The sequence below is a fragment of the Hevea brasiliensis genome, chromosome 13 (genome assembly GCF_030052815.1).
Source record: "Hevea brasiliensis isolate MT/VB/25A 57/8 chromosome 13, ASM3005281v1, whole genome shotgun sequence".
Taxonomy (NCBI): domain Eukaryota; kingdom Viridiplantae; phylum Streptophyta; class Magnoliopsida; order Malpighiales; family Euphorbiaceae; genus Hevea; species Hevea brasiliensis.
In genome coordinates, this window is record NC_079505.1 from 11374415 (window position 1) to 11427467 (window position 53053).

Here is a 53053-nt window from a genome sequence, read left to right on the forward strand (position 1 = left end):
ATAAACAAAAAAGAATAATTGCCTTTCATTAATGAATAATTATTTACAATGCTCTAGAGCATACTACTAGCACTTCAGGGTTTGTGGTGGCTAGAACGTATGAGTTTCTTTGATACTTCCATTTGGTCCCCGTAAGTTATTTCTTTGAAGATGTAGCTTAGATCCAAGTGTGAAGATGATTTGAGGGTGTTATAGTATCACGAAACACTAGTGCTGATAGAGTTTCTGCCTCTTCCCTCTCTGTTTGGTTGGTGCATTAACTGTATTAGTTCATCATCTTCTTGTGGGAATATTATAGAGGGAGTATTATAGAATACTTTTGGTACATACAAAAACAGTACTCCTTCCACAAAAAAGTATACCTTTCTTGTAATAAGGATAGTAGATATCACATGTTTGTGGGAGTTAATATTTATACACCATATGCATTTAATAATCCATCATTCTCTTGTTCACCTAGGCAAGTTTTATTTATTCTCCTTTTCTTATTTTTTTAGAAAAAAAAACTATTTGAATTAGTAAAATTGATTTTTTCAATTAGAATTTCTAATCAGAATAATAAATCAATAAAATATCAAGGTGTGACTGAGGTAGAGGAAAAAAAAAATTCAATCCTTGGAAAAACTACTCTCACTAATAATATATTTTTTTCTAGGTTTTTTTTTCATATGTATTGATGTTGTAGTGATTTGCTATTTTAATTAGAAATGCTAATTAGAATAACCATACAACAAAAAATTCAAATTCAAATTCAAACATCTCCCTCTTAAATTTGTGCCCGTTAGAATGGAAACCCAAAAGTAACAGCACTGTTATTTCCTCTGCCATTACAAGCTAGTAAAAAATAACTTCAACCAGTCATCTTCGCTTATATGGGATGAGGAGTTTTGGTAAAATTATTATGGTTTTATTAATATGCCAAGTCCTATCTCTGAGTGTTGTGTATATACATTTTATCTTTCGACAGAAAAAAGAAGACTTTAAGGGGTGAGCCGTGTGTACAAAGAAGATTTGAGAAATCCCATATGTTGCAGCTACTTGTGTGAAAATAAAGAAGTAACGAACTTGGACTTGTACATAGGTTGTGCAGGTTTCTCTCTGTATTGCCTTATTACTTAATTGTCATGAGTTGATCTTTATTTTATGATGTTAAACTCAACTCAACTCAACTCAATTAAGCCTTTATCACAAAAATTTGAGGTCGGCTAAATGGATTTACTTTCTCCACTTTAAACGATTTTGGGTTAAATCCTAAAAAATGTGTAATGCTTCTAGGTCATGTTGTACTACTCTCCTCCAAGTCAATTTAGGTCTACCCCTTTTTTTCTTTCTATCCTCCGTATGTCTACGCTTCACATGATCAAACCACCTCAATCTCCCTTCTCTCAACTTATCCTAAATTGGCACCACTCCTACCTTTTCTCTAATACTCTCATTACAGACTTTATCTAGTCTAGTATGACCACTCATCCACCTTAACATTCTCATCTCTGCAACTCTTATCTTAGACGCATACGACTCCTTCAGTGCCCAACACTCACTACCATATAACATAGCCGGTCGTATGGCTATACGGTAAAATTTTTCTTTCAACTTATTGGGATCTTGCGATCACATAAAAATCTCATGACACGTCTTCACTTCAACCATCCGGCTTTAATCCTATGACTAACATCCTCCTCACATCCCCCATCTACTTGAAGGACTGAGCCGAGATATTTAAAGTGATTACTTTGGGATAGCATAATTTATTAATTTTACTCTCATCACATTTAGTGTTTTTAGTGTGTTTTTATGTTTAATTCAGTTGGTTAAAATATATTTATCATTTAGGCATATTTTTATATAGTTGTGGAATAATTGTGTTAAATAGAGAAATTTTCAGAATTTGACCTTTGCTGTATTTTTAGGTGTTTCTAAAGTTGTGGGTCTCCAAATTAAGTGCTGTTTAATCCATTAAAAAGCTAAGATAGAGCACTTCAAATGATAAAGAGGGACCAAAGCCCAAATCAGTCTCCAAGGTTGACAAAATAAGCTATGGATCTATTGTAAAAGCCCATACTTGATATGTCACGACCAGTTTCAGTATTTATTTTGTATCTGGAGTTTCAAAAGTCCAAATGAAGTAAGCCCAAGCCCAATTGAACCTTAAGAGCCACCTCTATAACTTCTATGAAGGGCTGGATGCGAGATAAAGCCATTTTAATTGTCAAAAATGGCAATGAAGTCGTCACTATAGGCTGGACTATCTGTCTGAACTAGTCCCGATTTTTGAGCCATAACTTAGGCTGAAGACCTCAGATTTAGGCGAATGAGTACCCGTTGGAAAGCTAAGAAATAGGGCTACAACTTTCCTGAAGAGGGCAGAGGAAGATTCGGAAAGGAAGTCACTGAAAATCGGCATTGATTTCAAAGACGTGAATACAGGCTAAAAATCTGTCTTTTGAATTTCAAAACTTTTCCTAATTTAGTTTCTATCTTTGGGATTAGGTTTTTGATTATAAATACGTCTTTGAGCAACAACTAAGAGCATCCCAATTCAGGCCTTCGTTCTCCATTCACCATTCTCTTTTTAGATTTCTTCTTTATTTTTCTGTAAGCCATGAACATGAGTGGCTAAGTTTTTAATTCAATTCAAGGGATTCAAGTTCTTATGTATGATTTGTGAGACTAAGTTCTTAATTTAATTTATGTCTTTTTGAATATCTATTGTTTTCTGATTTAATTATTTTTGATCTGTTGAATGATTTGCTAAAAAGGCCTATTAGTTAATTATTTGATTTGATCAATTGCTAGTTCATCTTTATAATTCGTAATTATTGTGTAAGATTGAATATGAGTAGCAATTAGGTTTTATTGATTATGATCCAAGTTTTCGATAATAACCTAAGGAAACAATAGGGTGGATTAAATGATTTATGCTTCATAGATTATTGTTCAGCTTAACTACTTCCTTTTCTTAAAGCAGTTAATAATTTGATGAGGATTGCTTTAAACTAACTCAGTTAATAATTAGAGTCAATAAGAGTGCCGGGCTCGAATTGATGAGTATAAGTCAGGGGTTTACCTTGCTGTTTGGTAAATCTACGTTAAGTATTCAATAAGATATAATTGTATTTCTTTTGTCTATGATCGAATCAATGCATTGGAATGAGAATTACCTTGGACTGAAATTTATTTAATTTGAGAGTTTCTTATTTAATTTTAGATCTTAATTTTTTTATTTTTGATTTCTTCTTTGGATTGCGAATTACCCCCCCCCTCCCCCAACCATTGTTCTTTTTCCATTACACAAGTACATGAAATTTAATAATTCAGTCTCTAGGGTTCGACCTGGACTTATCACTTATTACAGAAAATATTTCACAATTGGTAATTTCAATTAATTAAATTTCTGGTAGATTCGACAACCATCAAGAATTTTGGCGCCGTTGCCGGGGACTGAAATTCATTGGATTTCATGTTTTTAGTGTTAGGGTATTTTGTTATTAATTTTGTTTGTGAAGTGTTGTTATTTTCAGGTTTTTGAAAAAAAAAAATTACGGTGTTACTATTCATCAACAGATTTTTGGTTGAATTTGGAGGGCGGCCTATACCTATTTTGAAGGAAACGAAGCTTTGATCAAGACCAATGAATCTATAAGATTCTTTGGCCTCAAGGCCCCACCCTCTTGAGGCCAAATTCCATTGTTTTCTAGGGTTTTGAAGCATTTTTCTATTTTTACTTTAATTTTTTTTGTTTATGACAAGAACTTCTCAATCTGGTGAGTTGATCTTTGATCCAGAAGTAGAAAAAATAGCTAAACGGTTGAGAAAATTGGCTAAGCAAGCTAGGTAGATTTCGAGTACATCTGAAGGAGTCCAATCTCTAAGTGAGTTAAGTTCAGATTTGGATTTGGATTCAAATCCCGAAAACGAAACCATGGTTGCTAGAATTTTGAAAGAGTTGGCTGCTCCTAATCTAAACCAACAGCCTTTGTGTATTCAATATCCTGCTTTAAATGTTGCTTTTGAGTTGAAATCTAGACTAATCCATTTGTTGCCTAAGTTTCATGGTCTTGCAGGTGAGGATCCACATAAGCATCTAAAGGAATTTCATATTGTGTGTTCCAGCATGAAACTTCAAGGAGTTTCAGAGGATCAGATCAAGCTTCGGGCTTTCCCTTTCTCACTGGAGGGCATAGCTAAGGATTGGTTGTATTACCTTCATTCTGGATCTGTCAACTCATGGAATGGGATGAAGCAGATATTTCTAGAGAAGTATTTTCCTGCTTCCTGTGCTGCCAACATAAGAAAAGAAATTTGTGGCATCCGGCAATACAATGGAGAGAGCTTGTATGAGTACTGGGAGAGATTTAAGAAGCTGTGTGCAAGCTGTCCCCATCATCAAATAAGTGAGCAGCTTTTGATTCAGTATTTCTATGAGGGACTTCTACCAATGGACCGCAGTATGATAGATGCTGCTAGTGGAGGAGCTTTGGTTGACAAGACACCAGAAGAGGCAAGGAGGCTGATTGTTAACATGGCAGCAAATTCTCAGTAGTTTGGAATAAGAATAGATCACTCACCCATGAAGGTTAATGAGGTAAGTACATCTAACCTTGAGAAATAGATTTCTGATTTAACTTCTTTGGTGAGGCAATTGGCTGTAGGAAAAATGCAAACTGTTAAGGTATGTAGAATTTGTTCGGGTTCGGGTCATGCTATTGACATGTGTCCTGCGTTACAAGAGGATGAATCAATGCAACATGTTAATGCAGTAGGAAATTATAGACAGCCACAACACAGGTATGATCCCTTTTCCAATACTTTTAATCCAGGATGGCGAGATCATCCCAATCTGAGTTATGGGAATCAACCGGTGCAAAACCGATACCAGCAACAAAGACAAGTGAATCAATTACCTTCGCCTCCCTCAAATCAAGGTATGTCACTTGATGAAATTGTTAAGGCTTTGGCTAACAATACCCAACAGTTTCAATAAGAGACCAGAAATAGCATTCAAAATATAGAGAGGCAGATTGGTCAGTTAGCCTCATCTGTGAGTATGCTGGAAGATCAAGGTTCTGGAAAGCTTCCATCACAAACAGTCATGAACCTCAGAGAAAATACGAGTGCGATACTATTGCAGAGTGGGAAAGAAGTTGATAATCAGACTCCACATGAGCCAATGAAAAAGAAAAAGCAAGAAGGAAAAGAATCTGAAGTTCCTAAAGTTGAGGTAAATACTGGAACTAACTTGAATAAGGTTAATAATTCTGTTCTTCCCCCATTTCCATGCAGGTTGGCTAAGATAAAGAAAGAAAAATAAGAGAAAGAAATTTTGGAGACTTTAAAAAAGGTGGAGGTGAATATACCTTTACTTGATGAGATCAAACAAGTTCCCAAGTATACTAAATTCCTTAAGGAGTTATGCACTACAAAGTGCAAGTTGATAAATAATGAGAAAATAAGTGTGGAGGAAAAATGTGTCAGCACTAATTCAGTGAAAATTACCCCCTAAGTGTAAGGATCCAGGTTCGTTTTCTATTCCCTGCAGAATAGGTGATTCTAAATTTAAAAGTACAATGGCAGATTTAGGAGCATCTATTAATGTTATGTCAAATTCAGTTTTTCAAACTTTAAATTTGGGTCCTTTAAAAGAAACCAATGTCATTATTCAATTAGCTGATCATTCTAGTGCTTAACCATTGGGAGTAGTTGAGGATGTGTTGGTGCAGGTTGGAGGATTGATTTTTCCTGCAGATTTTTACATTCTGGATATGGAGGATGATAGTGCTCTCTCATCAAATTCAGCTTTGATTTTGTTTGGAAGACCTTTCCTAAAAACTGCCAAAATAAAAATTGATGTGGATGAGAGTACCTTAACTATGGAGTTTGATGGAGAGACTGTCAAATTTAACATCTTTGATGTCATGAAGTATCCTGCTGATGATCATTCTATCTTTTCTATTAATGTTGTTGATACATTTGTGCAGGATGTTTTTGAGGATGAGTTAGAAAGAAAATCACAATTGCATGAATTAGAGGAAATTCGCCTTAAGGCTTATGAGAATTCTAGGATCTATAAAGAAAAGACAAAGGCATTTCATTATAAACTAAGGAAGCAGTTTGTGATTGGGCAAAAAGTTTTATTGTATAATTCCATATTAAAGCTGATGATTGGTAAATTGCGTTCTCTTTGGATTGGACCATTTGTTGTTACTAATGTGTTTCCTTATGGTGCAGTTGAAATTCAAAGTTTAGGAATTAACAAAGTGTTCAAGGTCAATGGTCATGAACTCAAGCCATTTTATGAGGGGTTTCAGGAGAATTTAGTGGATTAAGGAGCTTTGTCATGTCGAATTAACGATGTTAAACAAAAGCGCTTCTTGGGAGACAACCCATGGGTGGCTTGTTAGCCACAATCAGATTTGTTTTCTTTCACTTGTTTTATTTTATGTTCTAGCATTTTTTTTCTTTCTTTTCTTTTGCATTTGGGCTTTACATTGGGGACAATGTAAGTTTTAAGTGTGGGGAAGGAGAAATTTATAGCTACAATCTTTTTTTTTTAATTATTAAAAAAAATTAAATAAAAATAAAATAAAATAAAATTTGTTCTCATAAGCTTGATTCATGATTAACTCTCGGAGAGAAGTGCTTTATCCTTGAAATGACTTTTCTATTTTAGGTTGAGTTTTTGAGATTTTAGGTAAGGTAATATTAACTTTAATAATGAATTTTCTCTCTTCTCCATACCATATAGCAATTTTTTCTATATAAATTATTTATGCTTGATTTAATGGTAAAATGATTAGTTATGTATGCTTTAAACTAATATCATGCATATTTCAGAACTTTGTTTAACCTATTAGGGCACTTTATAATATGTAGATGCATAAATTGGGGGAAATAAAAAGTTAAAGTTGAAAATTGCTCCGCTATTTTAGTTAAGCAAACTAACCAGGGGTCTTCATGAACCCCATGTCGTTTCTCAGGCCAAAAGCTAGCTAGGATATGAGCAAGGTACTTTTCTGAAGGTAACGATTGAAATAAAAAAAAAAGGTAACTGTGACAAGAAAGAAGTACCAATTATATATATATATATATATATATATATATATATATATATATATATATATATAAAAGCCTATTTCTATCTCCCCTAAGATTTGCAAAGAGATATAATTATTGTGCCTTGATAAATTAGCCTTGTGTTTTGGTGTGTATTGACTTAAAATTTTATGGAACTTTAATTGTGTGAGCTTAATTGATTTCAAGCCTTTTGTTTTGTGTTGGAAAATTGTTGATATATTGGTATGGTGTTGATGGAATTTGTTGTGATAGTTATTACCTTACTTGCCTATTCTTTCAAATTTTTAATTTTTTATTAGAGAATATTGTGATAAGGTGAAGTTAAGGAACTTCTAAGTGGAGTTGATTGAGAGTTTAAGTCATGCTTGAGGACAAGCATGGAATAAGTGTGGGGGAATTTGATAAGTGAATAATTTATTAATTTTACTCCCATCACATTTAGTGTTTTAAGTGTATTTTTATGTTTAATTCAGTTGGTTAAAATATATTTATCATTTAGGCATATTTTTATATAGTTGTGGAATAATTGTATTAAATGGAGAAATTTTCAGCATTTGACCTTTGCTGTATTTTTTAGGTGTTTCTAAAGTTCTGGGTCTCCAAATTGAGTGTTGTTTAATCCATTGAAAAGCTAAGATAGAGCACTTCAAATGATAAAGAGGGACCAAAGCCCAAATCAGTCTCCAAGGTTGACAAAATGAGCTATGGATCCATTGTAAAAGCCCAGACTTGATGTGTCACGATCAGTTTTAGTTTTTATTTTGTATCTGAAGTTTCAGACATCCAAATGAAGCAAACCCAAGCCCAATTGAACCTTAAGAGCCACTTCTACAACTTCTATGAAGGGCTGAACATGAGATGAGGCTATTTTAATTATCAAAAATGGCAATGAAGTCGTCACTATGGGCTGGACCATTTGTCTGAACCAGTCCCGGTTTTTGTGCCATAACTTGGGCTGTAGACCTCAGATTTAGGCAAATGAGTACCTGTTGGAAAGCGAAGAAATAGGGCTACAACTTTCTTAAAGAGGGAAGAGGTAGATTCGAAAAGGAAGTCACTGAAAATCGGCCTTGATTTCAAAGATGTGAATATAGGCTGAAAATCTGTCTTTTAAATTTCAAAACTTTTCCTAGTTTGGTTCCCATCTTTGGGATTAGGTTTTTTATTATAAATACGTCTTTGGGCAGCAGCTAATAGTATCCCAATTCAGACATTCGTTCTCCATAGAAGGTCTTCGTTCTCTATTCTCTTTTTAAATTTCTTCTTTATTTTTCTGTAAGCCATGAACATGAGTGGCTAAGTTTTTAATTCAGTTCAAGGGATTCAAGTTCTTATGTGTGATTTGTGAGACCATGTTCTTAATTTAATTTATGTCTTTTTGAATATCTATTGTTTTCTGATTTAATTATTTTTTATCTATTGAATGATTTGCTAAAAAGACCTATTAGTTAATTATTTGATTTGATCAATTGCTAGTTCATCTTCATAATCTGTAATTGTTGTGTAAAATTGAACATGAGTAGCAATTAGGTTTTATTAATTATGATCCAAGTTTTTTATAATGACCTAAGGAAATAATAGGGTGGATTAAATGATTTATGCTTCATAAATTATTGTTCAGCTTAATTACTTCCTTTTCTTAAAGTAGTTATTAATTTGATGAGGATTGCTTAAAACCAACTCAGTTAATAATTAGAGTCAATAAGAGTGCTGGACTCGAATTAATGAGTATAGGAAAGTCAGGGGTTTACCTCGCTGTTTGGTAAATTTACGTTAAGTATTCAATAAGATATAATTGTATTTCTTTTATCTATGATCGAATAATGCATTGGAATGAGAATTACCTTGGACTGAAATTTGTTTAATTTGAGAGTTTCTTATTTTATTTTAGATCTTAATTTTTTTATTTTTGATTTCTTCTTTGGATTGCGAATTACCTCCCTCCCAACCTTTGTTCTTTTTCCATTACACAAGTGCACGAAATTTAATAATTCAGTCTCTAGGGTTCGACTTGGACTTACCACTTATTACAGAAAATATTTCATAACTGGTAATTTCAGTTAATTAAATTTCTGGTAGATTCAACAACCATCATAGTACCACTCCATCCAGACTAACCCCTTCTCTATCATCAGTTTGGCCTTCACTGAACTTGCAATACATGTATTCTGTCTTCGTTCTACTTAACTTAAAGCCCTTTGACTCTAGAATACTTCTCCAAAGCTCTAGCTTTTTATTGACTCCTTCTCACGTCTCATCTATTAGAACAATATCATCCGCAAATATCATGCACCAAGGAATACTCTCTTGTATATGTTTCGTCAATTCATCTAAAACTGGTATAAAAAGGTAAGGGCTTATAGCTATAGCTGATCCTTGGTGTAATCCAATTGAGATCGGGAAATCTACTGTGTCCCCTCCCACTGTGCGCACAATAGTAGTTGCTCTTTTATACATATCTTTCAACACTTGTATGTACCTAATAGATACCTTCTTTTATTCTAAGAAACTCCATAAGACATCTCTTGGAACATTATCATAAGCCTTATCCAAATCAATAAAAACCATGTGTAGATTGCTCTAGATTTGAGAAATATAAATTTTTTTTCCTCCTCATTTCTCTATTCTATTTGCCATCCAAATAAAGAAGATTTGAGAAATCACATATGTTGCAGCTACTTGTGTGAAAATGAAGAAGTAACGAACTTGGACTTGTACATAGGTTGTGTAGGTTTCTCTCTGTATTGCCTTCTACCTTTCTTTGAATTTGGGTCAGCATCAGAATTCCATCTATCATACCAGAGGTGGCACTGCCAGTACCAGTCTACCAGACCCCTTGATGTTATTATTTCTGAGTGTTGGAGGAGACCTAGGAAACAAGAGTTCCATCTTCTTAAACTGGTAATTTCTAATCTTTCTTCGTTGAAGTCCTCTTTTTAATTTCTCGGTTTCATGTTGGTTCAAATCATCTGAAATATGAATTATAATTTCAAGTTAAAAGATTTAGTTTTGTTTTCCTCTTTCACCTTCCTCTCAGTTGATTCAGTTGTATTGGCTTGCGTGTTTGGTGCTGTTCTTGGGGAGGGATTGGTTTATGTTCTTTTTCACCAATACATAATACTTGATGATGATCAAAGAGACAGGTACGTGAATTCTCATTTCTTCTACCATTGAAATTCAGCTGCTGAGTTCATAGTTTGATCTCCCCATCTTTCATTATCTCCTGTAAGGTTCACTGTGCTTAAAGAAGCAAAAGATGCACCAACTGGAGTTGCAACGTACAAAGGTCTGCAAATTATTCCATTACTACTGCAGCATTTGCATTACATTATTATATAAGAACTTTGTGTTGATTTGCGGGATTTGCTGCATTGAAGCTCGGGAAATGGGATATAAATCAATAGCACATCTGCTAATGGATGAACTTCAATGAAGAAACAAATAAGATCACTGTGAGGATGATCTGCTCCTTCAAGAATCAAGAACAACCTGTGACTGGAAGCTAGTATCAGAGTAACTAAAGTAGCAGGAGAAGGTGGAATCATTTTGGTGATGATGTATGATTCTATGAACTAGTAGTGATAAAATGGCAATCAAATGCATGTATGGTTGTAACTTGTATGAATTCTTGGTCTAGTATTTTGCTGCGCTGCTTTTGATACAGCAGGCTTTTGTTTCTCTCATGGTGGCGTTGATGGTGAACTATGGTTAATTAGCTTCATATATCAAGAACAAAGAGTTCAATACTATTGAGAAACTTGGGGCAGATTTTCAAGAGTTAATGACTGAACAAATGCTCCCATTTTATGTTTGATTTTGCAATTATGAGAATGTTTTATTTTTTTAATATTTTTTAATATTTTTATATTTTTCAATCCTCAAACTCACCCCCAACAAAACATTTCCTCACATCATCAGCTACCATATGCAATAAATTCCTTTTAAAATTCAATCAATCTATCTGTTTATATTAGACCCATCTTAAAATAATAAATTTTAAAAAGTTATAATTATTAAAAATTTAAAATTAATAGATATCATTTTGAAAACATTTAATATTTCAATATTAATGCATTTAATAAAATCATAATAAATTAAAACTTTTTTTAAAAAATTATCTGTAATTGGTTATATAATTTGATATATAAATTCAATTAATAAAAATTAATAAATTATAATTTAATTAAATTTTATTTAATTTATGAATTTAATCCATTATAATTTTAAATATATTTGAGGAAAAATTACCAAAAAAGACTCTTGAATTTTTAAAATGTAGTTTTACCCTTAAAAAAAAGCCACTGTACTTTTTATATTTGTCTATTACACCCTACCCTTAAAAAGGCCGTTACGGAGCTAATGAAACACCACGTCAGACGTTCTTACCCTTAATTAACCCATCTCATCCAAAATTTTGTTCTTAGGGTTTTTAATCTTAAAGGTTAGAGTAATTAGGACTTAAATTAGGGGTCAAATATATCCACCTTAACTTTTTCGTTCGTTCATTAATGGATTTTGTTGGGGATAAGATGTAATTAAATAAATATAAAAATACAGAGTTTAACTGATAATTTTTTAAATTTAGGTGGAATTACAAAAATTTTAGAAATTGAGGTTTTTTTTTTTATAATTTTTCTTAGATTTAAATTAAGGGTAAAAAATTAAAATTTATTGTTTTTTAAAATTATATTTATTTTAAGTTTTTTTTTTATTTTTTTAGCTCAAGATTAAAATTGTAAAAAGCCAATTAATTTATGTATACCCAAGATGCAGCTATTACCTAAAAAAAATTTTAAAAAAATAATTTTCATTTTTTATTTTTTATCATATTTAATATGATATAATCAAAATTATAATGAAATAATAATTATATATTTTATTATTTTTTTATAAAAAAATTTCATATAATATAATGATAATTATATAATATAATAAATTATATTTAAAATAATATAATTATCATTACATAAAAAATAAATGTAATTATAATTATTTATTTTAAATTTTTTATTTATTATCACTGCCATCACTATCATTATCGCTATCAACACCACCATTATCACTTAATTACTATTATCATTATTTAGTTATAATTAACTTTATCACCACCTAATTATTACCGTCACCAAAATTACTACCTCAACTTAATATTTTAATTATATTATATAATTAATTATATTACATTATATTTTATCAAATATAATATTTAATTTTTTAACTTTAATTTTAATTTCATAATGTAATAAATTTAATTTAAAATAGTTAATAATAATAATAATAATAATAATAATAATCAATTTTATTATATTTAAAAAACAACAATTAAAATAGTTGATTTTAATATAAAAAATTTTAATTATAAAAAAATAAGCTACTCCAAGCATAATTATCCGTTAATCTCAGAGCGGAACAGACCCTGCTAGCTAGGTCGGTGGAGCTCAAGCCTGGAATTCACCTCCAACAAAAAGCTTCGTCACTGTTTCTCTCCTCTAACATGTCCATAAACCAAATCCCCTGCTATTCCCATCTAAAACCTATATCCAACGTCTCCCCATTTCCAAACTCTGCAATCAAATTTGGTTTGGGATTTTCCACTGCTTCGCCCAGTTTTGGAGTGTGCTTGCGGTTTAGTTCTAGTGGTTCGAATTTCTATGCCACAAACGATCAGTTCTTGAACCCAAATTTCCGTTTCAGCAATCGGAAACGACGTCGTTGCAGTTGGGTAATCAAGGCTGCTGCCTCTGGGACTGATTACTATTCCACTTTGAATGTTAGTAGGAATGCCACATTGCAGGAAATCAAGAGCTCCTACAGGAAGCTTGCTCGTAAGGTTAGTTTGCTTTTAGTTTTTTATTGAATTGTTTGGTTGCTGAGAAAATACATGAAATCGTTCTTGATAACTTGAGGTTCCAGCGTATGAACTATGATTCAGTTGGCCTGATTGGAGAGCTATTGGATTCTGTTTGATTGGATTACTATTTTTTTGTTGTTGTTGTTCCTAGAGGGTAGATAATATGACAGCGACACGCAACTTAAGATTCTTTCTTTTCTTTTCCTTTCTTTTCTTTTCTTTTTTATTATTTCACAAGAGTGAAATTCGTTTAGCTGTATATTGATTTATTAAGGTATTAATATGTTGATTTGTTGTTATGAATGCGGTCATTCATGAAACCACATTACTACCTCACCTAGTTGCAATAAATTAAGGACCTGGGTATTGCATGAAACCCAATAAAATGATAAAAAACACAATTTTAGTAGTGTTCTACTTACCAAACACTTGTTTTTTCAAATTTTTAGTTAAAAAAAAATTTGAAGAAAAACAGTTGCATGTTTGTAAAGGACTTGTGCAAAATCCTAGTTTCTGGTAATCAAATAAGTTGTTCAATAAGGAATTTCCAAGATAAATCCGCCATATATATATATATATATATATGGCAATAGTCCTCAGAGTATACAAGGAATTCATTCCTGTTATTTTGTTGGACAGTTAATCTTTTGCAAGCCAAACTGAAATTTTATCCTTTTCTTGAGGTGCGTCTGATGTGAATCATTTTGCAAGATTGAACTGCATGATGAATGGTTGCAATAAAATGCAATCATCCTGATGTTAAAACCTTTGGTCAAATGCCTGCAATAGAAGTGCATTTGTAGAAACGTTGATTCTAGATATCTCCCTGTTTTGGAACAGTATCATCCAGACCTGAACAAGGGCCCTGGGGCAGAAGAGAAGTTCAAAGAGATAAGTGCTGCATATGAGGTAACTCCTATTTGCCCAAAAAACTGCTTAATCTGTCATCCTCTGTATTAGAATAATTGTTTGGATTCGTTCATAATTAAGTCAATTCAATCCAGTTGGCATTGAGGTTGATTTTGGTTTATTTGTGTAATAAATTGTGATGCTTGATTGGTTTTCTATTCCTTATTTTTCTTTTTCTAAAAAAATTAAAGTTGATTTAGTGATTTTTACTCATGCATCATATTTTTGAACTTATGCTGTATTTACTCTCTCTAGATTATGTGGCTTAATGTTGAATTCAGGGATTGTATAATGAAGTCATATCATATCAAAATTAAATTATTGTATATTTGTATTACTTCTGCTCAACCATTTACGTCCTGCTATTCGTACATCAATTTCTTATGTGAGGCTAGCATGTGGCACAAGACTGTCCTGTTACCACTCTGGTCTGAAAAATTAATGGGGATGGGTGTGGTTTCCTGGATGATGCATAAAGCAATGGCATTGCATCATGTTAACACCATGCAAGAGTTAGCATATGGGTTTGTACCATTATTGTAGTATCATAATCTTTTCGCCCTTTTCTTTTTCTTTCCATTTTCTTTCATGTGTTAATGAGGCAGTCATGTAGGTCCTATCAGATGATGAGAAAAGATCTTTATATGATCGCTTTGGTGAGTCAGGTTTACAGGGAGAATATGATGGTTCAGACTTTGGTTCACAGGGGGTAAGATCATAATCTACCTTTTTGCAACTTCTAAAAATTGCGCTATATTCTTTATCATACTAATATAATTTTTAATCAATATCTTCTATTCTGTATAATGTGGGGAACGGATTAGGGGCTTGTGAATTTGCCCTTTGATTAATTGTTGATACATCGCTAGGTTACTTGTTTATGAACTTTCCAATTTTTATCATTTTCAGATGGATCCTTTTGAAATATATAACGCATTCTTTGGCGAATCAGATGAATTCTTTGGAGGACGGCGTGAAGCAGGTGGCATTAACTTCAATTTGAGAAATATGGGAAACCAGGACCTTGACATTCGGTAATGAGCCTTTTTGGCTTTTCATTTACCATTAATATATTAAATCGTTATCTTTTTTTCTTTTTTTTTTTAACTTATGTGAGTTTTCATAAATATTTTTAATTTCATTTTATTGTAGGTATAACCTTTATTTGAGCTTTGAAGAATCAATTTTTGGAGCACAGCGGGAAATTGAAGTTTCTTGTTTTGAAACCTGTGATAACTGTGGTGGAACAGGTGCTAAATCTAGTAGCTGCATAAAAAATTGTGCTGATTGTGGAGGTCGTGGAGGGGTGATGAAAACCCAAAGAACACCATTCGGAATGATGTCACAGGTAGTTTGACTTGTTAATGGATGCTTGGCAATTGCATTAAATTTGAATCTGAAATTTTCTTCCCTTTGGTGCACTTATTTTGGAGTTTGTTCTGGAAATTTGGATGGTGACAGTGTCTATGCACTCATATAAGTCTATTGATATAGTGTCTGCCAATGTTTGAAGCCACCCTATTGCGGGCTTTGGGGATGGTTAGACTTATGTAGCCTCTCTCTTGCGCTTACAATTTTCCTCTCCTAGGCACTATAGTTTGTCTTTGTAGGCACCAACACCATGCAATTTCCAACCTCTAGGTCTTTCATTTAAGTAAGTTTTCATATCAAAGTAGCCTTGATTAGGAAAACTTGTTCTCTTACATTTTAATTCTCAATTGCTTATATTCTTTTTAGATGTTCTCAAGTTTACTTGTGTAATGCGTATGCCTTCATGGCAAGTTAAAAGTATTCAGACTTTTTTGCTGTCTAATGATCAAATAAATCCTGGACTTCACACGATTTTGTAAATGTATCTAATTTAATAGCTCCTTGAGCTTAGAAGAGGCTCACATCATTCAGGTAAAGAACTTTTATTGTGTGTGAAGTACACCTCAGCACATCTTCAGTTGCACGCACCTTAGATCCATTGGATAAAATTTTAACTACTTATAAACCAAACTAATAAAATTAAAAGCTTGTGATGGAACTGAAAAAGTGTGGAAAGTTTAGGATTTAATTAGATCATTAGGCCAATCTTTTAGTTAACTTTATATGTATTCTGGTTCTCAATTGAATTAATACTGTTTTTAACAAATTTTGTATGAGCCAGAACTTTAAACTATGGATGCAGGTAGGATTTTATTGGTCAGCTGTTACTCAAATTGCCTCTTATTTCTTTCTGAATTGTTTTCCATTCTTTAAGGATGCTGTATAATTGATGCTAACATATATGTAGGCATGGTGGTAAAATGCTGTATGATTTTAATATGTGCTTTGTAGGTATCTACTTGCTCAAAATGCAGTGGCAAGGGCAAGACAATTACTGATCACTGCCGAAAGTGTGGTGGCAATGGTAAAGTAAGTTCAAAGCGAAGTATGAAAGTGGAAATTCCACCTGGCATCAATAATGGAGCTATGATGCAAATTCAAGGGGAGGGTAATTTTGACAAGAAAAGGTCTGTGACTTAGTGATTGAATGAACATTTTCTCTCCATTGAACCTGTTTTACTATTGATAATGTTTTCCTTGCACATGGATAAGTGAAGCTTGGATTTGTGTCTTTATTTTTTTATATCTTTTTTTCTACTTGGTCCTTTGTTATCAGCTTCCACACGAGTATTTAAATTATGAAAAGAATATGGGATTCAGATCCTACATTTTATATATGGGCCTTATCTAACACAAAAATGGGCTATCTGATTGTATTGTTATAGGAATGTTTCTTTTTTACTGTCAATTTCTCATATGACAAAAATCTTGGATATTTCTTAGGAAAGCTCTAACTATGAAAATAATAAAACATAAGATTTGCTGCCTTCTAAAAATGCATTAGAATATTATCAAGGCCCACACTGGCTGGGGGTAAAATACTTCATATGTTACTTTGTGCAATCCTCCTTCCTTGAGGTGCCTTTTGGGGTGGAATTAGAGCTAGTACATTGTATCAACATGATATTAGAGCCATATAGCTGATCTCAACTTGTTTGGGATTAAGGCTTAGTTGTTATTGTTAGTATCAGAGCCAATCCTAGTCTCGATATTGGGTTGCCCGCAAATGTCTAGTTCTGCGAAATTCATGTTTTAGACATCTAGTCTTGGGCATGAGTGAAGTCCCAAATTGGTTGGGTATTGCAGAAGAATGCTTTATCTATGACTTGGACGATACTCCTCCTATGAGATGTCTTTTGGGATATAGCTGGGCCCAATCCATAGTATTCATAGGATTTTGTTGCTCATTTGATTGCAGGTTAAAAAAGAATGTGGATTGTTCGTGGTTATGAGCTTGGTAATTTCCATTCTTCTCGTTAAGAATGCCACATCTAATAAAAACACAAAGGGTAAAAGGTATATACGGATAAAAGGCCAACTAACTAATTGATCAGTTTTAAACTTTTAGCAATGATTGATCCAAGTCTAAGTTAGCCCAAATTTCATACTTCGTGAATTCTAGCCTCCAGCCTAGTTATTCACCTCCATCCTTTAATTCAAAATTCCAATATGGTATTAGAGTATGTTGGGCCCAACAAGAACCAGTTTGGTTTCAGGGGGAAGATTTCAAGTGCCGACTAGATGTGTTGTCCCGGTTGCCACTTGAGGAAAGAGTGTTAACAATCTACATCTAACAAAAACACCAAGTGTAAAGGTTATATAAGGGTAAAAGGCCAACTAACTAATTGGTAAGTATTAACCATTGTTAGCACAGTTATCCACCTCCACTCTTCAATTTAAAATTCTCATACTTCTTAAATAAATTAATTTAATTGGTCTAAATCTACACATCATAGCACCAATAGATGCATCATGGATGAGACTTCAATGGGGTCATGCGTCATCATTGGTCATCTTTTACATGGAGTATATTTGGTGAGGTGGCTGAATTCGCTGTGCTGAAGGATGCAAGCGGACCTGTTGTTACTTCTTGGGGCTCAAATTTGCTGTGGAGTGCACTCTTCGTTTTGTATTATTCTTTATTATTATATTGTTCCCAATGAAAGTAAGAACTACATTATCATTAATAAGGACACCGAACAGGGTTAATTCAGTGTATGTTAGAAGTATGCGTTATAATATAATTCACTAAATCCAATTTATTAGAAAAGGAATTTCCTGTCTACTCCTTGCTTTCTGCAAGGGAAAAAAAATTGTAGCATTTATATTGTGCTTGCATGTTAATTAATAGCAGCACGAACCTGAATTATATAGAAAAGACCTGAAAGCTGGTTTTATTTCTTCTTTTATTGACAGGGGTGTTGCTGGTGATCTTTTTATAACCATCCGTATCAATGAAAAGCACGGAATTAGGAGGGATGGCCTCAATCTTTACTCAAAGATCAATGTTGATTATACGGAGGCAATATTGGGAGCTGCATTGAAGGTAATAACATTTCCTGTTGTAATATATATATATATATATATATATATATATGGCACAGTTCAAATTCCTGGAATTATTAACATTAGATATAATTGATTTCCTGCTTCATGATGACATTTTCGAGTATGAACTTCGTTATATTTTAAAATTATCAATGGGGAAAAAGTTATTATTGGATCAATGTTGCTGGATATCTAAGAGATATTTCAACTGTAAATAATGATAACCGATAGAATCTGCTTTTTCCTGTTTCTTTTTTGAATATGTCGGTGCCCATTGGAAAAAATGCTCGAGGGTTCTAATGCCATGGAGATATGCTTGACTAAATTATATGTCTAGGGAGATCCCTTTTCACTGTGATTTTGAGAAGGGCATTTGGATGCTAACTTTTTACTTAATGGGATTGCAAGGGATGAATGGGGATACCTGTAGAGGAAAAATCAGCTGGATGCTTTCTCTATCCTATTCCAATTTGGAAAGGTTTTTGTTACATATAGAAGGATTAGGTATAGAAATAAGTGAGAGGAGTTGTTAAAAAGAAAGGAGGGAAAAGCTATTAAGTGAAGAGCATTTGTTAGAGGCAGTTACAGGCAAGACAGTCTGTTCGAGAGGAAGAAGGATTGGCGGGAACCGTTATTTTCCAATTAAAATCAGTTGAAGGCTGTATAAATACAGCTACGGTAACCTGATTGCACTGTTATCAAAGGTGCGCCCCAGGCGCAAGGCGTACCAGGCGCAGCCCCAGGTGCCTCGGGATAGCCAAGGCGCACCACCTCACCGAGGCGCACTGAGGCGCACTGAGGCACGAGGCGCGCCCCAATGAGGTAAGGCGCTGGATATAAAGCTAGGCTGCTAGGGTTTTTTTTTTAAGTTTGTCCAGCAGCCAGCAGTCAGTAGCCAGCAGCCAGCAAAAAGGAAAAAAAAAAAAAAGAAGGAAAAGAAGAAGAAGAAGAAGAAGAAGAAGAAGAAGAAGAGGAGTGAATTTCCTTTGCAGTGCTAAGGTTTTGCATGTATTTCCTTTGTAGATTTATTCTCCTTGTTTCAATAAAAAAAACCATTTAACTTCATGAAAGTGTTTATCATTTAATATTCCATTATAATTCTTCATTTTAACAATGGAAGAGGGAGTTATCAAAGATGGCCAAGATGTCCCATGAATCATATGTTTCAGATACAGAGGCTCTATTATACAAAGGGATTGGGGAAGTAAGAAGGATATGTAGGATTAAAGTAAGACGGGTAAGGTGGAGAACTACAGCTGGAGTTCTATGTAATTGCAAAATACCAAGTTGAAGAGGTAGTTTTATAGGACCAGGATTCAACTAACTATGAGACATGGTGGCAAAGTATTGAACCAGGAAAGATCAGGTCACAAGATTAGTTAGTCTGTCAAAAAATGAGAATATTAAGATGTGTGGAAATACAAAGAGGGATAGGATAAGAAATGCATTTGTAGAAAGGTGGAAGTGACACCTATTGAGAAAAATTTGAGAGGGCAGATTGAGATGTTTCAGACGTCTTTTTAGACCAACAAATGCTCTAGTATGGATTTTTGAGCTTTAAGTGATAACAGATAGAAAATGAAGGGCAGACCTAGGAAGACATAGGGAGTAGGATGTAGTCTTAATGTGAGTGCAACAGAAGAAACAGTTTCATATATAGCTGAGCCCAATATTTTAAGACAAAGCCTAGTTTAGTTGTATTCTTAATTTTGCCTTCAGCTGATTAGTGGTTACATGCTATTTTTCAGATATTCTTCTATTCTTTCACTTGATTAGTGGATGAGCTAAATAGGCATGAGTTTTTGTAAAACTTGTCGGTGAATTAACACCAATGCCATTTGGACACCTGACGTTGCTGGACATAACATTTAAATAACCTCAGGTTGAAACTGTTGATGGAATGAAGGATCTTCAAATTCCCTCTGGGATTCAGCCTGGAGACACAGTAAAATTATCGAAGATGGGAGTTCCAGACATCAATAAACCTTTTGTTCGAGGTGATCATCACTTTATTGTGAATGTTCTGATCCCAAAAGAAATCAGGTCTGAATCTTCTAGCTTTTTTTTTGCTTAAGAGTAATGGAAAATATCATCATAAATGGCTTCAGAGTTTGTTAAAATTTTTCATTTGACACAGATTTCTTTTTTAATCCATCTGATTTTCTAGCTTCAGACAGATAAAAATTGTATATGAATGTTTCTTTTTACTTTTAAGATTATTTATTTCTGCTTGATAGTCCTGCCAATTTGTTTAATCTGAGCAGAGACCAAAAGCAAATGATAAAACAACAGGCCAACAGGGCCAGAATATAGAAAAATAGAATAAGGCCATTCTTGTTCTTGTTTCTTGTTATCAAATGTTGCTGCCATTTTTTCTAACATGGGCATCGCCTATATGTTAATGAAGATCAATTATATGTTGTTTTTTTCATTCTAATGAACGTTTAATATTTCTGACTTATGAGCGATTTGATTGTTCAATTTTTTGTGGTCTTTTCGATATATAACCAAATCTCTTATATTCTATTTCTTCTTTAAGATTGTTTATAACCTTTACCTTCTCATTAAAACATTTGTTTCTTTTTCAGTGTGGTTTCTCACTATTTGAAGAATATGATAACCACTATTTTATTGTTGAATCTCCTGCCTTTCTATTTCAACAAGATTTCTTATAATTTGTTTCTATTTCAGTATTACTTCTCACTATCTGAAGAATATAATAACCACTATGTTACTGTTGAGTTTTATAGTAGAGTCCATTGTCTAGTCTCCTGTCTTTCTATCTCAATAAAATTTCTTTTTCTTAAAAAAAAAAGTTTCGTTTATCAACAATAGATAATATAGTTATTACTAGTCTGAATGAGTCATTGATATTGAGTAGTTGACAGGTTCATTATTATTATTCACCCTCTGATACTTATGTTTTGGATAATGAATTAATGACTAACCTTCTCATGCTAGATAAGAATTTTACTGTTGTTCTCCCCTTAGATGTTGCAAATGGCTTATTAAGTTTTGGGCTACACATTCTACTTTGGAAATCAGATGTCATTTTCTGTCCAAGGTTGATTTGTTTAGTTTCTGTAACTGCCCTTTTGAGTTAGAAGTTTGCCCTTCTAAAATTTAAAGATAATATTCATACTTTGTGGATTAATTCTTTCTTTGTGAAATATTTACTATCTTGAAGATGAAATATAGGAGCTGTTCATTCTCAATATCTATGTTCTATGCTGTTGAAATTCTTGGTTAACCATCTTCTAAAGTTGGACTAACTCAAATAGATGAGTGTTAGGGTTATTGAACCCTAACAAATATTTCTTCCTAAAATAGAATAGAACAGAAGAAGAAAGGGGAGAAATTATGGAAGAAAGAGAGTAGAAACAGATAGAAAAATATAGGAAGAATGGAAGAAGGAGTTTATTATTGTGTAATGATTCTTCTCTTATTACACTAGGCTGTTATGACTGATTTTCTATGCAGCAATAACTGCTACAGGTAACTGTTCCCCGGCAAAACTCATCCCTAACAACTCATGCCAACTGCATCCCTAACAGCTCATGCCAGCTCACTTAACTACACTAGACTTATTCTTTTTAAACGTCGTTCTTTTGTATGTAACAATACCCCCTTCTTTAGCACATTCTTGTCCCAAGGAATGTGCAAAATCAGGAAATTGGTTGAGGAGGAAAGCTTTGTCATCCCAAGTGGCATCTTCAACAGCCAAGTGCTTCCATTTAATAAGAACTTGATCCACTTATTGACCATTTCTGGAAATTAGTCTAGATTTTAACGCCTGTTCTGGAACAACTTCCACCACATCCTCTTGAAAAATTGGAAGCTCTATCATAGGCACCACATTTACCCCTACCTTCTTTTTAAGCAAGGACACATGAAACACAGGATGCACAGATGATGAGGGTGGCAAATCCAGCTTATAAGCAGCAGCTCCAACCCTTACAAGCACTTTATAAGGCCCATAAAACCTTGCTGACAGTTTCAGTGATTTTCAGATAGCCACTGAAGATTGCCTATAGGGTTGCAATTTCAAGTAAACCATATCTCCAACTTGAAATTCTCTTTCAGTCCTCTTCTTATCCACCTGTTGCTTCATTCTATTCTTTGTAATCTCCAAATTAGCCTTCAATTAAGCTGTCATCTGCTGCCGTTCCTGGAAAAATTCTTGCAACTGTCTAACTGAAACTTGCTCAAGTGGCACAGCAGGTAGAATAGGTGGATAATACCCATAGAGAACCTCAAGTGGAGTCATTTTTATGGCTGAATGACAGCTGATATTGTACCACCACTCAGTAAGGGAGAGCCATCGACTCCAGGAATTGGGCTTGAGATGTGTCATGCACCTCAAATAAGCTTCCAAACACTGATTTAACCTCTCTGTCTACCCATCAGTTTAGGGGTGGTATGTTGTACTAAAGGAGAGGTTGGTTCCCAGGCATTTGAAGAATTCTTTCCAAAATAAGCTTGTAAAAAGCTTATCTTTGTCAGACACAATAGAAACAGGTGCCCCATGGAGCTTATAAATGTTGTCCAAAAAGAGTTTGGCAATTAAGGAAGTTGAAAATGGATGTGCAAGAGGAAGGAAATGGCCATACTTGGTAAATCTACAAACCACTACCAAGATAGTGTCTTTACCATTTGACTTGGGCGATTGTTCAATAAAATCCATGGAGAGATGTTGTCAAGCTTGGGATGGCATTGATAAAGGTTGGAGCAACCCTGGCATAGAACAAGTTTCTGTTTTACATCTAGCACACTGATCACATTGTCTCACCCACTGCAGAATATCAGATTGCATGTTAGGCCAATAAAAATGTTTCTTCAACTTCTGGCAGGTGTTATTAATCCCTGAATGGCCTCCTAAAGGAGAGTCATGATAAATGGAGATCAATTTCTGCGTTAGTGCTGTAGAATTTCTGACATATATCCTGTTCTTGTAATATAAAAAACCCTGCTTGTTGTGAAAAGAGGGTATTATTGTCCCATCTACTGCTAATTGAGTAATTAACTCTTTGGCTCGATCATCTTGCTCATAACTAGCCACTATAAAAGTGATCCAAATAGGAAATGGACTACAAGTCACAGCATATAATTGCTCATCTTGTGAAAAAGATCTTCTAGACGATGCATCTGCAACCTTATTCTCAACTCCCTTCCTATACAAAACTTTATAGTCAAGGCCAAGTTACTTCGAAATCCCTCTTTGCTGAAGGTTAGTGTGCAACCTTTGTTCCAATAAAAATTTGATGCTCTCATGATCAATTTTGATGGAAAAGGTACCTTGCTCTAGATAATGTATCTATTTAGAGACAGCAAAGGTAATAGCCAGCAATTCTTTCTCATAAACTGAAAGTGCTTGAGTTCTTGGCCCAAAAGGTTTAGAAATATAAGCTATAGGATGACCCCCTTGCTGTAAGACAGCTCCCATGCCCTTGTCACTTACATCTGTTTCAACCTCAAAGGGTTGGGAGAAATCTGGCAAACCCAAAACAGGGGCAGAAGCCCTCTTAAGTTGCTCAAAGGCCTGCTGACTTGCATTAGTCCAAACAAACCCATCTTCTTCAGCAAATTAGTAAGAGGTTTGCTAATATCTTGTAAGACCAAGAATGCTCCTTAATTCCTTCGCATTTTTAGGAGTAGGCCATGAAACCATGGATTGAATTTTTGCTGGATCAGTGAAAACTCCCTCAGCAGAAATTATGTGGCCCAAATAATCAATAGAAGCCTGCCCAAAAGAGCATTTAGAAAGCTTAGCATACAGGTGCTGCTGTTGAAGCACTTTAAGGACTTCTTCCAAATGAGCAAGATGTTTCTCCATAATGTTGCTGTGGATCAAAATGTCATCAAAAAATACAAGCACAAATCTTCTTAAATAAGGCTGGAAGATATGATTCATTAGCGCTTGGAAAGTGGCTGGGGGCATTGGTTAAGCCAAAAGGCATGACCTTAAACTCAAAATGGCCATGGTGAGTTCTAAATGCAGTCTTATGAATGTCAACAGGTTCCATTCTGATTTGATGGTACCCTACTCTAAGGTCAATCTTCGAAAAATACTTTGCACCATGTAACTCATCCAGCAAATCGTCAATGATGGGAATGGGAAACTTGTTCTTGACAGTCAAGTCATTGAGCTTCCTATAATCTATAAAAAATCTCCATGAGCCATTTTTCTTTTTCACTAACAACACAGGTGATGCAAAGGGACTCTTACTAGGCTGAATTATAGAGGAATCAAGCATCTCAGTCACCAGCCTTTCTATCTTAGCCTTCTGATAGTGTGGATACCGATATGGTCTCTCATTTATTGGTTGAGAACTAGGTATTAAAGGAATTGCATGATTGTGAGTCCGAAATGGTGGTAAGGTTCTTCAAATAAACTGCTATACTTTTGCAACAGTAATACACCCGAAGTTGTAGTCATACAATAATTCTTAACTGAATCAAAAGCTTGAAACTGAATGCAGAATACTGGTGTAGTAAAATCTGCACCTTGCTTGCGCATTAATTGAGAATAGGAGCTGTAAGACAATAATGGAATTTCTTCAACAAATGTCTCTTCCCCATAAAGGGTAATTAACTGTCCATCCTTCTTAAAAGAAATCTTTGCAGCTTCAAAATCAAAGAGAATGGGGTTGAAGCTTTTCATCCAATCCACTCCTAAGACAATGTCAAAGCCTCCAAGGTCCAATATCCTTATGTCAAAAGGAAAATTTGTTATTTTGAATTTTCCATGTGAATCCGTGACAAATTAAGGAACTAGAAATCCTTCTACCATCAGCTACCACAATAGAAGTAGTAGGTGCCTCCACTAAAGGCAATTTTAACTCTTCAGCAACTTCCTTATCAAGGAAACTATTGGTACTACCACTGTCAACAAGAATGACCAATCGCTTATTCTTGAAAGTTCCCAACACCTTAATAGTATAAGCTTCTTGACTTCCCTTCATTGCATGTACTGAAAGTGTCATTTCTTCCATTTGGTTCCCCAAATTCTACTCATTTCCCATATCAAAACATCCCTCCTCAATTGTTTCCTCTTCCTGCCCCTCTACTTGAATTACCATGGTTGCCTTTGGTTTACAAGTGTGACCAGGTAAATACTTCTCACCACATCTATAGCAAGGTTTGAAGGTTCTTTTTTCAGGTTGTTGTTGGTTTGGAGGGTTGGATTTAATTGAATTTTGGTTGACTGAAGAGTTATTAGTGGAAGGTTGAGAGATGATAAGTATTGTGGAATTAGTGGTATTATTGATTTGAGGTTTCCAGGGTTGTGGAGTTTCAATATTTGGTGGTTTTGGTGGATAAATGAAGCTTTGACTGGCTATGGTGGGTTTGTAGGAATTATTGTAATTCTGGTGGGTTGAAATGGATTTATAGGTCACAGGATTAAAGGTATTGGATTTAGTAAAGGGTCTAGATTTTCTAGTATTTTCTACTAACTGTTCTTGCAGTCTAGCACTTTCAACATTCTAATCATAGGTCTCATATCATCCCTTAACCCCCCAATGAATCCAGACAGAAAATAAGCTTCTCCAAGCCCCGGCATAAAATTCTCCATTCTAATTTTCAAATCCTCAAATCTATCTTGGCATTCTTCCACACTACCCTCCCGCCTGATCTTCATAAATTCCTCCACAACATCTTCCAAACCCTGCTTCCCAAATCTAGCATACAATCCCTGCTCAAACTCTTCCCACACATTAGTCCTTTCTCCCTTAACCCAATTATGGAACCACGCATTTGCCCTTTCTACCAAAAAGAGACTAGCAATACTCACCATTTGTTCTTTAGGAACCTTATAAACTTCAAAATATTTCACACACTTTCTAATTCATGCCCTAGGATCCTTGCCATCAAAAGTAACTAGTTCAATTTTAGGGAGAATGCTAGAGTTACCTTCATAATCCAAAGCAATTGCAGATTGAGAGCTGCTGCCCTGATCCCTCTGTTAATTCCTTGGCATGGGTAAAATCCCCCTATCCTTATTTCTTGCCACCAACCCATCTCCAATATTGGTTCCTCTGCCCTTATTATTCATCAATTCAACAACAAGGGTTTCAGTTCATCAAGGATTGCATTCTTGATGTTCACAGAACTTGCTTCCATCTCTTCTTTGATATTCATCCTCATATCTGCCTTTATTTCCTTCGCCTCAGCTGTCATCTCCTCAAAATCTCTTTGAGAGGTCTCTCTCAAAATTCTGAATTGCTCCTCCAACTCTGCCATCCTCACAGCTTCAGCACTCACCACCTGAGATCGAGACATGTTGCGAGTCCCAACAATAACTTCCAAGTGATGCCACTGATCAACAGAGCTCTGATACCAACTGTTAGGGTTATTGAACCCTAACAAATATTTCTTCCTAAAATAGAATAGAACAGAAGAAGAAAGGGGAGAAATTATAGAAGAAAGAGAGTAGAAACAGATAGAAAAAGATAGGAAGAAAGGAAGAAGGAGTTTATTATTGTGTAATGATTCTTCTCTGATTACGCTAGGCTGTTATGACTGTTTTTTATACAGCAATAACTGCTTCAGGCAACTGTTCCCGCCAAAACTCATCCCTAACAACTCATGCCAGCTGCATCCCTAACAACTCATGCCAGCTCACTTAACTACACTAGACTTATTCTTTCTAAACCTAATTCTTTTGTATGTAACAATGAGTCTGCAATTTGTGCTCACTTTTGTGAATCTCATTTCAATTTAATGTAATCCTGCCTTATTATATTGTTTAAATGAGCAGAAAATTCAGATAATGGTTATAGTCAATCTCCTTAAATTCAAAATTGGGCATGTGATTGGACATACTGAAATGAACTGATGGTAATGTGTATTACCTGTCAGAAGTTCTTTGTGACGAGACAGATTTATCTGTCAAGGTTAATTTCAGAATCAGGATATAGTGAAAAGTTTGAACGCATTGGAGATTTCGTTTAACATTTTGTGTTCAAATATATATCGTGTCTACGTGAGATGTAAAGAGACTGTTTCATGTTTATTAGCTGATTTGTTTATTATCATGTGAAATCGCTCCATTTATTTGAGTTTAATGCAATGGTAATGGCAGTGACAAGGAACGAGCACTCATTGAGGAATTGGCTTCACTTAGGTCTTTTAGCAAACGCAATGTAGCTTCTTCCAACAGCTATGGTACTATTATTTATTTCAAATATATTGCAGATGAACTGTGAAGCATGGATACTAAATATTCCTTGTATTAGAGTTTCGTATGATGGCTTTTGACCCACTCCATAGATGATGGACTATAAAATGGAACTTCTACAAATCATCTGTCATATTGTATCCAAGAGATGTTAATAATTAAAAATGGTGAAAATAAAAGGAAGCAAAACTTTGGAGTATAAAGTTGATTAGAATGTAGTCCATATTATTTAAAACATTACAATTCAAACATAAACAATTCGTAAATTTCAATTCAAACGTTGCCTAAATTTTCATTTTGCAATTTCTCTAACCGAACCTGTTTTTGTTTGACAATTTTGGGTTATATTTCTAATTTAACATATGGTTTAAGTTTATGCAACAAAAATTTGGGACAATTTTCGTAGTACTTTAACTGTGATTCATATATCAATTGTTTTTTATTGTACAAATTGGAAAAATAAGCTTGTATTTGATGGAGTTTTACCTAAAACATCTTTGCAAGAGTTTGTGGATGATTTTATTGAGAATTTGATGAAAAGTTTCCTTTTTCATAATATCTCATCCTAATAATAATTCATCATAGCTAAAAGCATGGTTAGGCTCATAAGATTGGCTTTTACTACTTTGACTAGTTGGACATGTGTTGTTAACATAATTCATAGTCTTTATACATCCAATTTTATGATTTTATGTTCTTGAACCAAGTATTAAAATAATATTGAATATGTACTTGAACCAAGTAGTTTATCATACCTGCATCCATATTCATGCTTCTTTGTGAGTCATTGTGTCGCAGGTTTTATAGGTTTTTGATTCTGTATTTCCTTATATTGTGTGACTGCACCGTTTCAGGGACATTCAAAAGCAAAGTTGGCGAGAACGTTAGTGATGAAAAAGGCAATGCTTCAAGTCATGGAATCAAATCTGTCACATCTTTTTGGAAATCGATTACAGACTTCTTGGGGTATATTTCACCAACTTTCCATCATTTTTCATATCTCTATCTTTAAAAAATTGGCTGGTTGAGTTAACAATTAATCATAAAGGGGAAGCAATAGCAAATATGATGATACAAGAAGATATTATAGAAGCATATATGAATCTTTACAATGCAAAGTTAAGGCGACGGCTTTTGACTGGCTCCTTAGATTTATTTCTCTCATTCTTTTGTTGATTTCAAGTTGCTGTTTTTATTCAATCAACTCTCTCTATTATCGTGCAAGGTATAAGACTAATGTAAGTGGTTTGCTTCCCATCAAAAAACACAGGGAACTTAAGAAAAGTAGAGGGCAAAGGATGGAGCATGCGAATCATAGTGTCCCATACATAAATGTATAGAATTTTGAAATTGGTTCACCGCGTCTAGATTGTGTTTTTCATTTGAGTCATTTGACGGGCATAGAGGCCATGCAAGCCTGATATGCAGTGGACAAGTCTGGCCTAATGCAACTTATGTAGAAAATTATTGAAATGCTTAATGGGAATGCTGTAAAGTGGGGCATCAAGGAATATTCTTTCTTTCCCTCTTCTATACTATGAATTCCTGAATCCTGATAATAAGATGCATTTTGTTCTTCTAGGGTTTACTTTTTCCACCTAATTATCTTCAATGAGTAGTGTGGGTATGGCGAATTGGGTTTATGCATTCTTGCTGAACAATAAACCTCTGATAATTCTTCATCAAACTGCAGGAAACAAATGTTCTAACATATATGGTATACATGCATTTTCCTCGTCCTTGTTTTACAAATCATTTTCCATGACCCTTTCTAACTCACAGGCGGAGGCAATCTCGAGAAGGGTTTACATCACTTACTCTGGAAACATCAGGATTGTTGTGGAATTCTAGGAAGCCAAGTTTCTCCATCACATGTTCACTAATAGCAGTGTTCATTGTAACCTGTATTTTGACCACCATACGAAGGATTGATGAGTACACATTATCACAACGAAGAAACTCTTCCCCTCGGTGTCTGCAGAACATAAAAGAACAGCCTTGAAAGATAATTTCAGCCTAGGATAATGATTAAACAGATACACTTTGGTGAATTCTTTGCCCAGTCCTGGATAAGAGGTGCAATATTGGATGCGTTTGTTTGTTATGCCTGCAGAGTTTAAGGTCAAGCACGAATCTGATCCAGCATCATTAAGACCTGACTTGAAAGTGATTACTGCAAGTCACTGCTGCATTGTCCAGTTTCAAGAGCAGTTTACAGGAGAGAGAGAGAGAGAGGGAGAGCCGTCCAGATGTACTATTAACAGGTTATGAGTACTATGGTATGAATTGAATGTTCTTCAAATTTGAACTTAAGTCGGCAGTTTTTTCCCCCTACCTCGAAAGGAAGTGTATTGCTAACATGATCTCATTTACAATCAAATATTAAATTATATCAGCCTGAAATCTCATTGACCTGAAACAGCTACAAGTTGGCAATTGCATGATTTGGACTTCTGTGCTGAAACTGATGGTGTTCATATGGAGAATTTTTTTTTTCTTTTTTAATTTACAGTCATGGGTATATTCTTGAGTTAGTTTTCGCACTTCGAAATTTAGGTGTTCTCTTTGGATGATTTAAAGAACTTTGATTGATAAGGAATGAGCTTCTATTCTTGCCAATTGGATTAATCATGTTTAGTTGAAAAATTTTTATGTACATCCAAGATATACAACTTGATTTCGATACACAATTAATTTAAAAAAAATTAATGATTTTATATAAGATTTATCATCATAATTTAGATAAGATTTATCATATTTTAGGATAGGATTTATTTTTATTTTAAATAATATATTAATTATAAATTAGATTAATATATATACATGTATTTTTTTAATAAATATTTATTTTCTTGTATTGAAGATAAATATACATATAAACAGACTAAGAAAAGACACATACTTTTTAGTAAATTCATGACAACTTATAGACTAAGAAAAGACACATACTTTTTAGTAAATTCATGACAACTTTACTAATGAACGCTAATTTTTATAAGTTTATATATACACTCATTCACAACCGATACAAATTTTTGAAGGACGAGCTTATTGATATATGGGTTCATTTTTTTGGCATTTTTATCTTTTTTTTTTTATTATTGAAGATAGACATATACACACAGGTTTAGAGAAGTAATATACTCTTTAGTAAAATTATAACAATTTTATTAAAGTATACTAACCCTTGTAAATTTATACATACCTATTCACAACCGATGTGAAATCTGAAAAATAAATACTTTTATTTTATTAGAATTCAAATTCATATGAATCAGTCAATTTTTTTATTATTTTTTTAGCGGATCATAAATGTTATATAAAGAGAAAGAAAATTTCAAATTAACAAACAACTATCAAATCATCTTATATTGTATGGCAAACTTGACATTTTAATTAATTTTTAAAAAAATGCATGTCTAATATCTACTATTCCATGGTAGGGACACAACAAATTTGGTCAAAGAAAACTTAAGCTACACAAAGAAACTCTCAACTTACTTGTTGAAAAAAGCATTGTTTTAAATATCATCAGAAAATAATTTTAAAAAATTATTAATTATTTTAAAATTTTTATAATTAAACATATTAATTAATTTAAAATCAAATTTTATTTTTATTTTTCCTTTTAAAAAAAATAAATTATGCTTAACAATACCCCAAAAACTAATTCAAAGGAATGAGATTTGGCCAAATTTTATATATAGTTTAACAATACACTTTTCTCACATTCAATTATGAATATTTAGAGTATAAAATTTACAGGTAAACACAATTACAAATGGCTCAACATTAAAATAAATAAACTATAATATCATAAAAAAAAATAAATCGAATCTAATTATACTTCACAACAGCTAACATATTTTGAGCATTAAAAAAAAAAAAAGCATATTTTGTCAGATTCAGTGATGATTAAAGAAGTCATTAACCATTCATCCAAATACACAAATTTAAACAATTCAAGGATTAGGCAAATTGATAGTTGAATTTAATTATTATCTTATAAATTACTTATTTAATTTTAGTCTACAAATTACAAGAGAAGCATTTTCCTTCCATGTTAATATTCTAATTTTAATTATAAAATATTATATTTTAATTAAACTATTAGCATATGGTGTGAAGTGTGATGTAAATGAAAAGATGATGAAATATCTTTCAAGAACCAACTACTCAACATTTAATTTTCTTGCAGTAGACCATTCCTGGAAGAAAATTTAAGGATGCAAGAAATCAAAATGAGCTGGTTTACTGAACAACTATGCTTGTTTTCTTCCTTTTACCTTTTGCCTTAGGCAAACTTATATTCTTTCTTAAATTCTTGCACGTCTTAAGATTTTACCTACTTATTGCCTAGAAAATACAATGAAATAAAAGGAAGGAGAAATTATTAAAAAAAATAAATAAACTGAATTTTTAAAACTTTCATAATTTTATATTAAATTAAAAAAATTACCAATTTAATTCTTTACATTTTCTGTTTATCTAATTATATCTTATCGTCAACAATACTATTAAGGGCTAATAGAAATGCTACGTTAGACGTCTTTCCCCCTCTAATTAACACAATTAAATCCTAATTACTCTTACTTTTAAGATTAAAATATTCAAACCTTGTTCCCCTTCTTATCTCCCTCATTCAATCAAACCACCTTAAAAAAATTCAAAGAAAACGAGGCTTGTTAGATGTGATTGCAACGACAGTGACGAGTTTGTGGTCCCATGAAGCTATTCCATTGTAGACTATGACTAACTATGGCTGAGAAAATCGTGGATAGAAAGTTGAGATATATCATTTTCTCTTAAGAGCTTTGCATGTTAGGGTAATTAGGTTTCATTAGATTAATTGAGGGTGAAAGACATCTTTGACATAATATCTTCATTAACTAATTAACATACTTGTTGTTGGTAGTGTGTAATTAGATAAATATAAAAAAAAATTAAAATTTTAATTGGTATTTTTTTTTGTTTAGGGTAAAATTATAAAAATTTTAAAAGTTCATACTTCTTTTAGTAATTTTCGCTTAAAGGAATAAGTAGACTTGACTATAATTTACTATGAATTTAAAATTAAATTGAAATCGATTCATTTTAATTTAAAAAACCGAATCAAATAAAAATTTTGTAGATTCTAATTAGAATTATGTTATTTCTCTCTTCTTCTTAAATCGTATTAATCCAGTTTGATTTAAATTAATATTTTAAAAAAAATTAAAAATTTTAACCATTAAATTGACTCAAACTAAACTGAATTATAATAGATATTAAAATTAGAATCAAATGGGACTCTATGATTCAATTCCAGACCTCAATTTTATAAACTGAAATTGTTGATTTTAACCCAAAATTAAATTGAAATCGGCTTGTGGTGGGTTAGGAATAAGAGTAAATAACTTTTTAAATTGTTTTGTAATTAATCATTTGTTTAAAGTCTTAATTGCTTTCTTATATATGAGAAAGCAATTAAGACTTTAAACAAAGACTTTTTTCAGTCTCACATTTGAAGATTGACAAAGATGAAATAGGCTCTTACAATAGATTACTAACTGTTTTTTATAAAAAAAAATATTTAAAATTTTAATTTATTCATATTTATTATGAATAAAAAATTTATTTTGCATTATAAAATAAAGTCTTAATACATTTTTTTTGGCCCCTTGACCTTTACTTGAAAAGGTCATTTGAAACCTTATTTTTATTTAATTAATATTTGACACTTGAATTTTATAAAGTATTAACATTTGACACTTAAGAATTATAAAAATATAATTATTAAATCCAAATTTTATAAAATAAAATTATAATGAAAGTTCATTACGTATACAAATCACGTCTACGTGTAAAGATTAAATAGTTAATTATTATAAAGTTTAGGTGTTTACGGTTAATGAAGTAAAGGTAAGATATTAATTAGTAAGTTATTAAAAAAATATTTAAAAAATATTAAATAAAAAAAAGATTTATTTATTTTTTTTAAAGAGTGTATATATAAAAAAATAATAATAATAAAAATTGTGCATGCGCAAGAGGAAATGCATGAGATGATGGGAGAAAGGCAGACAAAGTAAAGCAAAGGTAACTTTTCCAAATAAAGAGCATTAACCAAATATCTAATTTTTGTTAATATTCAATGCTTGTTGTTAATTGTTGGTTGCCAAACCTAAATTTCATGCCTTCCAAGAAAACCCTTCTCATTTTCTCACCTATTAAATTATAACTTCTCTCCCTCTTCAATCCTTTTCTTGAGTTCTTTAGCTTCCACAGTTTTGTAAACCCAGCCATGGTCTACTCCATATTTAGAGGTTTGAGGTATTCAACAACTATTCTAAATCCATTTGGTAAAAATATCGAACAGTTATTGTTCAATTGATACACTTCTTAAATTGTTACATTTTAAAAAATTATAAAATTATAATTATTTGATATAAATAGCTTATATGTTAGATATTATAGAGAGAAAGAATTCCTATATTGTTAAAATATAAGAAAGTGAAGGAATGGCAAGAGTGAAATATGTATAGAATTATATATATATATATATAATTCAATATATATTATTCTGTTATGGCATTTGACAAGTATATGTGTGAAATAAAATAATTATCATATTATAATTTTCGTAAATAAATTATGAACAGATGTGTTTATTAATAAGTAGATGTGTCTGTTAATAGATAGACATGTCAATTCTATACAAACAGTCACAACTGTTTGTATAGGTGTCTGTTAATAAACAGACATGTCTATTCTATACAAATAGTCACAACTATTTGTATAGGTATCTTTAAATAAACAAACATGTCTATTACACAAATAGTTGTATCTATTGGAGATAGACATATGTGTCTATCTAGTAAATGTGCCATGACTTTTCATTCTTTATAAATATGGATGAGTTTTTTCAATCCAGATATATACTACTTCAACTTCTTCTTCTTTTCTTCTAATCTCTCTAAATTCGGTTCGTATAAATAGTTCTTAAGGGAAATCTTCAGGAGTTGCTGTCTGCAGATTTTAGGCTTTGTTGTATCCTGGGGGTATATTGCCATAACCTTGCAGCAATCTAGTGGGAGCAATTCATACCTTAAAGATAGTGATTCATCACGCCTCAAAGCTTATTCTATACCCACTGCCTCAACAACATTATTTTCAATCAGCTATTATGTTTCAAGATTAAAAGACTACTTTCCATTTTCAAAATATATTTTTATATTATTATAAATGCATATTACTCACATTTTTTATATTATTTAAATTTTATTTATCTATATCAATAATAAAATAAATATGATATAGTAAATAAAAAATTATATATTTATTTTAATAATAAAATAAATTATATTTATTTTATATATCAGCAGTAGTAGTTAGATAATTTAAGAGATTATATCAATAATAAATATCGGTTATATTTCTTTTTTATAATTAAGAGTTTTTATGTGTTTCTATCCCTTTTGAGACTCTAAAAAATAGACAAATTTCTTTTCTTAGGAACACATGTGTTATTAGCTATATGTTGTGTTCAATTGCTATACCAAACAAATCCTAAATTTAGAATAGAAATTTATTAATTTATAGATTAAAACCAAGTTAAAATTTCTTAAAATCCATTTTTTATATTATTTTTAAATATTACTAAGAAAAATTTTCAAGAAGAAACAATACCAATGTAACATATTATTTCCTAGCATTATCTTACTGTTTAATTTCTTCGATTAATTATATATATATATATTAATTAAAAACAGTTTAAAAAAGAAATTTAAATTAAATTAGTTAAATATTTTTAGTTTTCATTAATAAAACATATTAAATTTAATGTAAATTTTTTTTATTATTTTTAATTAATATATTAAAAATAATAATATTTAACAAACAACCCTTTATACTTTACTATTTAAATCTTAAAATAATAAAATTTTTTAAAATTGCTATTAAGTTAAAAATACAGCGGTGAAAAAAACTTTTTTTTTATCATATAATCAATTTAATTCAATCCAATCCAATAAAGAGGGTACAAGATTAAAAATTTAATTCAAAGTATATTCTAAATCCAAAATAAATTAGATTTATTACTTTTAACACTTAGCTCAATTTATTTCATAGAAAATAATTTATATATGAAAAATAAAAAATATTTTTTATGTTTATGAAAATATTTTTTATTATTTAATTATAATATTAAATTAATGATATATATTTTTATTATATATATATGAATTTAAAAATATTTATACATATATAATATAAATACATATTATTAATTTTATATTATAATTAAATAATGATAAATATTTTTATGAAAAAAATATTATTTATAGAAAATATTTTTAATATATAAATTATTTTTTTATAAAATAAATAAAGTCTTAATTTTTTTTAATATAAAGTTATTTTCTAGTAACTTATTTTTTAAGTATTTTAAATGCTATAAAATACAAAAAAATAATTTTCAAACAGTGCTTTAATATTTATAAGAGAACTAACAAACAAACAAGGGATTTTATAAGAGAACTAACAAACAAGGGAACAAAACTTTCAGTGAAATTGCTAAAAGCCCAAATAAAATCTGGAGAAACAGAAGGAAGAAGGAAAGAGGAGAAGTAGAAGGAGAGAGTGGAAGAATAAAAGGTAGGATTTCTCTTTTTAAATGATTTAATATATTAATAAAATAAAATCTTAGGTTCCACTGTTTTTAATTATTACCAGACATGTCCTTGCTGTGATTGGTCCTACTTGAACTTGCCAGCAGATGATTGCAAGTTTGAAAAAATGAAACAACTAGGCTAATGAATTTAATAATTTTAAATTTAATATTTCTATCTGCATTTATTATTTTAATAAAAAATAATAATATTTCTACAACAAATTTAATTTTATTTATTAAATGAACAATGCTTCATCCCAATAATAAGAGATTATACATATATGGGGAATTGGTTGGTATAAACATTGCTTCTGACAAAGGAAGTTTCTTTATGGAAAAAGACATGAACTTCACTTTTATCTTTTTCTTTTTCACTGTTTTTTATGTGGAATCTCAACCAAATCTTTTAAAATAAGAGTTGAGCTGATGGTTGCATTATTAAAATGAGAAGGGTAACTAACTTCCCAAAATATAATTTTATTTACATTCATAATTTTTCTATTTTAATTTGTTATTTCAACTGTTGTTAAAAAATATTATTTTATTAGGAATTGATTTTAGGATTGGCATGATTTTTAGAATCATGAAATTTCATGTTTTGAAGGCAATTGTATTAAAATTTTGATTTTTAAAATAAATTTAATACATTTTTAATTTTAAAAATTCAAAATAAATAAATTTTAAATTATTTTTACTAATAGCATTTACTGTTTGTACGTGAGGATGATAATTGATCGAATATTTGTGAGTATCTAATCCTATTGATTCTTAATAGGACGTGTTTAAGTAATATATAATTAGATTTAGAATAGATTCAGGTTTGAGAAATGATATCATTGTGGATTTGGGAATATATATCCCATATTAAAAATGATTATAAATAAAAGTGTGAATGTAAGAAATTGAGTTACACTATTGATTTGATTAGTCATTTTGCATGTTAGATATTTATTATTCGAACTCATTTATATAAATAATTAATTAAATATAAAATATACATATTTTCTATAATATATATAATATTTTAGATAAATAGAACTTAATATTTTATAGAATTATTAATTTTTAAAATATAATTCATTAAAAATATTTTTTATGTAGATTATTAATTAAAATATATAAAATTAAATGGATTTAGATATTATTCATATTATAATAATTAGATTTAAGAGACGAGTTTGAGTAATGTGAATATTAGTCGGGTTAAAGTAGTGTAATTTTCGCAGATACCATAATATTGTCATATGAAATTACAATTGAATGTAGAAGGTAGTAAAAAAAATATAATTTTAAATGCAAGTAATTAAAAAAGTAATTTATTTTATCACTCATATAATTAAAATATATTAAATTTAATTTTTATTTTAATTTTAGTATCATTTAATTAATATATTTAAAATTTTATTTTTATAATAACAATACTTAATAGCAATAAAAAAGTACTAAATAATTTTCTTTAAAAAATTAAATAATATATTTAAAAAAAAATAAATTTGAATCACATTATTAAATAGACAGTTAGTATAATCTTTTAAATATATTTATTATTTTAAAAATAAATTATCATGATTTAAATCTTTAATTTATCTCTATAAATAACTATAAAACAATCACTTGATTTATTAGATTATTAATTCAACAGATATTACTATTTACAAACCCAAAAATTTGATCCTGTGCAATATGTAAATTGTAGTTGGCAGATAAAAACTAATAATAATTGGCATGCTCCACTTCTATTAAGGAAGACTTTCTTTAAATCTATGTGGAAGTGATTAAAAAAAAAAGTTTTATTTTAATTTATTTAATTATAATTAAAATTTAAAATTTAAAATCTTATAATTAAATTTTATGTGATGAAGGAAGGCAGTTTTCAAATTATTATTTAATAAAATTTTTTTATTAAATATCCAAATCATTCATATTTAAATTATATTTATTTCTTTATAAAAAATATAAAAATAAATACATTAATTTTACTTATTAATTATTTCAAACAGTAAAATTTAAATAATTTTATCATTTTAAAAAATATTTCATTTTTAAAATTTATTTGAATTAAATTCTTTTAATAAAAATAATTAAATTCTATTATAAGAATTATTTCAAAAAGGTTATAAACCCTCACATTTATATTCTATAACCAATACTCTTTTTGTATTTAGAGCAGGCTTATCTTAACTTATAAACTGATCAAACTAATTTATAAGCTTTAAAAATAAGTTAATCTATTTATTTACAATAATTTTTAATCTTATAAGTTAATCTTATAAGATAAAAAAAAAATTCAACTTCTTATTTTGGTGCTCATAAGTCATGTGTTTATAAGCTGATTTAACCAAATATTTTACTATTTTATCCTTGTTTAATTTTTAAAATATCAACATAAATCTTATTTAATATATTTTTAATCGTTTTAATAATAAATATACTTATAAGCTATTTTCTACTATATACATTAACTGGTTATCAGTCACTTATAAATACTATGATCAAATACATAATTATTTAAAATTTTATGTCACACCTTACCCCTCTGTAAAGCATAACATGATCCCGTAGAATACCTAATGAACTACCGAACTTCACCTACCAATAACTCATTAAGTACCCTACAAGGGATTTTAAAATAATTTTCTTATTATTATTTTTACAAGTGGTGAGCATTTTCTAATAGATATTAAAATCATTTATTCGAAGTTTTAAAACTAGTAAAAATTTTTGTCTCGTTTTATTTTTCCGTAAATTTTATAGAAATTTCGGCAGAGTTCCGTCTGTATTTTGAGAAAACAGTTCTTCAAATATCTGTAAAAAGCACTTCCAAAGATTTATCTCAACAACTTCATCAATTTCACAACCATTCAAACCAATTTCAAAATTATTTCTCAATTTCCAAAATTCAACAATCATCAAAATACTACCAATTAATTTCATTCAAATTAAAACAAAATATTTTCATTCATATTTCATTAAAGATAAAACAATTTATATACATCATTCCAAAAATTTACATTAGGAAAAATCCAAACCAAAATTAATTTCAAGCTTAATGCAACTTTATACAACTGCTCATAACCAATTTTATATGTCTATACAGTTACATACATCAAAATAGTTTTTACAATCAGCATATAAAATATACCCGATAAACTTCAAGGCAGGTAGCTCCTCAATTCTCAGCAGCTTACTCTGCTGCTCTTCTAGTCTCTATATCTGCGATAGCAATAACAGTCATCACTAAGTACTAGGACTCAGTGGTGCACAACATACTAAAATAATCTTTATGCAGAATTAAAACATAATTATTCAAAAATTTAACTGAACATGAGATATAAAATTCAAAACATGATTTTATTCCAAACAATTTCATTTCAAAAGTCTCAAAACAAATTTCATAAAAACACACAGTTATATCATGCCATTCGAAACAAATATAATCTCAATAGCCAGAGACTGAGGAGAAGTCACATCACAAGGCTAGCTAGCTCAAATATATGGGAACCCATTCTTTTTCTTTTTTTACTGGCACGCACCTCAACACTTCAACCAGAGAAGGAATCAAAATTCGAAACTGATTTCCCCCACTAGTCATGCTAGTTAGGTATTCAAATATATGGTCATGACACTGTGGTTTCAAAACTATCTTAACAATTTACTAAACATTTATTGCCATTTCAAATATACACAAATAAACTTTCAATAATTCAAAGCAAAAGCATAATACACATTTCATGCACTTTGTAAATGAATTTTAAAACGTATTGATGTTGTGCACAAACCTTATACGAGTCGCCTTTTGGCCTTGACTCGATCCCTCGGGTTCTTTTCCGGTATTCTTTTCCACTGAAACACATAGTTTTCAAAGTATTTCAGTATCATAACTTATCATAAATCCAAAATAAATTTCAAATTTACTTTTACCTAGCTTTAATATGCTAAACTTGGCGTTTGTTAAAATTTGTGTTTCGGGGTTACTATTCACTACACTATTCAAGTCAATTTGTTGACTTTCTAATGCTTAATAGGTATGGGAATTCTAATTTCACCCATATACCACATTTTGGTTACTAAATTTGTTGGTTTTGGTTGTTTACTCAAATTTTAAGTCTTTTAGGTAAATTTGCAAATTTTCAGTTTTGGTGTCTTATGTTGCGCTGTTCAATTGGTCATTTTTCTGTTAGAATTTGGCTAAGTTTTCTTCATAGAAATTGTTCCTTATTGTCTTAACTTTATTCTTCTTTTTGAATCACTCCATTTAGAGTTTTGTAGCTCAAGTTATAGCCATTTGAATCATAGTTGCTGAATTGGTCTAACCCAAATTTTATGGGCAAATTCTAGGTTCTGGCAATTTTAGGTCACCAATTTTGTGTGACTAAATGACTTAGTTAAGGGCATAACTTGGGTTTGCGTTCTTCATGAAAGTTTTAGGTCTATATCTCAGCTTTCTACTGGTAAAATTTCAGGTAATTTAGACTTGCCTAGCCCAAGTTATGGCCACTGTTCATTTGGTCATTTTTGTACAGGTTAAATTGTCTAATCCGGATTTGGTCAATTTGTTCACTAGGTTTTAGTCACTTTTTGGGCATAATTACTAAATGAAAAATGTGTTATTTTGTTTCTAATTTCATTCCCAATTAGCCTCACACCAATTGGGCTTGTAAATTTTCAGTTTTGATCCCTGAAAGGGACCTTGGTCATGCTGCCTACATATTGCCCACATCCAATCCGAATCTAAACCTAATTCTAACACTTCCAACACACATCAATTGATCACAAATGACTATTTTTTATCTCAAAAAAGGTCAAACACACCATTTAACAAATTTTTACACTTTTCTCTTCAAAATCCTAGGTGCCAAAACCCTAACTACACTAGTTGTTACATTTAATCAAATCTAAGCATATGAACATCACCTCCACATTCATACAAGCTTGCCTACACTTTTAATCCAATCAAATTCATGTATTACTATAGCAAACCCTAGCTGACCGAAATCCATGATTAGTCCTCCACACTTGTTTTTATTTCATTTTAAATATATTTCTAAGTTAATTAGACTAAACATAAACACTAGGCTACAAATTCCAAGTTTAAATGACTAACCTCAATCTTTGATGTCCAATTCTTCAATTCTCTTCTTTTTTCTTTTTCTTTGCCTCTTCAATCTTCTTCTCAAAGTCCAAACACAAGGTTTTATGAAGTGGTTATGGGAGAAATTAGGGTTTAGTAGAGGTTTAAAAGCTTGAAGCAAGCTTTAATGGAGTTTCCTTTCATGGTGAAATGAGGGAGAGATGAGAGAGGGAGGACGGCTAAAAGGAGAAGATGAATCTTTTTTTTTCTTTCTTTTCTTTTTCTTTTATGGATTTATCCCTTAGGAAGACCATAATTTAAATTAATAAAATTTTAATTATAATATTTATTGCATCATGCATGATGTCATGCATGATGTCATCACTTTTCACTTTTTCATTTTCCTTTTTTTTTTCTATTTATTTTTCTATTAGTTCTTTAATTTAATTCTTGATTCTAAAATTTTATTTTCTCCGATTTTATTTGACAGTTAAGTCAGGAGTCAGCACTCGGGGTCAATTGACCAAATTGTCCCTCGCCAGTTCGATCCGTTTTGCAAATAATTCAATATTTCTTTCGGATCTCTGACCTAATTATTTGACCTGCTTAACAATTATTTTTCTTGATTTTCTGTTTTCCACTGTGTTCGCAATAGTCCTAAGGACCGCGGCGTCACATTTTACGGTTCGAAATTTGAGTTTAAATAGACTTCACAATCCTTCCCGATAAGGTTACCCATCGCTGTGACTCTCGACTCATTTAACTTATTGTGTTCTATTTTTCTTATTTATACTTAACTATTTAACAATTACTAATTATTTGTGTTTAGGGTTTATCTAGTTGTCTTCGATGTGGTTCTAATCCCCTTAATTGTCCGGACCGACACCGGTCATCAGAATAGTGAAATATACCAGGCTATACAAATAGAGGTGTTACGTTTTAAATACTTATAAGCTCAAATATAAACAATATTATTTATAAGTTAATTTTTCATAAATTAAACTAAATATCATTTTACTCTAAACCAGTGTTTTATTATTAATTATTTAAATTATTTATTTATTTAATTATTTATTTTTGCATTTGGTGACACATGATTACATTTTGAAAACAGACATTGTTGTAAAATAGATACCTTTTTATCAAATCGTTTACTTTCAGCTTTATAAAAAGTAGCTCTAACAATAAGTAAGCCTTGGAATCATAGAGATTTTGATGATGATTTGGCATAATAAGTGTTTCCTTTTTATTTTATTTATCATGTTACTCAACTCTTTTTTTTCATCAAATTAATTATTATCTCTTCTCATTATGCCTAGCCCATTAAAGTCTTGTTTGGCTAGGTAAATAAATTATGAAAGTAGAATTTCTTAATTAGTGTAAAAAATAGTCTTATTTAATTTGCATTATCAAACCAATTTCCTGATAAGTAGAGCTCTCTTGATTAAGGAAGTGCAATGAATTTATTAATTTATCATAATTTGTTACACTTTAAATTATTTTATGTATATTATTATCATTTATAATTTAAAAACAAACTACTCCTTAATGAGTTAATTTATATACCGAATACATTTATATCATTCTTCTCAGTAATAAGTATACGTCTCAAGAAATATATTTTGATAGGAGGTAGAGCATTTTGAACCGAGTAAGACCTAAATTCACTCAATAACATTTACTCATTAGATAATTTTTTATTATTTTGTTTAATAACTTTTAAATTTGTATCCATTCAAAATAAATTCGGAATATATCTCATTAAATGTATCATTATTGATAGATTTTGAGTGAATGAATAATTAAATTCATCATTATTGATAAATCTGAGTGTATATTTTGTGTTTCTTTCCTCTTAGAGTTATTCCTTCTCATCGAGGAGCCTTTATATGTTTGTATAACTTTTTTTTTTCAATAGAAAATTTAAATTTGGAGTTTATTTGATAGGACTCGTAAAAATCATATAGTTGAAGAGTTGAGTGCACAATTTGCCTATTGACCAACCAACATGTTTTGTCAACACTATCAGATCTTTTAATTTTTTTAATTATTTTTATACATTTTATGCAAACATGTTTATGCTTTTTTTTTGTATTTTTCTTTCAATTAATAAAATATTTTTCTTTTTTATATAAAAAAAATTCAGTGATATACTAAAGTTATTTTTCTAAAATTGTAAAATTTCAAACTCAAAGTTTTAATTAAAACCAATGTTAAAAATAAAATCAACTCTATCCAAAAAAAAAAGCCAATATTTTTTTAATTACCAAAATCTTAATTTTTCTATAAAAATTAAAAATTTTATTTTTTTATAAATAATATAAAAGTTTAACTTTATGCTATTTTAAATTAATAAGAAAAATATGAAAAGGTATATTGTGATTTGATGTTTTGACATTTTATGAATTATTAGGAATAATAATTAGTAGGAAACTAATATTTTAAAATTTAAAAACATCTTAAATACTATTAAAATTTTTTTATTCGTTTTAAATTTGGTTATTATTATTATTATTTAAAAAATTATTAAATTTATTTAATTTTATATTTTTTAATTAAAAATTTATATAAAAAATTATTTTTATTAATAATTTATATTTTAAATATTTAATAAAATATTTTAATTTTATTTTATATGAAATAAAATATATAAAAATTATAAATATTATTATAAAAATATATATTTTATATTTAATTAAAAATTTATATAAATATGTTCAGATAACAGATACTCAATATATAAAGTTTAAATTCGACTCAAATTTATCATAGGTATTAAATTTTAAATCTAAAATCATCTCAAATTTAATTATATATTATTTAAATATATTCTAAATGTCCGCAAAAATCTAAGCCGTTTCTATCACTAATCTATGTTTTAAATTTTGTCAAAAAATATAAGATTTTTTTTTTAAGCCGGTAGAGCTTAAGCTTATGACAAATTAAATTTAACCCTATTTTAGATATGAATTGTTGTTAAAAATAAACTTTATTCAATTTATTATTCTCAAAATTTATAAAAATTAAAAGGTTTAAATATTGTATTATGTACTTAATTTATATTACATTAAATAAATTTTATTAACACAAAAATATATTTTTTTATAAAAAGAAATAACAATATATTCGAAAGAGATATTTATAATTTAATACTTAAATTTTAATTTATATTATACTTTAATTTTTAAAATTTAAAAAATTAATAATTTATTTTATAAATTTTATATCATATTATAATTTTTAATTTTTAAAAAATTAATTATTTAATTTTTAAATTTTATACTTATAATTTTAATATATAAAATAATTTCATCACTTTAAGACAAAATTGTAAATTCGCCCCAAAAAGACCAAAAGCAACCAAACTTCAATACCCGTAATTACTTTTGCAGTAAACGATAAATAAAATAAAGAAAAATGAAATTATGAAATAAATAAGAAGGTAAACAAACAAAAAGATAAATAAAAAAGTTATATAATTAATTAATAAAATTATAAAAAATGAAAAGGATAAAAAAGGAACAGTTCGGTGTGGTGTCCATTAGTAACGCAAACATACAGCCAGTTTTCCTTCTTTTGCACACTCTTATCTCACAACCCTAATTATTTAATAATTAATAACATAAATTATTGTGCATTATTATCTTATTTTAATTGCAATTTATATTAAAAAATTATTTTAATTTTAATTTAATATTTAATGAAAATTTTAATTTATATTTTTATTAGACAAATTTCTTATAAAAAAAAATATATTATTTCTACTACTTTTTGGAGCACAGCATGCCCTCATGATTTTCTTTTTCTTTTTCTTTTTCTTTCTCTTTCTTTCAGGTGTCTTATACTCTTCATTACACTCTCTCTAACCTTACTCTGTCTCTCCCCTACCTGTTCTTTGTTCTTGTTCTTGTCTCTCTCCGGACAATGCCTACTTCCTAACCTTAAAAATCTTAAAAATCCAATCTTTTTTCTATTACCATCCAAATATTTTTTTTCTGAGACATCTCAAAATGTTTCTTAAAAATCTCTTCTTTTTCTTCTTCTTTGTCTTAATCTTTCTCCCTTCCTCTAAGCCAGATCTCGCCGCCGACCGTTCTGCTCTTATCTCTCTTCGCTCCTCCGTCGGCGGACGCACTCTCTTCTGGAACATCTCCCAGTCCACCCCTTGTTTTTGGGCTGGCGTTAATTGCCAGGGTAATCGTGTTACTGCCCTTCGCCTCCCTGGAGTGGCCCTATCTGGCCAACTCCCTAATGGCATTTTCTCTAACCTTACTGAACTCCGGACTCTCAGTCTCCGTCTCAATGCTCTCACTGGTCAGTTGCCTTTAGATCTCGCTGCTTGTACGAAACTCAGGAACCTCTACTTGCAAGGAAATCTGTTCTCCGGTGAGATCCCTGAGTTTCTCTTTACTTTACAAGATCTTGTGCGGCTTAATCTGGGTGAGAACAACTTTACCGGTGCGATCTCTGTGGGTTTTGGAAATTTTACCAGATTGAGGACTTTGTACCTGGAGAACAACCGGTTGTCTGGGTCAATTCCTGATTTGAAGTTGGAGAAGTTGGAGCAATTCAACGTGTCAAATAATTTGTTGAATGGCTCTGTACCTGAAAGATTTAAGGCCTTTAACTCAAGTTCTTTTCTGGGTAATTCGCTATGTGGTCAACCTCTTGTTGCTTGCGCTCCTACTGGTACAAATACTTCTGACGTGGTGCCTAGTACACCAACTGACAACGCAGGCAATGCCGGTAAAAAGAAGAAGCTTTCCGGTGGTGCTATTGCGGGTATCGTGATTGGATCTGTAGTTGGATTCTTCTTGCTTGTTTTGATTTTGATGTTTCTGTGCCGAAAGAAGGGTAGCAAAAAGTCAAGATCAATTGACATTGCGTCAATTAAGCAGCAAGAACTGGCAATTCCCGGAGACAAGCCTATTGGGGAGGTGGAGAATGGTAGTGGGTACGGAAATGGTAATGGATACTCGGTTGCCGCTGCTGCTGCAGCAGCAATGGTGGGAAATGGAAAAGGAGGAGGTGATGTGAGCGGAGCTGGGGCCAAAAAGTTGATGTTTTTTGGTAAAGCTTCGAGGGTGTTTGATTTGGAAGACTTGTTGAGGGCTTCCGCGGAGGTTTTGGGGAAAGGAACATTTGGGACTGCGTATAAGGCGGTGTTGGAGATGGGAACTGTGGTGGCTGTGAAAAGGTTAAAGGATGTGACCATTTCAGAAAGAGAATTCAAGGAGAAGATTGAGATGGTGGGAGACATGGATCATGAGAGTTTGGTCCCCTTAAGAGCTTACTATTATAGCAGGGATGAGAAGCTTCTTGTTTATGATTACATGCCTAGGGGAAGCTTGTCTGCCCTTTTGCATGGTGAGTATTTCTTAGTTTTTGCCTTTCTTTTCATATCATGTTCAGCTTTTCTAGTATGTTGAATGATTGTGGAGATCACTATGATGATTATCTTTGAAGATGGTTGCCCTTTTTCTTTCAAAAGAAAAAAAGAACTCTATTCTCTTCTGTTTGTTGCTGGATCTCTTGTAACCGAATCCCTCTGCCCAGATAATGATGGACTTATTCAGACTTTGTATTTCTTTTCAATTATGTTTAAGGTTTCTGTTCTACATTTCTGCATTCCTTGGCACCCACAAAGAGGCTTCTAAGATTTTTGCCCACGGATTTGTCTAAATTTGCTTGTTTCTTGCAGAACAGAGTAGTTGTTGCTGATTGAGTAGAGGTCGATATAATTTGTCATTTCTTGTTTGATATTTTCTTAGAACTCAATAATGGGTGATGTCAATTATTCCCTTTAGGTGGAGTTATCTAGTTGTGTTTTTGCTCTGATCTAATTGTCATGGAATTCTCATCGTCTTATTTGCAACCAATATTTTCATATGCTGTGACCTAATCATGTTTTGTTGAACTATTTTTTCCATGCTTTGGTTTCTGTAGTTATGTTCTATTAGTGACAGGAAAATGCTTGAACCTAAAACCAATCTCCATGAAAGAATACTTGGTTAATTGATTCTATAGAACTTCTAACCCTAAAGATATATTGGTGCATTTTGATTCATTAACTTTATTTTCACCATTATTCTCTCTCTTAATCTTTGATCACAGGGAACAAGGGAGCTGGTAGGACTCCATTGAGCTGGGAAATTAGATGTGGTATTGCCCTTGGAGCTGCTCGAGGCATCCAATACCTACACTCTCAAGGTACCAATGTCTCCCATGGGAACATAAAATCATCTAATATCCTTCTCACTCAATCCTATGAAGCCCGAGTATCAGATTTTGGACTTGCTCACCTTGTTGGTCCTTCCTCCACCCCTAACCGAGTCGCTGGCTATCGAGCACCAGAGGTGACTGACCCTCGCAGAGTTTCCCAAAAAGCTGATGTTTATAGCTTCGGCGTTTTGCTTTTAGAGCTGCTGACTGGTAAGCCCCCCACCCATGCCCTTTTGAATGAGGAAGGTGTAGACCTTCCCAGATGGGTTCAGTCCATAGTTAGAGAGGAATGGACTTCAGAAGTGTTCGATCTTGAGCTCCTGAGGTACCAAAATGTCCAGGAAGAGATGGTTCAGCTCTTGCAGCTTGGAATAGATTGTGCAGCCCAATACCCTGATAATCGTCCGTCAATGTCTGAAGTAACTAGCCAGATTGAGGAGCTATGTCGATGTAGCCAACGGGAAGGTCAAGATGTACAGCCAGATATAATTGATGTGGATGGTAAATATTCTTGATGAGTTGGCTGCATCATTCCCGGGATTGTAACAGGATCTTCATTGCTTTGTTTATGCCCGTAATTATCATGTTTAATCTTGTCCTTTAATTTATTCTATGTTTGATATGGGGCTTATCTTCTTTAATTAGGAGTCAACTATCATTTTTTTTTTTAATTTTCCCTTTTTCATTGTACTAGTTTTCTCTTCCTTCATTATTTTTTCTTCTTTTTCATTAATACTTTGGGGAAGATATCTGCTCCATTTGTTCTTGTTGGGTGGAAGATGGTGGTTGTAATTATTTCTTTGGTTTTCTGCTTTTGATTCAACTTTTCATCTGTTTAGATTGAGATGTTTTAGTTGCTTTGGAATTGTTGGTTGTAATGTTTCTTCAGGCAACTCATTTATGTCATCTGTTGAGCCTTTCTTTGTTGCAAAAAGAGTAGATTTAGATTTGAACGTTAACTTAATTCATCTGTAAATGCTTTTCTAGCATAATCAATTTTCACTTTGGTTTCAAACACTCTTGATTTCTTATCATGATTTCTTAAATTTTTAGCTTAATCATATACTCTAGTCGTTTTCAGGACTATAAAGAATCGATTTTATCAAAGTCGTAACTAATTTTATGTCCGATTTTGACCCGTCTTGTTCCGGTCTGATTCATGTACCAAACCGACCAGTGACCAGGTCTAGTAAACCCAATTCCCAACTAATTTTATGCCCTTTCTTTTAGGGAAACCTGCATGCATGACTAAATTTAAGAATCATGAAACAGTCCTAACTGCAACCAAGAACAACTTTGATATATTTTGAATTTGAAATCCCAGATGATGTTGGTAGCAGGTACACTGTGGATATTTCATAAATGGGGTTCTTGATTTTCTTTAATTTTTGAAAAAAAGAGAAGTGCATGCGTTGTGAGTACGAAGCTTTATGGTGGTGGACCTAACTGTTGAATATAAATAAATAGAGGGGTCAGGATTAAAAGGTAGATACTTGTTCTGATATTGTGGTCCAATGTGGATGGTTTGGCAATTGGCACTTGGCATCCAAAGCCACAAGAATTTGGAATTTCCTTCTCAGATAATTTTAAAAAAAAAAAAGGAAAAAGAAAGAAAGAAAAAAAAAAAGTAGATAAACCAGTTTCCAATATGGGATTTGTTTGGCTTGTACTGTATTATTTGTCATTTTCCATAAATGTTGATTTATCAGAGGATAAATACAAATATTTTATCTTATAATAATACTAAAATATAGAACTTGACAAAGCTAATGGACAACAGAAGCTGTTCAAAGATATCATTGACAACAGCAAAGCTTTGAAGAATGTATGCCAGAAGTCTCACCTTGCCATTAAATGCAAGGAAAAGAATTGTGAATGCAAGACAAAGAAGAAAGCACATTACAAGAAGCATCCTTCTGGATTCAAACCCCCTTTCAAGCAAAAGAAAGGAAGGAGGTCAGTCAGATACTTTCGAAAGAAAAGGACGGGTACAAAGAAGTCTGAAAGGTGTTATATCTGTGGCAATCGAGGTCATTATGCCAAGAACTGCCCAAGAAACCCTAATAAGGCAGTTAAGCTGTTATAACACATACAAGCAGCCTCTCACATCTCCTCGAACATGATGTTGTTGAATCCCTGTTCTCTGAACAGGATGAGCCTGTTGAAGACACAGTATTTGCCCTTGTAGTAGACACTGGATCAGAAGAAGATTACTCATTCAACTCAGAAGAATCCAGCCTGCATAATCAAGCCCATTATCCGCCTTACCGCCCAACATATCCAATCCTCCCAATCCACCTATGGCCTGACACTATTCCAATTCCTTTAGTCCCGATCCATATTCTTCCAAGTAAGTATGAACGCCCATTAGTGTCATTGGCTTCACGGATACCTGGCTCACAAAGCATGATGAACCCACCATCTTACCCTCGAATCGGGTCCTCATGAAGAATACTTTAAGGTCGCAGATGGAAACGCTTTTCAAAACTAGCCTTATCACTAAGCACCCAATTGGAATCCAGCTTCTTCCCACTTGTATCCTTTGGACTAGGGTCATCTGCCTGATCTTCCCGACAAGGATCTATTGATAGGCTTTGACTTGTACCAACAAAGTAAGCATTTGAAGATCCTCCCCACAGGATTGAAATATAAGAGGAGCTTTCAGCCATTTACTTCTGTCCCAAGGTTATATTCTCTGGCTGATGCCTCAGCTGAGTTCCAAGAACACAAGGAGCTGCTCTTGCGGTCCTGTGCTGATTCCCATGCACATTTTCATCATCACCATCCCCTGTGGCAGAATTCGGATTTCTTTGTCAGTCTTCCGTTTAAGCTTAATGAAGATATCAATCCGACAAAGGCATCACACCCGGGGATGAACCCTACAGACTTGGCTCTAGCCCAAGAAGAGTGCAAACAGCTCCTCCAGCAAGGTCTCATAGAACCCACATCTTCTCGTGGGCTGCTGTGCCTTTTATTTTGAAAAAAGATCTGAGCGATTAAGAGGAAAGAAACGGCTTGTCATTGACTACAAGCCCCTCAACCACTTCCTTCAAGATGACAAATTCCCGTTACCAAAGCCTGAGGCCTTGTTCACTCAACTGCACGAAGCCCATATCTTCTCAAAGTTTGATCTCAAAGCTGGTTTTTGGCAATTGGGTATTAACCCCTCTGATAGGCCCAAGACTGCCTTCTGCATTCCTACGGCCCAATATCAATGGACAGTCCTTCCATTCGGCCTTAAGACGGCCCCATCAGTTTTCCAAAAGGCCATGACAAGGATATTTGAGCCCATACTACACAGTGCTCTTATCTACATAGATGATATCCTTCTCTTCTCCAAAGATGTTACGGCCCATAGGACACTCCTCTCCACATTCCAACAACTGGTAGATTCCTATGGAATTATGCTATCAGAAAAGAAGAGCTCACTGGCCCAAACTGACATCGACTTCCTTGGAATGAAATTCAAGGATGGAAAATACCAACCGGGACCTCACATTGCAGAAGAATTCATCAAGTTTCGATAAGGACTTAACAAGAAACAAATACAACAGTTCCTTGGTATCATCAATTACATCAGGAAGTTTATCCCGCATGTGGCCGCCCACACTTGCCAGCTGTCAAAGATGCTTAAAAAGGATCCCCCACCATGGAGGGAAGAACAGACATGTGCAGTCAAAAAATTAAAAGAAGTGGCCTTAAACCCGCCACCACTAAAGATTCCCAGCATTGGATGCCGCATCCTTCAGACTGATGCTAGTGACACCCACTGGGGTGCAGTCCTCATCGAAGAAATTCAAGGAGAAAAGCATATCTCGGACATGCTAGTGGAGAGTTCCTAACCCCAAAAACATTATCATTCATCTATAAAGAGATATTGGTGTCAAAAATGGGATCAAGAGATTCGAATTTCATCTGATTGGCCACCACTTCACTGTGGTCATGGACAGCTCATCCTTCCCAAAGGTTCTAGACTTCAAAAACAAGTCTCTTCCTGAACCACAATTACTGAGGCTTAAGGACTGGTTCGCCAAGTATAAATTCACAGTCCAGCATATCAAAGGGAAGCACAACTTGGTTCCTGACCTTCTATCCAGGCCAAAAATCCTTCACCTAATCCAAGCCTCCTCTTCACTCCCCTTGATCCTCATGGCATCATCCTCATCCTCTCCACATACTCCAGCTCCAATGCACAGTTTCCTGGTTCCTACTCGCATGCTTTTCCTCGGATGTTCACCAAACCAGCCTATCTCAAAAATGGCTAAGTTCGCAAGGGATCATCTGTTCCACTACCTGAGTGCAAGAAACACCCTAAGGGGATTACTCCCCTCCTCTACTGTTTTTATCCCTGATAACCCTTTCCTCACCTGTTTCAGTATCCAACCTGGCAGAGAACTCATCCTAGAAGAACTATGGCTCCTCTGGTGCATGGTTACACTCTATTCCACAGGACTGGAATTCCCCCTCATGGCCTCAGACGCATGTTATGAACAATACTAACAGGACTCTCTGTCTGATTTCTAGAATGGTTCAAGCCCATTTCAAAGATGGCGCTACACTGAAGCGCATCATAGACACCCATGGAATAGAAGACAGCCCATCGCTACTCAAATTTCAACATCAGACCTTGTTCATTTTTCACGTGCCTTTCTCTAGAAGGCCCGATGGACTCCTCTCGACCTGCATCGAATACGAATGGAGGACCTACGAAGGATCAATTATTGACAAAGATGCCATGGGACCCTTGAGAAGACAACTAGCTGAGTACCTTTGTGAAATCAATAGTTATTTTTGTCTAGTGCCTCCCCATGTGAGTTGTACATCACTCGGTCCCATCCGTTCCCTCAATGATGAGCCTATTGACTGGACCCATCCCATGTGGCAAGATTCCCAGGATCCAATGGACACAGAGTCACGAGATGCCATTCAGAGTGCGGACCCACCATCTCCTGTTCACCAACAGTGGCCAAAGGACTTTTTTGGAATCGACTCTGATGACTCTGACTTTGACACCCTCAACTGGCCCACCACTCCATGATAAAAGCAAAAGTTTGTCAATAATGTAATAATGTGTGTTTGTCTTTATTTATGTTGCTTTGAGAGTGTCGGTAGCCAGTTTCTAGCCGGTTGCCTGTAATGTCAAGAGCCTCCTCGCCTATATAAGGAGTTGCTCTCTTCAGTTGTAATCAGACTCAGTTCCCTTTTAATAATATCCTCTGAAGTTCTCTTCTATGGCTTTCTAAACTCTTCTCCTTCTCTCCGAAAACCTTTGAATGTGTATCATACTCTTATAATAAGAGATAAGTATGCTCTACACTTGCCTCTTTAAGAGGATCCTGTGTATCAGAAATATCTTTGTTTTGACATTAAGGTGCGACGGTCCCGTTATCACATGTATAATGAACAAAAGGGCACAGCCAGAGAGTACCTATGGAGAGGGAAGAGGCATAGCATGAGTTCATTATATATGTGGTAAGGGCTCCCGGCTTATCTTGGTATCAGAGCCTGGTTGTAATGCTTCTGGCAGGGAGGCAATATAGGTATGCCGGAGGTTGACATCATTGTAACCATTAAGCAGATAATAACGTTGAGTCATGCGCTGGTAGTGTTTCTCAATGTCTGATCTTTTCAAAGAACAGCAGCGCATATCAAAGAACTCTTGTCTTAATCGCTTGTCAG

General features: G+C 32.2%; 2 protein-coding genes and 1 non-coding gene across 3 annotated transcripts; 2 read left to right on the top strand and 1 right to left on the bottom strand.

The window, feature by feature from the left end:
* Positions 1 to 4285: 4285 nt before the first annotated feature.
* LOC131172329 (small nucleolar RNA R71) lies at positions 4286 to 4392 on the bottom strand. Its single transcript, XR_009142811.1, has one exon. It is a non-coding gene; the product is annotated as a small nucleolar RNA R71 (small nucleolar RNA).
* An 8059-nt stretch (positions 4393 to 12451) lies between these two features.
* On the top strand, positions 12452 to 30050 carry LOC110645985 (uncharacterized). Its single transcript, XM_058131787.1, has 11 exons — positions 12452 to 12904; positions 13766 to 13834; positions 14448 to 14543; positions 14744 to 14868; positions 14987 to 15182; positions 16157 to 16332; positions 18122 to 18251; positions 20136 to 20296; positions 27336 to 27418; positions 28286 to 28397; positions 29214 to 30050. The coding sequence occupies exons 1-11, from the start codon at positions 12569 to 12571 to the stop codon at positions 29431 to 29433; spliced, it is 1704 nt and encodes a 567-aa protein (XP_057987770.1). The 5' UTR covers positions 12452 to 12568; the 3' UTR covers positions 29434 to 30050.
* A 14898-nt stretch (positions 30051 to 44948) lies between these two features.
* LOC110645986 (probable inactive receptor kinase At1g48480) lies at positions 44949 to 48212 on the top strand. The gene is made up of 2 exons (XM_058131788.1): positions 44949 to 46519; positions 47267 to 48212. Exons 1-2 carry the CDS (start codon positions 45163 to 45165, stop codon positions 47887 to 47889), a joined length of 1980 nt encoding a protein of 659 aa, XP_057987771.1. The 5' UTR covers positions 44949 to 45162; the 3' UTR covers positions 47890 to 48212.
* Positions 48213 to 53053: the final 4841 nt, after the last annotated feature.

Bases quoted from the DNA above. Each gene is read 5' to 3' on its own strand.
- LOC110645985 (XM_058131787.1), top strand. From the start codon at position 12,569: ATGTCCATAAACCAAATCCCCTGCTATTCCCATCTAAAACCTATATCC. The intron at 13,835-14,447 runs GTAACTCCTATT...GCAGTCATGTAG, and splicing joins AGATAAGTGCTGCATATGAG to GTCCTATCAGATGATGAGAA. The intron at 14,869-14,986 runs GTAATGAGCCTT...ATTTTATTGTAG, and splicing joins AACCAGGACCTTGACATTCG to GTATAACCTTTATTTGAGCT.
- LOC110645986 (XM_058131788.1), top strand. From the start codon at position 45,163: ATGTTTCTTAAAAATCTCTTCTTTTTCTTCTTCTTTGTCTTAATCTTT. The intron at 46,520-47,266 runs GTGAGTATTTCT...CTTTGATCACAG, and splicing joins CTTGTCTGCCCTTTTGCATG to GGAACAAGGGAGCTGGTAGG.